Source organism: Apodemus sylvaticus, chromosome 20 (genome assembly GCF_947179515.1).
Source record: "Apodemus sylvaticus chromosome 20, mApoSyl1.1, whole genome shotgun sequence".
NCBI classification, from domain to species: domain Eukaryota; kingdom Metazoa; phylum Chordata; class Mammalia; order Rodentia; family Muridae; genus Apodemus; species Apodemus sylvaticus.
Window position 1 is genome coordinate 56452954 of NC_067491.1, and position 61159 is coordinate 56514112.

Here is a 61159-nt window from a genome sequence, read left to right on the forward strand (position 1 = left end):
TGGGAAGAAGGCTGCCAACCCTTGGACTGCCTGGAAGGTCACACATTGCTTTTGGTCTGAATCCTTTCCTCACGCCTGTGGAAGATTACTGCTCGGGGCCTCCAAGCCCCTCCCTCAGACTTGATGTCCTGTCCTGTCCCCACTCTGACCATGTGGACCAAATGTGTATTCCAGGCTTTGGAAGTAGGTCCTCCTGGATCTGCCCTTCCTGATTGTTTCAAAACACTTTAAGTTACTGTCTCATGGGAGGGTGTGTTATAAACTTTGTACCAAATGTCTCTGCTGTGCATGTTGCTTTTCAAGCTCTCCAGGTGAGGTAGAAGGTCCTCCTGCACCTACCTAACATCTCAGTGCATCATTGTGCAGGACCTGCCAGTCTTAGGAGAGACTTGGGGAACAGAGACCTGTCCTGGGTATCTTGTATATTGGCCAAGACAGAGGCCTCATAGCCACTGTGGCCTTCCTCTGTGCGTGGTGGATACTTATCCTAGGTCCAGCTTAGAAAACACAGACCCTTCATGGTTAGTGCTGGTGAGGTGCCTGATCGTGCTCCCAGGGTGCCTGGCAGGTCTGCCAGGGGCAGCAGGAGGGGTGCAGGTCTTGCTGTATCCCAGGACAAGGTGTGTGTTTCTCTGGGAATGGGCGGGCTCCTTATGTCCTTCAGGTCTTTGGATCTGGGAGCTTGGGGGAGACAGTCAAAAGTACCGACTCCCCCTCTATTTCCTTCTTCTCCTTAGAGGCTGGGTCAGGATCCTCTGTATGCCACTGGCAGACACTGAAATCCAGGAGACCCAAGGAATTCAGCTCAACTCAGAGAGCATGCCCGGATGCCTCTGCCCTTGGTAGCTGGTGTTCAGCCTTTGACAGCCTGCATTTTCATGGGGATCCTCCCTGTTAAGTGACTGCGTGCCAGCATCCTCCAGCCAATGCTCTGCACTGTAGGGTCCCACAGGTCCCAGATGTTCTGTTAGAGGCAGAAGTTCCCAGTGAAAAGGCAGGCTCAGATCCTGAGCACAGCAGGGCTCTGCTTGTACAGATCCTCTGTTTGGCCTGACTGCAGCTGAGCTGAGCCCCTCCCCAGGCACCCATGCCTGCCTCTCTGCCTCACTGCCCAGTGCTGGCAATGTTCAGCAGGCCCAGAGACTGTGGGTGTGGGACACGTGCCTGTGACACTGGCACTTGGCGGCTGAGGTAGTAGAATGGGGAGTGTGAGACCAGCTTGGGTGACAGTGATTCTCCTGTGTGCCTGCGCATGTTCGTGTGTGTGTGTGTGTGTGTGTGTGTGTGTGTGTGTGTGTGTGTGTGTGTGTGTTTGCATGTGGAGGTCAGAGGGCAACCTCAAGTGTCCATTCTTAGATGCTTTCTTTCTTTCTTTCTTCTTTCTTTCTTTCTTTCTTTCTTTCTTTCTTTCTTTCTTTCTTTCTTTCTTTCTTTCTTTCTTTCTTCTTCTTCTTCTTCTTCTTCTTCTTCTTCTTCTTCTTCTTCTTCTTCTTCTTCTTCTTCTTCTTCTTCTTCTTCTTCTTCAATAAAACAAGGTCTCTCATTGGCCTGGAACCTAACCAAGTCCCTAAAACAGTGGTTCTCAACATGGGGGGGGGGGTCACAACCCCCACAGGGGTAACGTACCAGACATCCTGCAAATCAGATATTTACATGATGATTCATAATGGTATCAAAATTACAGTCATGCTGTAGCAATGGAATAATTTTATGGTTGGAGAGATGGCCCAGTGGCTAGTGTGCATAGTAACTCATGACTGCCTCTTAGCTTCATCATCAGAGGTATCTGATACCTTCTTCTGACCACTGGGCACTGGGTACTGTACACATGTGCCCATACACCCCCTCCCAAATCCCATACACTTAAAATAATAGAAAAACATATTTATTTATTTATTCACTCTTATTTATTCATTCATTCACCTGGTTTATACCCTCCCTCTTGGTCTTCCCCTCACTCAAGAAGACAGGTCTTCCCCCCTGTCACCCATCTCCTTCTCCTCTTAGAGGACCTCCCTCGGGTATCCCCCACCCTTGTGCATCAAGTCTTTGCAGGATTACGCATATCCTCTTTCACTGAGACCAGACAAGGTAACCAAGTTAGGGAAACATATTTCACAGCTTTGGGGATACATGCCACTCCACCTGTTGGAAGACCCACATGAAGACCTAATTATACATTTGCTACATTGCATGGGGAGGCCTAGGTCCAGCCCATTCAAACATCTTTGGTTGGTGATTCAGTCTCTGAGAGCCCACAGGGGTCCAGGGTAGTTGACCCTGTTGGTTTTCCTGTGAGTTCCTATCCCCTTCCAGGCCCTCAATCCTTCCCCCAACTCTTCCATAAGATTCTTGTAATGGCTGTTCCTGGTTGTCAGCTTGACTGCATGTGGAAAGAACTACAATTCAGAATTGAGGGGCATACTTGTGATCCAGGTCTTGAGGCTGGAAGATACAAGTTTCTGATTTGGATCTTAGCATGGAGATCTTGAGGCATAGTGGCCATGAAAAGCTTAGGCACAGGCAAGGTGGTACACGCCTTTAATCCCAGGGGACTGAGGCAAGGAGATCTCCGAGTTCCAGGTCAGCCTAGGACAAAGCATGTTCCAGATCCAGGTGTGGTGGCATACTCCTTTAATCTGGGCCACACCTTCTGCTGGAGACCTACATAGGGACATTGAAGGAGGAAGATTCACTCTTCTTCACCCACTTGCACTTACTTGCCAGCACATCTGTTGGAACCTACTTCTACAGAAGATCAGCTGAAACAACCAGCCTCTTGGGGACTGAGCAACTACTAGATCCTTGGACTTCCCATCCACAGCAGACCATTGTTGCGTTAGTTGGATTACAGACTGTAAGTCATCACAATAAATTCCCTCAATATAGAGAGACAGTCCATAAGTTCTGTGACTCTAGAGAATCCTGACTAATACAAGTCCTCCAGTTCCATCCCATGTTTGGATGGTTCAGTCAGCTTCTGAGTGGACCCTTTCAGAGGACAGTTATGCTCGGCTCCTGTTTGGAATCATAACAGAGTATCATCGTAGTGTCATGGACTGGTGCTTGCCCGTGGGTTGTGTCTCAAGTTGGGCTGGTTATTGGTTGGCCAATCCCTTAGTCTCTGCTCCATCTTTACCCCTCCATTTCTTGTAGACAGGATAAATTTTGGGTCAGAAGTTTTGTGGGTGGGTTGGTGTCCCTATCACTTCACTGGGGTTCCTGTCTGGCTACTGGAGGTGGCCTTTTCAGGCTTCATATCTCCACTGCTGTGAGTGTCAGCTAAGGTCGTCCCCACTGATTTCTGGGTGTCTACCCCATCCCAGGTTTTATGTCCTTGTGATGCCTCCAGCCCCCAACCCTGCGAGTTGCAGATTTCAATTTATTCTCCTGGCCTTCTGGGCCCTTCTGTCTCCCCACCTGCTCCTGAAAACTGTATCACCTCATTCACCTCCCTATCCCCTCTCTCACCCAGTTCCCTCCCTCCGTCTATCTCCTATGACTGTTTTATTCACTCTTCTAAGTGAGATTCAAGCATCCTCACTTGAACCTTCCTTCTTGCTTACCTTCCTTGGGTCTGTGGAGTGTAGCATCGGTATCCTGTATTTTATGGCTAATATCCACATTGAAAACAGCGCATAGAGGAAAACCCATAGCTATGAGTCATTTCCCTGTTCCCCAACGAAAGAAAAAGATGGAGAGAGCATACACTATCAGCTTAACAGCACACCTGAAAGCTCTAGAACAAAAAGAAGAAAATACACCCAAGTGGAGTACCCAGCAGGGAATAATCAAACTTAGAACTGAAAATAACCAAGTAGAAACAAAAAGAACTACATGGAAACCAACAAAACCAGGGGTTGGTTCTTTAAGAAAATCAAAGGGAGGCATAAGGACAGAAACTGAGGAAATGCAAAAATATTATTAGATCTTACTACAGAACCCTATACTCAACAAAACTAGAAAATCTGGATGAAATGGACAATTTTCTAGACAGATACCAGTTACCGAAATTAAATCATGATCAGACAAACTATTTAAATATTCTCATAAGCCCAAAAGAAATAGAAGCATCCATTTAAAGTCTCCCAACAAGAAAAAGCACAAGACCAGATAGTTTTATACCAATATTCTTCAAAGTATTCCACATGCAATAAGGGCACATGCTCCACTATGTTCATAGCAGCTCTATTTGTAGTAGCCAGAAGCTGGAAAGAACCTAGGTGTCCTTCAACGGAGGAATGGATACAAAAAATGTGGTATATTTACACAATAGAGTACTATTCACCCACTAGAAACAATGAATTCATGAAATTCTTAGACAAATGGATGGAGCTGGAGAACATCTTACTAAGTGAGGTAACCCAGTCTCAAAAGATCAATCATGGTATGCACTCACTGATAAGTAGATATTAGCCTAGAAACTTTGAATACCCAGGATATAATCCACAAATTAAATGATGTCCAAAAAGAATGGAGGAGTGGCCCCTGGTTCTGGAAAGACTCAGTGCAAGAGTATAGGGGAATTCCAGAACAGGGAAATGGGAAGGGGTGGATGGAAGAACAGGGCCTTGGAAGAGGGCTTATGGGACTTGCAGGGAGTGGGCACCCAGAAAAGGGGAAATCATTTGAAATGTATATAAAAATATATCAATAAAAAAATAAATGAAAAAAAAGAGAAACTTGAAGCAATCCCACTAAAATCAGGGACTAGACAAGTTTGTCTACTCTCTCCTTACCTATTCAATATAGTACTCGAAATCCTAGGCAGAGCAATTAGACAACAAAAGGAGGTCAAAGAGATATAAATTGGAAAGGAAGAAGTCAAAATATCGCTATTTGCAGATGATATGACAGTATATTTAAGTGACACCAAAAGTTCCAACAGAGACCTCCTACAGTTGAAATACAACTTCAGCAAGTGGCTGAATATAAAATTAAGTCAAACAAATCAGTAGCCTTTCTCTACTCAAAGGATAAACAGGCTGAGAAAAAATTAGGGAAACAGCATGCTTCACAATAGTAACAAATAATATAAAAACCTTATGACTCTAACCAAGCAAGTGAAAGATCTGTATAACAAGAACTTCAAGTTCCTGAAGAAAGAAATTGAAGATGATTTCAGAAGATGGAAAGATCTCCCATCCTCACTGATTGGGAGGATTGATATAGTAAAAATGGCCATCTTGCCAAAAGCAATCTGCAGATTAAATGCAATCCCCATCAAAACTGCAACTCAGTTCTTCATAGAGTTCGAAAGGGCAATACACAAATTTATTTAGAATAACCAAAGCTTCAGGATAGCAAAAACTGTTCTCAGCAATAAAAGAACTTCTCTGGGAATCATCTCCATCCCTGACCCCAGGCTGTGTTACAGAGCAATAGTCATAAAAACTACATGGTAGTGGAACAAAGACAGGCAGGTAGATCAGTGGAATAGAACTGAAGACACAGAAATGAACCCACACACCTATGGTCACTTGATCTGTGACAGAGGAGCTTAAACCACCCAGTGGAAAAGAACATTTTCAACAAGTGGTGCTGGTTCAACTGGAGGTCAGCATGTAGAAGAATGCCAATGGATCCACTCTTATCTTCTCATACAAAGCTCTAGTCCAAGTGGATCAAGGACCTCCACATAAAACCAGATACACTGAAACCAATAGAAGAGAAATTGGGGAAGAGCCTTGAGCACATGGGCACAGTGGAAAATTTCCTGAACAGAACACCAATGACTTGTGCTCTAAAATCAATAATTGACAAATGGGACCTCATATAATTGCAAAGCTTCTGTAAGGCAAAGGACACTGTCAAGAGGGCGAAACTGCCGTCAACAGATTGGGAAAAGATCTTTACCAACCCTCCATACAACAGAGGGCTAATACCCAATAAATACAAACAACTCAAAAGGTTAGACTCCAGAGAAACCTGTAGCCCTAGTAAAAGCAGTGTACAGAGGTAAACAAATAAATCTCAACTGAGGAATATCAAATGGCCGAGAAGCACCTAAAGAAATGTTCACCATCATATGATCAGTGGAGCAGCTGGGACAGGAGCCCTCCTGTCACCATTTGTACCAGGGAGCCCGGCAGCTCCACTTCTCTCTGTGCACTGCCAACCAGGAGAGTGGGATCTCCCAGCAGAGCCTTCACTTCTGGAGGTGAGATCCACACTTTGTCTCCAATAACTGTCTGGAGGGGAAAGGTTAGGAATGCACACGGCATCCAGTGGAGCAGCTGGGACAGGAGCAGTCCAGTTACCATCTGCACCCTGGAGCCGAGAGGCTCCACAGCCATCTGCACACAGATCCTGTCAGAAGAGTGTTGGTCTCCTAAGAGTGCTGACACAGGCTTACAGGCCCACAGGAGGGACAAGCTCCAGCCAAAGAAAGGAAGAACAATGAACACCAGAGATAACCAGATGGCAAAGGCAAGCGCAAGAACATAAGCACCAGAAACCAACGCTACTTGGCAACATCAGAAACCAGTTCTCCCGCCATAGCAATCCTGGATACCCCAACACACCAGAAAAGCAAGAGCTGGATTTAAAATCACATCTCATGATGCTAATAGAGGACTTTAAGAATAACATTAGTAACTTCCTTAAAGAAATACAGGAGAACACAGGTAAACAGATAGAAGCCCTTAAAGAATTACAGAAAAACCGCACTCAAACAGGTGAAGGAACTGAACAAAACCATCCAGGATCTAAAAATGGAAGTTGAAAATTTAAGAAATCACAAAGAGAGACAACACTGGAGATAGAAAACCTAGGAAAGAAATCAGGAGTAATAGATGCAAGCATCACCAACAGAATACAAGAGAAAGAAGAGAGAATCTCGGGTGCAGAAGATAGAAAACATTGACACAGCAGTCAAAGAAACACAAAATGCAAAAAGCTCCTGACTGAAAACATCCAGTGTAGAGAGCCTTATTGGGGTGCCATGCCACCTGGCAGGAACTTGACATTGACCAAGATGAAGTTCTTCTCCCAGCCTCTGAGTGGAAATTCCTCTGTTAGCCATAATCCTCTCCACCTAGGGTGGAGCACTCAGACCAAGGTGAAGTTCTTTGTTCCTCCAGATTTACAAATTCCTGAATTAAGCAGGTGACCCACCCAGCTGCCTGAGCAGTGGAGCCAATGCCAAGGGAACAGCCAGACCAGTTCCCAGAACACACCCTGGAATTTGGGGGAAGAGTCTTACCTGAAACCTTAAAATTCTGAGTCCTCCATTAAACCTTGAGGCTTTGAGCAGGTGCTGTTGTCTTGGTCTCCTTCTCTTTTCCCCACCTTCCCATACATCCCCAGCTTCCCTTCCAGGGAACCTGTTCGACATAACTGCTGGCAATTACAGATTGGCACCTGACCAATATCCAGACACAGGAAGGTGTCTTGAGGCGACCCTGTCTCGGCGAACCTTTGCAGAAAATAGAAAAAGACAGTATCCTGCATGGGGAGCAAATACAGGAGCTAAATACTAACACTAGTCTAAAATTTCATCGTTTTGAAGCTGTTGATGTCAGTGCAGAAGGATAGGGGCTAAGTGGGACAGCGTAGACCCAACACTGAGCTTTCTTAGGAGGTGACAGTGGGAAATGGGATAGGAATTTCAAACCAGGTGTTTGTTCGCAGCCTTCAAGAGCTGCTTCAGGAGAAAGGAGTAGGGTTTGAAAAACAATGGTTAGAAGGTTTTTTTAGATCAGATAGATTCTTGTTGCCCATGGTTCCGTGAAAAAAAGAACTTTATATAAGAGAACCTGGGAAAAAATTGGAAAAGCACTAAGAGCCACCAAGGCAGATAATACTACCCTCTGCCTCCGGATGCTTATAAAAGATGCTACTGATGAAGAGATCTCACAGGCACCAGATATCACACTTGAGGAATCTCAAGAAGGAAGCCTGCCAGAGAGGACTTCCTCAGAAAAGAGTCTTCTAAACCCTAACTTAGAATGATATAGAGACACTACTGATGAGCTAACATTAGAGGAGGAAGCTCATTCAGATGAAGGAGCTGCCTAATATTATGGTGAGTATTGGCCTCCTAGTGCACCTTCTGCTCTGCCTGTGGCCTCTACTGTACGAGATGATACTAAGATGGAGATGCAATTACATAAATTGGAGTTTGAAATTAAATTGCAGAAAGGGTATCAAGTGCAGGAAGGAGCAGTGATCCTGAGACACACCAATCACCACTAGAAAGAGCTGTAAGTCAGGCTCACAGGGAAAGACGGACACATCTAACTTTGTCGTTGAGATCATAGGCCAGCAGAATATAGTTAGACAATATCAGACCTTGGAGTTCAAAGTGATAAAGGAATTAAAGGCAGCTGTGGCACAGCATAGCCCTCGGTCCTTTTCCACAAGCTTTATTGAATACTGTGATGCAGTCAAGCTTAACCCCACAAGATTGGAAGATTTTATGTAAGCCTACTTTGTCAGGAGGAGATATCTTGCTTTGGAATTCTGAATGGCGAGAAGCTAGTAAGAGAACTACCGGGATGAATCAGGTAATCCAGATTGGGACACTAACATGCAACTAGGAGAAGGTCAATATGGAGGCAATGCTAATCAGATTGGGTTCCCTGTTGGAGTGTATGCACAGGTTGCAATGGCTGCCCACCACTCGTGGAATCAATTACCAACTAAAGGGGATCTCAGTGGAAGTTTAGCAAGCATTAGACAGGCACTTGATGAACTTTTTCAGGATTTTGTGGATAGGCTACTGAAATCAGCTAACAGAATTTTTGGAACTTCTCAAGCAGAATCTTTGTCTCACAATTGTCTTATGAGAATGCTAATGCAGCTTGTCATACCACCATTACACCTTACAAGGGACGGATAGACTTAGCTGGGTATATTTGCCTTTGTGCAGAGATTGGGCCTTCATACAATCAAAGTCTAGCTATGGCTACAGCTTTGCAAGGAACCACCATGCAAGTGATACTCTCACAGAGAGGAGAGAATAAAATGTGTTTTAAATGTGGAGGTTTGGGTCATTTTAGAAGTGATTGCCCTAGGAACAGAGGCGCTGTAAGTGGGCAATCAAGTTATCCCCAGGAGTTTGTCCTAGATGCAGGAAAGGTAATCACTGGGCCAGGCACTGTAAATCTAAAATATATTCAGGGCTGTTCTGTGTCGGGAACCAGGCAGAGGGGCCAGCCTCAGGGAGAGGGGCCAACCTCAGGCAGAGGGCCAGCCTCAGGCAGAGGGGCCAGCCTCCCCCCAGATGCCCACAGCAAGCATTTTGTGGGGCCATGAAGCCACTGCCAGGCCAGGGACATCTGTTTTTGAATTTTCAGGGCAACACCAGGCAGCTCAGGATTGGACATTTATTCCACCTCCCATGTTGTATTAACCCCAGAAATGGGAGTTCAGACCCTGCCTACAGGAGTTTTCGGATCTTTGCCTGCAGAAACTTGTGGATTGCTTCTAGGACAAAGCAGTACTATTGTAAAAGAACTGCAGGGTTATCCAGGTTCATAGACAATGATTATGAGGGAGAAATTAAAATTATGGCTGCTTCCCTTCATGGTATTATAGCTATACCTGCTAACCAAAGAATTGCTCAACTTAGTTCCCTTGTATCAACTAACTACCTTCCAGATTCCAGTAAGAGAGGACAGAGTGGCTTTGGTTCCTCTGTTGTGTACTGGGTTCAATCTATTACTAGTAAGAGATCTAACCTTAAATAAACAATTGAGGGAAAAAACTTTGAAGGATTAGTAGATGCTGGAGCTGATGTGACAATTATTAGAGGACAAGACTGGCCTTCAACTTGTCCCTTGTCAGATATGCTCACTCACCTCTGAGGGATTGGTTATGCCAATAACCCAAAGCAAAGCGCTAAACTTCTGACCTGCAAAGATGAAGAAGGCAATTCAGGACAAATTCAGCCTTATGCCAAATTTGCCTACTACCCTTTGGGGGAAAGAGATCTCTTGTCACAGGTGGATTTATAGTGTGTAGTCCTAATAAGGTAGTGGCTACCGCTTTACAGTAAATTGCTTTCACTATGTTTGGGTATGGGCCTTGAACTCCTGATCTCTCCAAGATTTTATCATGAAGGGATGCTGAATTTTGTCAAAAGCGATTTCAGCATCTAATAAAATGACCATGCCGGTTTTTTTTTTTATTTTGTTTATGTAGTGGATTACATTGATGGATTTGCATATATTGTACCATCTCTGCATCCCTGGGATGAAGCCTACTTGATGATGGTGAATTATTGTTTTGATGCATTCTTTGATTCGGCTGGCCAGAGTTTTGTTGAGTATTTTTGCATCAATGTTCATAAAGGAAATTGGTCTTAACTTTTCTTTCCTTGTTTGGTCTTTGTTTGGTTTAGGTATAAGTATTATTGTGGCTTCATAGAATGAATTGGCTGGTGTTCCTTGTGTTTCTATTTTGTGGAATAGTTTGAAGAGTATTGGTATTAACTCTTCTTTGACGATCTGATAGAATTCCCCACTAAACCCATCTGGTCCTGGGCTTTTTTTCCCCCTTGGGAGACTCTTAACAACTGCTTCTATTTCAACAGGATTAATGTAACTATTTAGATGCTATTTAGATGGTTTATCTGATCCCGTTTTAACGCTGTCACCTGGTATGTGTCTAGAAAATTGTCCATTTTGTTCAGATTTTCCAATTTTGTTGAGTATTAGCTCTTGTAGTAGTATCTGGTGATTTCTTAATTTCCACAGTTTCTATTTTTTTTTCCATGAGACAGGGTTTCTCTGTATATCCCTGGCTGTCCTGGAACTCACTCTGTAGACTAGGCTGGCTTTGAACTCTGGAATCTGCCTGCCTCTGCCTCCCAAGTGCTGGGAATTAAAGGCATGTGACACTACCGCCTGGCTAGTTTCTATTGTTATATCTCCCTTTTCATTTCTGATTTTATTAATTTGGGGAGAGCCTCTGTGCCCTCTGGTTAGTCTGGCTAAGGGTTTATCTCTCTGGTTGATTTTCTCAAAGAACCACCTCCTGGTTTCGTTGATTCTTTGTATAGTTCTTTTTGTTTCTATTTGGTTGATTTCAGTCCTGAGTTTGGTTATTTCCTGAAGTTTACTCCTCTTGGGTGTATTTGCTTTCTTTTGTTCTTTAACTTTTAGGTGTGTTGTCAAGCTGCTAGCATAAGCTCCATTTTTTTGGAGACACTTAGAGCTCTGAGTTTTCCTCTTAGCACTGCTTTCATTGTGTCCCATAAGTTTTGGCATGATGATGTGTCCTCATGTTCATTAATTTCTATAAAGTCTTTAATTTCTTTCTTTATTTCTCCCTTGAGCAAGCTATCATCGAGTAGAACATTGTTCAGCATCCCTGATTATGTATATTTTGTGATGTTTTTGTTTGAACTAAAGTCCAGCCTTAGGCCGTAGTGATCTGATAGGGTGCATGGAATTATTTCAATATTCCTGTATCTGTTGAGACCTCTTTTGTGACCAATTAATTATATGGTCAATTTTGGAGAAGGTACCATGAGGTGCTGAGAAGAAAGTATATTCTTTTTGTTTAGGGTGGAATGTTCTATTAATATCTGTTAGATCCATTTAGTCCATAACTTCAGTTAGTTTTACTGTTTCTCTGTTTAGCTTGTGTTTCCATGATTTGTCCATTGCTGAGTGTGGGGTGTTGAAGTCTCCCACTGTTATTGTGTGGGGTCCAATGTATGCTTTGAGCTTTAATAAAGTCTCTTTTATTAATGTGGGTATCCCTGCATTTGGAGCATAGATGTTCACAACTGAGAGTTCATCTTGGTAGATTTTTCCTTTGACCACTATGAAGTGTCCTTCCTTATCTTTTTTTGACAACTTTTTGTTGAAAGTTGATTTTATTTGATATAAGAATGGCTACTCCAGCTTGTTTCTTGGGACCATTTGCTTGGAAAATTGTTTTCCAACTTTCGACTGTGAGGTAGTGACTGTCTTTGTTACTGAGGTAGGTTTCTCGTGTGAAGAAAATTGTTGGGTCCTGTTAACATATCCAGTCTGTTAGTCTATGGCTTTTTATTGGGGAATTGAGACCATTGATGTTAAGAGATATTAAGGAAAAGCGATTGCTACTTTCTGTTATTTACATTGTTAAAAGTGGAATACTGATTGTGTGGCTATCTTCTTTTGGGTTTGTTGAAAGAAGATTACTTTCTTGCTTTTTCTACGGTGTAGTTTCCCTCCTTGTGTTGGTATTTTCTACTCATTATCCTTTGTAGGACTGGGTTTATGGAACGATATTGTGTAAATTCGGTTTTGTCATGGAATGTCTTGTTTTCTTTGTCTATGGTAATTGAGAGTTTTGTTGGGTATAGTAGCATGGACTGACATTTATGTTCTCTTAGGATTTGTATGACATCTGTCCAGGATCTTCTAGCTTTCATAGTTTCTGGTGAGAAGTCTGGTGTAATTCTGATAGGACTGCTTTTATATGTTTCTTGACCTTTTTCCCTTACTGCTTTTAATATTTTTTCTTTGTTTAGTGCATTTGGTGTTTAAATTATGTGATGGGAGGGGTTTCTGTTTTGGTCCAGTCTATTTGGAGTTCTGTAGGCTTCTTGTATGTTCATGGGCATTTCTCTCTTTAGGTTAGGGAAGTTTTCTTCTATAATTTTGTTGAAGATATTTACTGGCTCTTTAAATTGTAAATCTTTTCTCTCTTGTATACCTATAATCCTTAGGTATATAATCTTCTCATTCTGTCCTGGATTTCCTGCATGATTTGAGTTACAAACTTTTTGTATTTTGCATTTTCTGTGATTGTTGAGTCCATGCTTTCTCTGGTATCTTCAGCCCCTGAGATTCTTCTTTCTCCTGTATTCTGTTGCTGATGTTTGCATCTATGACTCCTGATTTCTTTACAATGTTTTCTATCTCCAGAGTTGTCTCCATTTGTGATTTCTTTGTTGTTTCTACTTCCATATTTAGACTCTGGATGGTTTTGTTCAGTTCCTTCGCTTGTTTGTGTTTTCCTATAATTCTTTAAGGAGTTTTTGTGATTCCTCTTTAAGGGCTTCTACCTGTTGACCCATGTTTGCTTTTATTTCTTTAAGGGATTTTTGTGTTTCCTTTTTAAAGGACTTCTTGTTGACTCATGTTCTCCTGTATTTCTTTAAGGGAATTATTTATGTCCTTCTTGAAGTCCTCTGTCAGCATCATGAGATGTGATTTTCAATCTAGATCTTGCCTTTGTGTTGTGTTAGGTGTATCCAGGATTGGCTGTTATGGGAGATCTAGATTTGGATGGTGCCATGTTGCCTTGGTTTCTGTTGGTAATGTTCTCGTGTTTGCGTTTTGCCATCTGGTTATCTCTGGTGTTAGCTGGTCTTGCTGTCTCTGACTGTGGCTTCTCTGTCCTGCAAGCCTGTGTATCTGTACTCCTGGGATTCCTGTTCTCTCTGTGCACACTGGTATGTAGGCACTCCTGGGAGACCAGCTCTCCTGTGGTGGTGTTTGTGGATGTAGCTCTGTGGTCCAGGATCATCACCATGCTCCCAGGCCTCTCCACACTCCTGCAGAGGGACCAAATGTCCTGAGTGCAGTGGGCTCTTTATGATGTATCAGGAGACGTTGTCTTCACTATAGCAGACCCAAAGTCCCTGAGTGGTTCTGGTTCTCAAATGCTCTGAGTGCAGCTGATTCTCTAGAATGTATCAGAAAATGGTGTTTTCACTATAGCAGACCTGGAAAGAGTCTGCCCCAGTAGAAATGACAGGCAGCCGTGGCACTTATTATCCTTTTATCAGATGTAGGGTTGGTAAAGATCTTTTCCCATTCTGAAGGTTGTTGCTTTGTCCTATTGACAGTGTCCTTTGCCTTACAGATAACAGGAAGGTCATGAAGAAGGAATATCAATCTCTGGATGCTTCACTTCTATTTAGAAAAGAGAACAAAATAATCACAAGAGGTAGAGGGTGGGAGGGACTTTGAAGGAAGAGAGGAGGGAGAGAAAAAAAGATGGAGCAGGATCAGGTGTGGGAGGAGACTGGGGGTGTGTAAAGAGGGTCAGGAAATTGAACGGAGGTCTGTACCAATGGCAGATGGGAACTGGGGGTAGTCAACAGGAAGTCCCAGAGCAAGGAAAGCAAGAGGCTCCCAGGACCCAATGGGGATGACTTTAGCGGAAATATCTAACAAAATATGGAGAGAGAAACTATAGAGACCATATCCAGAAGTTAGGCACAGCCCCTGGTTGAGGGATGGGGTCACTCACCCTTCTTAAAATTTTAATGTACAATTACTCCTGTCTAAAGGAAATACAGGGACAAAGAATGGTACAGAGACTGAAGGAGAGGCCATCCATAGACTGCTCCACCAGGGAATCCATCCCATATGCAGCCACCAAACTCATTCTCTATTGTTGATGCCAACAAGTACTTGCTGATGAGAGCCTGATAAGGCTCTCTCCTGAGAGGCTCTGCCAGACCCTTACTGATACAGGCAAGGATGCTTGCAGCCAACCATCAGACTGAACATGGGGACCCCAGTGGAGGAGTAAGGAAGGATGAATAAGATGATGAGGTTTGTAACCCCATTGGAAGTACAACAATATCCACAAACCAGACCCCCCCAGAGCTCTGAGGAATTAAACCACCAACCAAAGAATGCACATGGAGGGACCATGGCTCCAGCTGTATTGGTAGCAGAGGATGGGATTATCTGGCAACAGTGGGAAGGGAGGAACTTGGTCCTATGAAGGTTTGATGCCCCAGTATAGGAGAATGGTAGGGCATAGAGGCAGGAATGAGTGGTGAGTGGGGGAGAATCCTCATAGATGCAGGGGGAGGGAGGGTGGGATAGGGTTTTTTTTTTAATTTACAGAAGTTTTTGCTTACCTGTATCATTCACCTACACGTGCCTATACATTCTTTTAGTTATTATGTTGTACAACCTTCATGGCAATCAAACTAACAGGAAAATGCAAGCACGTCTACACTACAGAACAATGTATTTATTGTGCCTTAAATTGTTTTATTGATTGAAAATAGTCCCTGCTTATGATACATTTGTTGAGTGACTCCATGAAAGAAACATAGAGACCCCCTCAGCATATGATATGTTCTTTGGAGAAATGGGGGGAATTTCTCTAATACCCTCATGTCAGAAAAAGAAAAAAAGGAATGAGTTGTTAAGAGGGCAATGAATTATATATATATATATATATATATATATATATATGTATATTCATTGTTCCAGGATGGATAAAGAACAAATTATTAACCTGATTTCTACCTTGAAATTAAGTTATGCATCTGAAGTAATAACTTCACCTTGGTAGTAGGTTACACAACAATGTGACACAAATGTGACACAAAGGGTATGCAGGAGTAAACTGGCCAAGTATTGGTATATAGACATGCATGTATGAAAGATAGAATTGTCTCAGAACCCTAAGAACCATACGAGAGTAAAAAGTGAACTTAAGACCAATACTATTAAGTTTTTTGGAGCATGGTGCACCTTTAATTAAGTTCATCAGTTCTTGGTATGGGTCTTTAATGTGTATTTATATTTTTCCAACAATGATTTCCTTTGATGTGATATGTGGGCATTATCTTGAAAGGTTCTCGAATAAATTATTTCTTGGTAAACATTTTAGGCCATAAACACAGAGGCAGAAAGCAACACTGTGGTGTTTCAGTCTTGGAGTAATTATTGTGATTCCTAGTGGAAATGAAAGCATGTCCTTTGATGCTGTAACCTGTTTGTCACTGAGTGAGGTGACTCATATGGATAGCCTGAAGGATAAAGTGCCATAGAATTCTCACAGGGTGAATGGAAGGATCCTTGCACATATCTCTGGCTGATTAGAGTGTAATATTCGGTCATCATGTCAACAACAACAGTGTAAACACACACACACTCACACACACACAGGCACACACATGCAAACACATATGAGCACTGAATATATATATGTAACACACCATAGGTTGTACCATCCCACGACTTAGATCTTGGCAGAAACATCTCTTCATATGCTCTTCTCTTGGTTTTTTATCTTCTGGTTTTTACAGATGCGAAAACCCATCTGGATCATTGCAGCCCCTTTTGGCCTATCAGAATCAGAACATGTACTGCAACGTGATGGGTCTGTGGTCATTGGTGCATTTTTTCCTCTCTTAAGTGACTCTGCTTCAAGTTTAGAAATAGATTGGAAAACATTACCTTTGGGCACATCTAATGATGTATGGTAAGTGATTTGTATCAACTCATTTTTAAATATTCGTTTGTCCTACTTTAAGTGTGGATTTGAACCTTATTCCAAAAATTTCTCCTCATGAGGTTTCCTTCATATATTCCATTCCAAGATCCTCTGTTTAATTTTCTTTTCTTGATGACTCCTTATGTCCTCTCAAGTGAGAAGAGAAATATGTCATTACAGAGTTTTGTGTTTCATATTTGGTCATTGCAGTTTGATCACCTTTCACCATGCTGTCTGTAATTCCTCAGACTGTGAGCACATTTCATGCCAGTCCTGTACTACAAGGGATGTTGGCAGTAGCCTAACACAACACTTCAGAGAATCGCGGAGTTTTATTTGTGATTGTATTAGAGCAGGTAATACCTTTGAAATCTGTGACATTGTAATACCTCCTAAGGTTCTAGAGTGATCAGTGTTGTTTGTGTCAGCTGACACAGATTTGAATGCAGTGATGGCAGAATTAGAAATTTATCTCTCTTCACTTTTATTTTCTATCCTTAACATTTTGCAGAGTATTGAAAGCTAATGTTTTTTAATTTATATGATTTCAGATTTTTATCCATTACAACCTATTTAATTTATAAATTTCCACTATGCAATACTTGATTTCATGAATTTATTCATACAGGAATATTCTGAGATTATGTCACTGAAGGCTCTTTCCTAGACAGTCTAATATCTGCAGGAACAGCAGATCTAGATAAAGTTTGCTTCAACTTCCTTGGTAATCTCAGACATAAATAGCAATGTACAATAATTTTTCAAGGAAATAAAGTGTATATTGTAGCATGCTGAAATTTCTATCAGGGTATATATAAAGTAAAGAACTGAAAGAGGGAAACAAAGTACACACTCAACTCTGAATTCAACCTGGGGAAGGAAAACTGTGCAATGAATGTCCTGCTTCTGGTTAGTTGCTGGAAAATTGCTGAATGTCTAAGTGGATTTAGTCTAAGTAGAAACATTGCTACCACTTTGCTAGCAAATTGGTATGGTGATAAATTGTTAGGTCAAGACAGTGTAGAAGGGAAATGATTCAGAAATAAAACATCATTAGGTGAAGAAGACATCTTTTCATATTTTGAAATAAATTTTAATATTAAAGATGATCAGAGTGATCCAAAAATTCACAACTAGCTGAAATATTTCATGTGGCTCTCTAAATGCCCCAGGTATATATCTTTTTTAACTTTGCAAGAACCATGGATGCATTTGATAAATCTTTTACACTGTTGTGCAGTTGCACCACGTCAGGAACCACTTTGCACTATGCCCCATGTCTGTCCAGACAGTGTAGTGGGAGCAATCTCACTGCAAAAGCACATTTGCAGTAGAACAGCTCATCAAATACTAGCAAGTGGAAAATGACTTGTCAGATGATTTAACAGGATATGAAATAAGACAACAGAATTTGGGAAGTGATTTCTTTTTTCATGTATGATAAATATATGTATCAAGTATAAATATTTTAAATATATTTATATTCGCCTTATTTAATGTAATTTAAAATTATCTAGTTTTCTACAAGAAAGGGTATCTGAATATAAAGTATTCATATAAAGTAAATATAGAGTAAGATCTATTAAATTTCATTCATGCTTCTGATTAAATCTTTTATAATAGAGTGATGCGGTGCACAGTCATTTTGAAAAAAGATCTTTCTGACATTCTTCCTTTTCCGTTTCTATGTGCACAAGTGCAAGCGTCAGGGTCACAATGAACACAATGTTCATGTGCTTTAGAGTGGCTAGAATTATGAACCTTAACAATGGAGTTTCAATTTACGTGTGTGTAATTGAACCCATTTTCTGATTTTTTATTATTAATCCATTTTGCAATAGTTTAGTGGAAGGTATTTTTTTAATCAAAAAATATTTTGGAATCAAAAACAGCAGGCAAGCATGAAAACCCCAAGCTGAAGTGTTTCCCAATAAAATGAAGTCTGCATGTTTGATCCATTTTATATACTGGTGTTTATAAAACTATAACTTTTTTCAGCAAAAATATTGCTAGTGATGCCTTCAGTTACAAGGATATTTGGTGGATTTCAAATTACCCAAAACATCCTAATCATTAAACCGTAGTATTTTTGGTGTAAGGTGATTTAAATTAACAAAATAACTTGACAATAGTACTGTGGAAGTGAAAGTACATAATAATAAACAAAAGAACAAGTTCTTTTGGGTTTTTTGTTTTGTTTTTATTTTTTGTTTGTTGTTTTTGTTTTTTGGAGACAGGGCTTCTCTGTATAGCCCTGGCTGTCCTGGAACACACTCAGTAGACCAGGCTGGCGTCGAACTCAGAAATCTGCCTGCCTCTGTCTCCCAGAGTGCTGGGATTACATGTGTGTGCAACCACCGCCTGGCAAAGAACAAGTTCTTTATACACACATGACACTAATATTTGTTACATTGGGGCTATTCTTGCATTGTCCCTTAATCCCTATTTCTTACTTGCTCTCTCCAAATCTGTACCTCAGAACTAATCCACTTGTCAGTGAGAACATGCCATGTTCATCTTCCTGGGTCTGGATAAGCTTGCTCTGGATAAATAATTCTACTTCCAAATTCCATGATGCTCTATTAAAGAGTTGTGTACTATGGCAGTATGTAAACTTAACACATTTTTGTCTATTCTTTGACTGAGGGATATCTAGATTGCTTCTGGTTTCTGGCTGTTATGCAGTAAGTTGCAAAGAACATGGTTGAGCAAATGTCCTTGGGCACAACTGTAGAATATTTTGATGTATGCTCAGAAGAGGTATGGCTGGCTATTGAGTTGCTGATGGACAAGGTCACTGTAGAAGTTTGCCATGAATGGAGGAGCAAGCACATCCTTTCCTTGAGGTCCTCACCAGCGTCAACTGTCACTTTTGTTTCTGATCTTAGCCAAGCAGACATGTGTAAGATGAAATCACGGAATCATTTTGATTTACATTTTTCTGTTGAATTTTGAACATTTATTTAAATGTTTCCCAGACACTTAAGATTTTTCTGTTGAAAATTCTGTTTATATCTGTACTGCATTTTAATTGAAATATTTGATTTGTTGTTTTCTAGTCTCTTGAGTACTCTAAATATTTTGGATAATAGCTATCTGCAAGAAGTGGAATTGGTGAAAATCTTTCTGCATTCTGAAGACTGCTGTTTTGAACAACTGGTCTTTCCTTGGCCTTACCAAACCTTTTTTATTATCATTTTATTAGCTGTGATAATGTACAGCAACTGCATGATTGGTGTTCTGTTCAGAAAGTCTTTCCTCTTCAATGCGTGCAACGGTTTGCCCTAATTTCTCTAGGATTAGATTCAGTATTTCTGGTCTAATGTTAATATCTTTGATCTATTTGGAATTTAGGTTTGTGCAAAACCTGGATGTGCAACTAATTGCATTCTATAATCATTGACATCTAGTGAGACCACAACAATTCATGGAAAATACTTTCTTATTTACAATTGTATAATTTTTGGATTTTTATCTGAGATCAATTGTCCATAGGTGTATGGATTCCAATAAGGGTTTTTTCATTTAATTCTATTAATAAACTTGTTTGTTTTAAGCTAAAATAATGATGGTTTTATTACTATTGCTGTGTAGTACAGTTTGAAATCAGGGAAAGTAATACCTTGGGATTTTCTTTATTGTACATAATTGTTTTATCTACAGTGGGATTTTATTTCTACGTATGAAGTTACATATTCTTTTAAGTTTTGAAAAGTATTCTGTTGTAATTTTGATAATGATTAAGTTGAAACGGGACATTTCTTTTGATGAGAAGGCCATTTTCATTATGTTGATCCTACTATTGCATCAGCTCTTGAGATCTTTCTGTCTTCTGACATCTTCAATTTATTTTCAATGACTGAACATTTTTATTATACATGTTTTTAACTTGCTTGGTGTTTGTTACCACAAGATTTTTATATAATTTGTGGCTGTTGTATAGAGTGGTTCACTAGCAATTTCTTCCTTGGTCTCCTTATTGATTCCGTATATGATGGTTATTGATAATATTTGGTTAGTTTAGTATATGTGACTTTGGACTCACTTATTTATATTATCATATCGTCTGTGAATAGTGATATTTTGATAGCTTCCTTTTCAATATGAATTCCCATAAACTCCTCTTCTGTTTTATTGTTCAATCTACAACTTCAAGTACTATATTAAATAGTTCTGGAGATAGTGGACAGCTTTGTCTTCTTCCTGATGTTTGAAGAATTGCTTTCTTGGATTTAGGCTTGGTATAAACTGGCTTTCTTAAGTGTATGCCCCTTATACCACAGATCAGTAGAAAACTATTTATGTTTAAAGGTTTCTCCATGTTTTCAAATGCTGTTTCAGCATTTAATGACATGATTATGCACTTTTTTCAGGTTTTTCATACTGTGGATTACATTGAAAGATTTGTATATATTTAACCATTTCTTCATCTCAGAGATGAGACCCGGTTGATCATAGTAGATGATGTTGTCAATGCCCTTTCAGTTCTTTGCAAGTCTTTTATTGAGTAGTTTCACCTACTTTCAGTAGAAATTTTTCTACAACAGGCTTTCTTATACTCTGTGGTGTTTGGTCATTAGAGTGTCAGTGGCATCATAAAATGAATTGGGCAATGTTCCTTTTGAATATATTTCTAGGAAGATTAGCATTAGTCTTTCTTTGAGAGTCTTGTTGAATTCTCCTCTAAAACCATCTGACCTTCAGTTTTTTGTTGTTGTTGTTGCTTTGCTTTAACTGAATGATTTTAATGACTTCTTCTATATCCTTTGGGGCTACAGGACAATTTGCACTGCTTATCTGATTTTCATTTAACTGTGGTAAGTAGTATTTATGAAGAAAACTGTCCCTTTCTTTTACCTCTTTTACCAATTATGTGGAAGAAGGGTCTTTAAAGGAGGAACTAATGATTATTTGAATTTCTTTGTTATCTTTGGTTGTTTGCCTCTTTTTCTTTCTGAACTTGGTAATTTGGGTACAGCTTTCGTGTCTTTTAGGCAGTTTGGATAAACATTTTTTCATCCTGTTTGTTTTAGAGAATCAACTCTTGTTTAACTGATTGTTTTGTTCTTTCTGTTTCAGTTGTAATAATTTCAGCCATGTGTTTGACTGTTTCCTACCATGCAATTATCTTGCCTGTGTTTGCTTCTTTTTATTGTAGAATATTCTGGTGTGCTGTTAAGTTGAATGTAGAAGATCTCTCCAATTTCTTTATGAAAGTACATACTGCTTTAACATTTCCTATTAGCACAATGTCATTGAGTCCACAACTTTGATTATGATCTGTATTCATTTTCATTGAATAGCAACGAAGTTTTTAATTTCTTCCTTTATTTATACCTTGATCCAGTAGTTATTCTGAAGAGATATCTTCAGTGTCCATGAGTTACTATGCTATTTGTTGTTCTGTCATTGATGATAGCTTACAAGTGATGTCATTGTTGATAGCCTGTTAATTAGTATTTTCCTGATCAAATATAAAGGTTTATTTCAATGTTTTAATGAGTTTAAATATACTTTGTGAATAATTATGTGGTAATTTTCTAAGAGTGTTAGAGGAGGTGCTCAGAAGAAAGTATTTTTTTTTGTGTTTGGGCAAAATACTTTTTAGTTATCTGCTATGTCCATTTGGTTCATATTGTCTATTACATCTACAATTTCTATGTTTAGTTTTTGTCTGGTATGTCCAGACTATTGGTGAGAGTGGAATATTGAAATCTTGCACTACAAGGGTGTGAAGGATGATGGAATTTGAGCTTTAGTAATGTTTCTTTTCAAATATTGGTGCCCTTGAATTTGAGGCATAGTTGTTGAGAATTGAAGTATACTATTGGTTGATGTTTCCTTGGTAAGTATGAAGTCCACTTCCCCATCTCCTTTTGGCAATTTTAGCTGGAAGTCTATCTTGTTAGACGTGACCTTACTGATCTTCTTGGATATTGGTTTGGAAACACCTTCCAGGCCTTAATTCTGAGATAATTTTTTTTTATCTTTGATGTTGAATAGTGTTTGTATTATGCAGCAAAGTAACATCTTGATTTTGTAGTCATTTTATTTGGTTGTGTTGTTTTTCAGGGAATTATGTCCATTGGTAATGAGAGACAATGATTAATGATTATTAACTCTTGTTATTTTATTTTAGGTATTGATGTTGGTGGTAGGGTGGAGTGTATGTTTGCTTTGCTGCTTTTGTTATGCTGGTATGAGATTATTTATTGCCTGAATTTTCAGGGCTACATTTGACATCCTTTAGTTTGAATTTTTCTACAAGTACATTCTGTACTTTGTCTTTCCCATGGTCTATCTCGTTTTCTTCATCTATTGTTAGGGAAGGTTTCACTGGGTAAAATACTATCCATGGATATCTGTGGTCTCTTGGAGTCTATATGAAATCTGCCTGGGCCCACATGGCTTTTAGAGTGTCTCTTAAGAATTCTGATGTAATTCTATTTGGTATGCCTTTATATATTACTTTCCATTTTCTCTTTTAGTTTTAATCCTTTTTTGTATTTCTTCTTTTCTTTTCTTTTGTGTACTTAGTGTTTTGATTATTATGTAGCAGGAATGTTTACTTAGCTTGTCTTTTTGGTAATTTGTAAGCTTCTTGCATATTATAGGCAACTCTTTCTATAGGATATGACATTTTTATTCTAAGGCTTTGTTAAAATATCCTGGATTTCTGACATGGGGATTCTCTACTTCTCCTATTTCTATGTGTGTAAACTTTGTTTTTTATATTGTCCAAGATTTTTCTGGATGTTTTGGGTCTGGAATTTTTTTAAAATTTAACATTTTATTTGAATGATATATCTATTTTATCTATGCTGTCTTCTTTTTTCTTATACAAATACATTATTTATCATTTTTTGTTTATATTTATAATGAGAATTCCCTTCCCAGTTCCACTTCCACAAAGCTCCCAATCACATTGCCCCTCACCCCCCTACTCTTTACCTCTAAGAGGGTGCTCCTCCACCCACTCACCCCGTACTGCCTCACCAGTCTAGCATCCCTTTACACAGAGAATCATGCCTCCTTACCCTCCCTTGATGTCAGAGAAGGCCATCCTCTTCTCCATATGTATCTGGAATCATGTCTTGGTTCATGTACAATCTTTGGTTGCTTGTTTAGTCCCTGGGAGGCCTGGATGGTCCAGTTACTTGATGTTGCTCTTCATATGGGGTTGCAATCCCCTTCAGCTCCTACAGTTCTTCCCCTTCTCTTCTATTGGGGTCCCCGCGTTCAGTCCAGTAGTTGCCTGTTAGTTTCTCCATTAGTAATAATCAGTTGCTGGCATAACCTCTCAGAGAATAGTCATACCAGGCTCCTTCCAGCAAGCCCTTGACATCAACAATATTGTGGGTGTTTGCTTCTACAGCTCTCGTGGTGGCCTCTAGATGGCTTTTACTTCAGTCTCTCTTCCATTTTTGTCTCTCTCTTTCCTTTGGACAGGAATATTTCTGGGTTTAAAGTTTTGAATTACATGGGTGGCATCATGATTCAACTGGGGGTCATGACGATCTACTGGAGGTTGTGTGTAGAGGTTTTGTATCTCTTTCTTGGATATTACTACTAAAGCCATCCCCATTGCATCCTGGGAGCCTCTCACTTTTCTGGAGTCTGGGACTGTCTTCTGGTTGCCCCAATTTTGACATCTCCACTGCTACTTGTTTCTGTTTTATTTTCTGTCTTCTCCCCTGTCTCTTCTATTACCTGTTCATGCCCCTCCTTTTTGCCCTCCTGCTCCTCTATCCCTCTCCAGTTGCTCCTGTTCTCTAACTCTGCTGGTTTGCTTTATAGTTCTTTAATTATGTTTAGGTATGGAATTGAATTCCGGATCTCTCCTATACTTTTAGCATGAGGGGGTGTTTTATTTTGTCAAAAGTTTTTCAGGATCCAATGAGAAGATCATGTGGGTTTTTGTTTGTTTGACATTGTTTATGTAATGGATTAAGTTGATGGATTTCCATATATTGAACCATCTCTGCAACCCTGAGATGAAGCACAATTGATCATGGTGAATAATCATTTTGATGTGTTCTTGGATTCATTTTGCTAGAATTCTATTGAATATTTTTACAGCAATATTCATAAGGGAAATTGTTAACTGTTCTGAAATTCTCTTTCTTTGTTGGGTCTTTGTGTTGTTTAGCATAAATGAGGCTTTACAAAGCATAAATGAGGCTTTGTAAAATGTATTGGGTAGTGTTCCTTCTGTTTTTATTTTGTGAAAGAGTTTGGGTTTATTGGTATTAAGACGTCTTTGATTCTGATAGAAATCTACCCTCAAATCTTCTGGCCCTGTGCATTTATTTATTAATTTATTTTTACTATTTTTTTTATTGAGTATCTTCTTCATTTAGATTGCCAATGGTAAAACCTTTCCCAGTTTACCAACTCCCAAAAGCCCCCCTCCCCAAAGATTCCCTACACCTCCTCCCACCCCCTGCCTCCACATATATGCCCCTCTACCCGACACAGTCCCACCTTCCCCCCCCACATTCCCCCTGTTCGTTTCCCTTTGTTGGGGGCCTCTATTGAGCCTTTATATGACCAAAGACCACTCCTCTCACTGATGCCTAACAAGGCCTTCCTCTGACACATTTTTGGCTGGAACCATGTGTACCCCTTTGTTGATAGTTCAGTCCCTGGGAGTCTTGGGGTGTCTGGGTGTCTGAAGTCATTGTTCTTCCCAAGGGGTCTATATACTCCTTCAGTCCTCCGGACCAACCTCCATATCCTCCGTTGGGGACCACAAGCCCAGTCTAATAATTGGTTGCTAGTTTCTGCCTCTGTATTTGTAAGGCTCTGCAGGGCCCCTCTGGAGACAGCCATGGCATGCTCCTTTTGGTACATGCTTCTTGTCGTAGTATCAGGGTTTGGTGACTGTTTATAGGATGAATCTCCACGTAGGGCAGTCACTGGGTGGCCTTTACTTCAGACTCTGCTCCACACATTGCCTCCCTTATTGCTCCTGTGAGTATTATGGATACAGAAACTGTGGTATATATACACAATGGAATACTATTCAGCTATTAAAAACAATGAATTCATGAAATTCTTAGGCAAATGGATGGAACTGGAAAGTGTCATCCTGAGTGAGGTAACCTAGTAACAAATGAATGCACATGGTATGCACTCACTAATAAGCGGATGCTAGTCCAAAAGCTCAAAATAAACAATTTACAATTCACCCAGAACAGGAAGCTCAAGAAGAAGGAGGACTTAAGTGAGGGTGCTATGGTTCCTCTGAGAAAGGGACTTCCAGTTTTGTTGAGTATAGTCTATGGTATTAGGACCTGATAATTTCTTTAAATTTCCTCCATCTCTGTTGCTATGTCTCCCTTTTCATTTATGACATTGTTAATTTGGATACTGTCTCTGTATTGTCTTGTTAGTTTGGCTAAGTATTTCCACTATCTTGTTGATAAAGAAACAGCAACTGCTTTTGCTGATTCTTTATATAGTCCTTTTTGTTTCTACTTGGTTGATTTCCTCCTCGAGTTTGATTATTTCCAGCTGTCTACTCCTCTTTGGTGTATTTGCTTATTTCTGTAAGAGAGCTTTCAGGTGTGCTGTTAAACTGCTAGTGTATGCTCCCTCTAGTTACTTTTTGGAGGCACTCAGAGCTATGAGCTTTCCTCTTAGCACTGCTTTCACTGTGCCCCATAAGTTTGGGTATGTTGTGTCTTTCATCTTCATTGAATTCTAAAAGTCTTTCATTTCCTTCTTTATTTCTTTCCTGACCAAGTTAACATTGAGGAGATAGATGTTCAACTTCCATGTGTACATGGGCTTCCTGTTTTTGTAGTTATCGAAGATCAGCCTCATTCTGTGGTGGTCTGATAGAATACATGGGATTAACTCAAAATTCTTGGATCTGTTGATGTTTATTTTGTGTCCAAATTATATGGTAGATAATTTGAGAAGGTACCATGGTGAGAAGAAGGTTTATTATTTTGCTTTAGGGTTAAATCATCTGTAATTAGCAGTTAAATCCATTTGTTTCATAAATTCTGTTAGTTTCACTGTGTCTCTCTCTTTAGTTTCTGTATCCATGATCTGACCATTGGTTAGATTGAAATATTAAAGTGCCCCACTGTTATTGTGAGGTTCATTGTGTGCTTTGAACTTTAATAAAATTTCTATTATGAATGTGGGTGCCCTTGCAATTGTAGCACAGATGTTCAGAATTGAGAGCTGTCCTTGGAATATTTTTCATATGTTGAGTATGAAGTGTCCTTCCTTATCTTTTTTGAAAACTTTTGGTTGTAAGTAGATTTTATTCAATATTGAAATCGCTACTCCAGCTTCCTTCCTGAGATCATTTGCTTTGAAAATTGTTTTCCAGCCCTTTACCCTGAGGTAGTTTCTGTTTTTGTCTGTGAGCTATGCTTCCTGTATGCAGCAAAATGCTGTACCCTGTTCACATATCCAGTCTGTTAGTCTATATCTTTTTATTGGGGAATTGAGTCTATTGATATTAAGAGATGTTAGGAAATAGTGATTGTTGTTTCCTGTTATTTTTGTTGTTAGAGATGAAATTATGTTCTTTTCTTTTGGGTATCTTCTTTGGGGTTCCTTGAAAGAAGATTACTTTCTTCTGTTTCTAGGGTGTAGTTTCCCTCCTCCTGTTGGAATTTTCCATTTGTTACCCTTTGCAGGGCTGAATTTGTAGAAAGATAGTAGCCTGGGCTGGCATTTGTCTTCTCTTAGGGTTTGTATGATATCTGCTGAGGATCTTCTAGCTCTCATAGTTTCTGTTTAGAAGTCTGGTGTAATCCTGATAGGTCTGCCTTTATATGTTACCTGACCTTTTAAACTTACCGCTTTTAATATTCTTTATTTGTTTTGTGCATTTTGTGTTTTGACTATTATGTAATGGGAGGAATTTCTGTTCTGGTTCAGTCTGTTTGGAGTTCTGTAGGCTTCTTATATATTCATGGGCATCTCTTTCTTTAGGTTATGGAAGTTTTCTTCTATAATTTTATTGAAGATATTTACTTGCCCTCTCTGTCGGGAATCTTTGTTCTATTCTATACCTATTATCCTTAGGTTTTGTCTTTTCATTGTGTCTTGGATTCCCAGGATGTTTTGAGTTAGGAACTTTTTTCATTTTGTGGTTTCTTTGATTGTTGTGTCAATATTTTCTATGGTGTCTTCTGCACCTTAGATTCTCTCTTCTATCTTTTGTATTCTGTTGGAGGTGCTTGCATCTATGAGTCCTGATCTCTCTCCTAGTTTTTCTATCTTCAGTGTTGTCTCCTTTTGTTTCCTTTGTTGTTTCTATTTCCATTTTTAATCATGGATGGTTTTGTTCAGTTCCTTAACCTATTTGGTTGTGTTTTCCTATAATTCTTTAAGGTATTTTTGTGTTTCCTCTTTAACACTTTCTACCTGTTTTCCTGCATTTTCCTGTATTTCTTTAAGGGAGTTATTTATGTACTTACAGTCCTCTATCATTATCATGAGATTTGATTTTAAATGAGAGCCTTGATTTCTGGTTTGTTGGTGTATCCAGGGCTTGCTGTGGTGGGAGATGTGGGTTATGCTGATGACAAGTAGCCTTGGTTTCTGTTGTTTATGTTCTTCCCCTTGGCTCTTGCCATCTAGTTATCTCTGGTGTTAGTTGGTATTCTTGTCCCTGATTGTGGCTTGTCCCTTCTGCAAGTCTGCGTGTCAGCACTCCTTTGATATCAGTTCTCTCTGGGAGGAATTCTCTCTGTGGCCCATGGTTAACTCTGGGCAGAGACTGAAACCCAAGCGATTCTATCTCACACTTCTCCTTGATTCCTGCGATCTGAGGACTCTGGTCAGGTCCCTCAGAGCAGATTGGTAGTCTTATAACTGCTCATAGGTTTGTCATCACTACTTGGAGACTAACTCTCTATTGGCAGTATTTTGGTATAGAGAGCTGGTGCACAGGTTCAGCTCTGGGATAGAAACCAGAAGTGAAAGTAGATGTTGTTTGTGTGCAGGGAATATATCCTGTCAATGTTGCAGCTTCAGAGCTTATGTGGGCTTCTATGAGTGCTCATCAGTGAGGAAAAGCAGAAATCACCGAATCACTTGAGGCTAGGCGTTCATATGTTATTCTGACCTTCAGACCTGACTGTCCTCTTTAGCAGTGAAGTCCTACTATGTTGACTCCTTTCTTTCTCCTGTATTTTAGAATTATTTAGTGGAGAGCATCTAAATTAGCCAAAAGGTCAAGAAGCGATAACTTAGGTACTTTTAACAATATTTGTGACTTCACAGTGGAATTTTTCTACTTTTTCATTTTCTTTGAGATAGGGTTAATGTATATCCAGGGTTGTCTGGAAGCAAGATATAGACAGACTCATTTGGAATTTACAGATAGGCCTGCTTCTGCATGTTTAATGATAAGGTTGTATGTAGTAGACTCACGCACCCACCAGTGGTATAGATAATGACAGATGCTTTTCAATATTTTAAGGCATAGGAGTTTTAGGTGGGCAGATTACCAGAAAACTTTGAAATTCTCCACTGTAATACCTGCCACTATGTCCTGGATGTGGTCCACTTTACTTTTCTGCTCATCTTCAGGTCCATCCAGAAACCACAGTGTCCTGCTAGCAAGACTCCCACCTTTGATTTCTGCTTTGAAGTATCCCTATATCTCCTGGAAGTTTTGCTATTCACTTTCTTCCCAGCTATTGGTAGTCAGATATATCTTACGTCCTAAAGGCAAGTGAGGAAGGATGAATGTTCACAAAATATCAAGCCAGTGATGGTCTGTAGAAATAGCAAAACCAAGAACTGACAACTAAGCCAGTGCTTTACTCCCTGAAAGATTAGAATTCAGCAATCCAATAATAGTGACAAAACATCACACAATGTGCGCCAACATAGAAACTTGCCACCAATCTTGATACTTTTCCTAGTTTTCTTTCTTTCTTTCTTTCTTTCTTTCTTTCTTTCTTTCTTTCTTTCTTTCTTTCTTTCTTTCTTTCTTTCTTTCCAACTTTCTTTCTTTCTTTCTTTCTTTCTTTCTTTCTTTCTTTCTTTCTTTCTCTTTTTTTTTTTGGATTTGGTTTTTTTTTGAGACCGGGTTTCTCTGTTCCCTGAGACAGAGGTCCTTGGCTGTCCTGGAACTCACCCTGTAGACCAGGCTGGCCACGAACTCAGAAATCTGCCTGCCTCTGCCTCCCAGAGTGCTGGGATTACAGGCGTGTGCCACGGCCACCCAGCTCCTAGTTTTCTTAAGGAGATGAGTCTGGGATAGAAGAAAAAGCCAGAAACCTAGTAAGCTTGAGTATGTCTGAGACCCTGGCACTCTGGTACCCAGGCACCCACCAGAGATTGTAGGCATCTCCTAACTCCCTACTACATTCCTGAATTGGATATTTGCCATATTTTCCACATAAGGACATAAGACATGTGATCACATACCACAAAACATAGTTTACCATGCAATGAATAAAATCTGGGTTATGAATAAAAAATGGATTAGCCCAAGTATTCATCCATATACAGTGTCACATTTATCCCATGGGGCTCTCACTTTTTCACCCCATCATGGGGAGATTGTTGGTTTCATAAAATTTATGCAGGAAGCCAATCCTGTTAAGTACCCAGAAGATACTTTTCTTCATAACTTGTGGATGATTTTTTTCAATTGCTCAAGATTGCATTCTGAACGTAAAATCATTGAAAACTGTCTGCCCAATGCCTCTTTGGGATTGTTGCCAAGGAGTCTTTTTGAAATGGTCATGACTGAAGAGAGTTACAATGTGTACAATGCTGTGTATGCAGTGGCCCACAGTCTCCATGAGAAGAATCTCAATCAAATACAAGTTCAACCACAGGCAAATATTGATAGGACTCTGTTATCCCCCTGGCAGGTAATGTGCCTTTCTTTGTATTTTAAATTCACCAATAGATGCCTGAAAAGCTCTCAAACTAGTAATACTATATTATTTTTCCATTCAATAACCTATAAGACATAGTGCATATTTCAGTGCTTAGATATCAATATAGTTCAATGTCTATGTATATGATAAGTGGCCTGTAGAAAATTCTGTTCAACAGACTAATTCTTCTTTTTTGTAGAAATAGCAGAGATAGCTGGGCATGGTGGCACATGCCTGTAATCCCAGCACTTGGGAGGCAGAAGTAGGCAGATCTCTGAGTTCGAGACCAGCTTGGTCTACAGAGTGAGTTCCAGGACAGCTAGGACTACACAGAGAAACCCTGTCTTGAAAAAGAACCAAAACCCCCAAGCAAACAAAAAAAAAATAGCTGAGATATTTGTCTTGATAATTTCTCAGTAGAAAAACCAAGACTTTCATTAATGTGCCGATCCCTGAGGAATCTTCATGTCTTAGAGTTGGGAATACCCAGGGGATGCTCCACCATCTCAGAGAAGTTGATGGGGGTTGGGTGGTGAGATGGATTAGTCTAAAAAGAGGAACTGCAATCAGGATGGAACTGAATAATTACATTGAAAAGCATACAAAACCTATAAAAAAGGAAATGTAGATCCAAATTCTAGAGTAGATTTAGAAAGTAGAATGGGAATTGCCAAGAAAATGTGATTATAGGGTAAAGGCAATGAAAATGTTGTTTAGAGGATACCCCACTTTAGATAAATAAGAATAATTTGGTGTTTCACAGCATGACATACAGTTAGTTGTGATGGGTAGTCATAGTTGTCAATGTGACTGCATCTGCAATCCAAATCCAAGTGCCAAGCTGCTGGGTCTCCTGGGGTTACCCTGTTAAGCTGTCTTGAGAGGCATGTGTCAGGCGACTTTTGGGCGTTAGGTCATTGGATCTAGGGAAATGTTGAGTGACTTTTTATTCATAGGAACTATAAGCACTCTTTAAGTCAGTGAAGCATACAGGACAACTGTGTATCTCTGGGTTTCATAGAAGTCAACATACATGTAAATCATGGCTACCAATTCATGTTAAGCTATGCTTTCTAGTTTGAAAACTGCCATTGTATTCTATGTTGCTAAGTTTATAAAACATTTGATTGTTTGAAATGCATGTTCTCATTCTTGCAAATAAACCAGAACAAAAAGAAAAAAGAAAGAAGAAAAAAAATCCAGGTTTTCAAGTTCATTTTACACAAAATATATGCAAAATTCCTGTAAGCCATTAGCATAAGTATGTGCTCTAAATCAGCCCACTCCTACTATCCATCAAACTCAAATAACTTCATCTTAAACATTGAGGCTGTGAAAATGTCCGGAAATATAAGGATATACCTAGTTTTTCAAAGAAGTTGGGATCTGTTCACTCCATACTCCTTGAACATTTAGTAGTACTTGGAAGAGTAATAAGATAGTTTTTTTTCAACCATGGCAAAGTAATACGCTCTTTTGTAGCATTTTATAGATTCTTGGAATTATATTTTATTCTATTAGATAATAGTGATAGAAATGAAGTAGTTTCATTCTTTTGAAAAGGGATAAAAAGTTGTGACTTGTTTGCTGTATTATCTTTGATCATTTGGTTCTTCTTGGCCTGGCATTTTCTATGCAAACTGACATTTAAGAAATAAATTATATTTATTTTCTCCTAAGGTTTCTTTTGTTGTGTTCAATCCCATAGATAATTAATTAAAACAGTGTTAACATCATACCTTATTGTCAGGAAATAACTCCTTATTCATAATTAAATTATAAATCCATAACTTCAACTTCATCATACGATTTCTCATATCTTTTAGCTTCACCCTTTTCTGAAGAATATTCAATTCAAAAACTCTGTTGGTGACCCTGTGGTTCTGGACTGGAAAAGGATGGCTGATCCAGAGTATGATATTCACAATGTTTGGAACTTTCCATCAGGTCTTTCACTATTGGTGAAAGTGGGTACATTTGTTCCTAGTGCTTCCAAGGGGGAACAGCTGATGATATCTGAATACATGATTAACTGGCCCATAGGATTTACAGAGGTGTGATTCTAAGTAAATCTTATATGCTTCTTGATGTAGTAAATCTTGGTTGTTAATAATTACCCCATCAATACACTCATAACTATTATTATTAAGAGTTTTACTGATCGCTCATTCTTGTGGAAGTGTTTTAAATATTTTTAAATTATCTAATTATTTTGACCTTTAAAGAAAGGTTATCAGTTAGTACTTTCTGATGTCATTGTAACATAAGAGATATCAGGCTGTTTACATTAACTTCTAGAGTCCAAGGTAAATTTTTTTCAAAATAACATAAATTGAACTTCCCTGAGAAGAGGAATCTTAGTATAGATAGTATTTCTGATCTTCTTTCATCAAGGAAAACCTGTCGAGTATTATCATAAAACATTGTAGTATGAGGGACCATTAATATGGGAGATATTTCCCTAATTTATTAAAAAAATGGGATTAGAAAGAAATTAGTGAAAAAAACAACCTTACCAATAATAACCACAAATAATGTAAACTATTTTGATGTATCTCTAACCAAGGAAATGAAAGGCGTGTATGAAAACAAATTCAAGTCCTTGAAGAAATAAATTGAAGAAGATGTGAGAAGATGGAAACCTCTTTCATCCTCATGGATGAATTTGATTAATCTAGTGAAAATTGGAAATTTAGAGTGTTACCTAAATTTTACAAATTTAATAAAGGAATCTACAGATACAGTGTAATTCCTATGAAAATTCTCACACAATTATTTACAGACCTTCAAAGAGCAATTCTCAACTTCATATGGAAAAAACAAGAACCAAGGATAGCTAAATGAACCTGAACAATAAAAGAACTTTGGGAGAAATCACCATCCTTGCCCTCAAAATGTAATACTGAGCAATGGTATAAAACCTTTATAGTTTCCTATAAAATGAAAGTAGTTGATCAGTGGAATGAAATCAGCTCCCTGTAGTACATTTACAGACACTTGATTTTTGACAGAAGCCAAACCTTACAATGGAAAAAGAAAGAAAGCATCTTCAACAAATGATATCTCTCCTACTGAATATATGCTTATAGAAGAAGGCAAATAGACCAATATTTATCACTCTGAAGACACCCAAGACCAAGTGCATCAAAAACCTTAACATATTGAAAAGATATGGAGAGAGGGGGCAGCCTTGTCTAGTCCCTGATTTTAGTGGGATTGCCTCAAGTTTCTCTCCATTTAGTTTGATGTTGGCTACCGGTTTGCTGTATATTGCTTTTACTATGTTTAGATATGGGCCTTGTATTCCTGTCTTTTCCAAGATTTTTAGCATGAAAGGATGCTGAATTTTGTCAAATGCTTTTTCAGCATCTAATGAAATGGTCATGTGGTTTTTTTCTTTGAGTTTGTTTATGTAGTGGATAGCATTTATGGATTTCCGTATATTGAACCATCCCTGCATCCCTGGGATGAAGCCTACTTGATCATGGTGGATGATCGTTTTGATGTGTTCTTGGATTCAGTGGGCAAGAATTTTATTTAGTATTTTTGCATCGATGTTCATAAGGGAGATTGGCCTGAAATTCTCTTTCTTAGTTGGGTCTTTGTGTGGTTTTGGTATCAGCGTAATAGTGGCTTCGAAGAAGGAGTTTGGTAGTGTTCTTTCTGTTTCTATTTGGTGGAAGAGTTTGAAGAGTATTGGTGTTAAGTCTTCTTTGAAGGTCTGATAGAATTCTGCACTGAAACCATCTGGTCCTGTGCTTTTATTGGTTGGAAGCCTATCTATGACCCCTTCTATTTCTTTAGGGGTTATGGGTCTGTTTAGATGGTCTATTTGATCCTGGTTTAATTTTGGTAACTGGTATCTGTCTAAGAAAATGTCCATTTCCTCCAGATTCTCCAGTTGTGTTGAGTACAGGTTTTTGTAGTAGGATCTGATGATTTTTTGAATTTCCTCTGTTTCTGTTGTGATATCTCCGTTTTCATTTCTAATTTTGTTAATTTAGATACTTTCTCTGTTCCCTTTGGCTAGTCTGGCTAAGGGTTGATCTATCTTGTTGATTTTTTCAAAGAACCAGCTTTTGGTCTTGTTGATTCTTTGTATGGTTCTTGTGGTTTCTACTTGATTGATTTCGGCCCTGAGTTTGATGATTTCCTGTTTTCTCCTCCTCCTGGGTGAATTAGCTTCTTCTTGTTCCAGGGTTTTCAGTTGTTCCGTTAATCTTCACCTCACACCAGTCAGAATGGCTAAGGTCAAAAACTCAGGAGACAGCAGGTGTTGGCGAGGATGTGGAGAAAGAGGAACACTCCTCCACTGCTGGTGGGATTGCAAGATGGTGCAACCACACTACTGGGCATATATCCAGAGGATTCTTCAGCATGCAATAAGGACACATGCTCGACTATGTTGATAGCAGCCCTATTTGTAGTAGCCAGAAGCTGGAAAGAGCCTAGATGTCCTTCAACGGAGGAATGGATACTAAAAATGTGGTATATTTACACAATGGAGTACTATTCAGCCATTAGAAACAACGAATTTATGAAATTCTTAGACAAATGGATGGAGATGGAGAACATCATACTAAGTGAGGTAACCCAGTCTCAAAAGATCAATCATGGTATGCACTCACAGATAAGTGGATGTTAGCCTAGAAACTTTGAATACTCCGGACATAATCCACAAATTAAATGATGTCCAAAAAGAATGGAGGAGTGGGCCCTGGTTCTGGAAAGACTCCGTGCAAGAGTATAGGAGAATTCCAGAACAGGGAAGTGGGAAGGGGTAGATGGAAGAATAGGGGGACAGAAGAGGGCTTATGGGACTTGCGGGGAGTGGGGACCCAGAAAAGGGGAAATCATTTGCAAAGTAAATAAAATAAATAAATAAAAAAACAAACCTTAACATAATACCAAGATACACAGAGTCTAATAGAAGAGAAAGTGTGAAAAGCTTTGAACCCATTGGCAGAGAAGACAGTTTCCTGGACGGATCATGAAACCATTGATAACTGAACCTGAAATTCTTCCATAAGGCAAAGGACATTATCAATAGGACAAAAGTGGCAGCTGATAGACTGTGAAAAGATCTTCATTAACATTACATTCAGTAGAAGTCTAATATTCTAAATAATGAGTAATTCAAGAAATTAGATTCCTTATTTTGAAAAGCTAATAACAAAATTTTTAAAATGTGGTAAAGAACTAAATAGAGAATTCTCAAAAGAGGAGCCTTGAATGTCTTAGAAGCAGTTAAAGAAATGTCCAACAACCATAGTCATCAGGGAAATGCAAGTGAAAATGACCCTGAGAAATCATCTTACACCAATCAAAATGGCTAAAATAAAAAGAAATACTCAAGAGATAGCATATGGTAGTAAGGATATAGATAAAGGGCAGCACTCCTCTCTTTCTGGTGGGATTGCAAACTTGTACAATCACACAGGAAAACAATCTGGCATTTTCTCAGAAAACTTGAAATAGTACTACGTGAAGAAGTGTATATATACTGCTTCTGGGCATATAACCAAAACTGCTCTACCATATCAGAAAGACACTTGCTCTACTATCTTTATAGCATCCTTATCCATAATAGCCAGAAACTGGAAACAACGCAGATAGGCCTCAATAGAAAAACAGATTCAGAAAATGTGGTTCATTCACTTAGTGGTCTACTATTCAGCTATTAAAACACTTGGCAATTATAAACTTTCAAGGAAAACAGATGGAACTAGAAAATATCCTGCTCAATGAGGTAACCCAGACCCAAAAGGCATGCACTGTATTTGCTCACTCTTGAGAGGACATTAGTCATAAAGTACATGATAGCCCTGATTCAATCCACAGGCCCAACGAAGCTAAACAAAGCAAGATACTGAAGCGAGAATACTTGAATCTCACTTAGAAGTGGTTTTTAAATAGTCATAATTGGTAGATGGAGGAAGGACTTGGGTGTGAGAGGGAAGGTGGTAGGGAATGGTGGTCTCAGTATCAGGTGTTGGGAGAATTAGAAGAATGAAAGGCAATCTGTAGCTGCCAGCAGTGGAGGGTTTGGGGGAATCACAAGAAGTGTCAGAAACATGGCTTTAGGAAGGGTACCAGTAGAAAATTCAGGTGATCATAGCTGAGAAAAATAGCCGTGGAGATATAGTACATGAAGAGGACAAACAACTCCTATAGCCATGCTGGTCCTGCCTTGGGGGGATAAGGACAACAACACAGACACAAAAATTTTGACCCCAAATCTGTCCTATTTAAAAGAAATGCAAGGATGGAAGAGAGATTGATAGAATGGCCAACCAATAATTGGCCCAATTTGAGAACCATCCTGGGGCAATACTCAATCCCTGAAACAGTTAATGATATTTTGTTATGCTTGCAGAAAAAGACCTAGCACAAGTGTCGTCCAAGATGCTTCACCCAACAGTAGACAGACACAGATGAAGAGATCCACAGCCTAACACTGGACAGAGCTAAGGGTCTCTTATGGAAGGATTGAGGCCCAGAATAGTTTAGGAACTGCACAGGAAGACCAAGAGTCTAGTAACCTCAACCCTTGGGGGCTCTGACAAAATAATCCACCAATCAAAGGTCATACATGAGATAGACATAGTCTCAACACCCTCAAAATATGTAGTAGATGTGCAGCTCAAACTCCATGTTTGTTCCAAAAAGCTGAAGTGGGGGCTGTCCTTAAGCTATCTGTGGGACTCACTCCACAACTTAGCTGCCTTCCTTGGCCAGAGTGGGAGAGTTTGAAGCTAATCCTGTAGAGACATGATGTGGCAGAGTGGCAGTAAATCCAGGGGGCCCACACCCTCTCAGCACAGCAGGCCAGGGGGAGGAGTGTTAGGGTGTGGACTAGGAGAGGTAGCATCCTGTATGTGAAATTAATAAAACAATTAGTGAAAAAATAATCTCAATGACACATAAAATGGAGTGGTGTCAGGTGGTCCTAAGTTGTTTAAGAATCATGGATGATAAACCCATGATTAGCAGGATAGTAAACAGAAATACTGCATGTTCTCCATTTCTATTAATTTTCCAGTTTCCTGCTTTAACTCCTGTCCTTATTTCCATTGATGAGAAACATGTCTGTCCTCAGTTTACTATTGGCACCGTGTTTGATCACAATAGAAACCACAACTAAGACAACTAGAAAGGCAGTCACAGTCAGTTTTCTGGCGGCCTTTGCTTTTAAGCCTTTGGCAGACACACAACAAACTGAGAGGATGTCCCTTTATTCTTAAATCTCATCTTGGAAAAATGGCAACAAAACCAATGCGAGGAAAGTAGGATTGTCTTCAGAACATCACAGTTGGAGGGTGAAGTTCATCATGGCAGGGAATCAGGACAGCAGTGATGTGAGGAAAATGGGCAGATTCTGTCCACATTCAGCAGGAGGAAAGCGATCGCTGTTGCTGGCCAAACTTCATTTCCACTTTTCATTCAATAGCACGTTTGTACGTTTTTAAATATAAATTTTAATTAATACACCTTCCATTATAAAATATGTACTTGGGCACTGATTAGGAGCTAAGCATTTTGTATCTTGTATTAAATATTTTTCAGATTCCTCGGTCTGTCTGCAGTGAGAGCTGCAGCCCTGGATTCAGGAAAGTTGTTCTGGAGGGAAGGCCTACCTGTTGCTTTGACTGCAGTCCTTGCCCAGACAATGAGATTTCCAATGAGACAGGTGAAGGACAAGTCTCTCAGAGGGTTTTACATCCTCTCTACGGCGCACTGACAAAACTAAGTAATGAAAAAAAACTAAACAAGAGAACTACGTGGCAATTACATTACTTCAGATTCGCAACTAGATCTTTAAGTCTATGCTCTTTCTTTAAATTTTTTTATTGTTTGTTTTATTTGTTTACATTTCAAATATTATCTCTCTTCCTATTTTGCCTTCAGCAACCCTCCAATCCTATCCCTCCTGCTTCTATGATGATGCCACCCCCACCCACACAACACCTTCCTACTTCAGAGCCCTAGCATTCTCCACCGCTGCGTCATCAACCCCCACAGGACTAAAGGGCTCCCCTCCCACTGATGCCAGATAAGGTAATCTTCTGGTGCATATGCAGCTGTACCCATGGTTCTCTACATGTGTTCTGGTTGGTTGATACTGTTCTTCCTATGGAGTTGCAACCCCTTCAGCTCCTGCAGGCCTTCGTCTAACTCCTCCATTGGGATTCTTGTGCTCAGTCTAGCGGTTGGCTATGAGCATCCCCATCTGTATTTCTCAGGCTCTGTTAGTAGACACCTGTATCTGGCTCCTCTAAGCAAGCACTTTTATTTTTATTAGTTATATTCTTTATTTACATTTCAAATGTCGTCCCCATTCCTGATTTCCTCCTGAAAATCCCCTAACTCATCGCCCCTCCCCCTGCTCACCATTCCACGGACTATCGCTTCCCTGTCTTGGGGTTCCCCTATACTGGGGCATCTAGCTTTCTCAGTACCAAGGGCCTCTCCTCCCTTTGATGTCCAACAAGGCCATCCTCTGCTTCATATGTATCTAGAGACATGGGTCCGTCCATGTGTACTCTATGGTTGATGGTTTAGTCCCTGGGAGCTCTGGTGGAGCTGGGTGGTTCATACTGTTGTTCTTCCTATGGCGCTGCAAACCCCTTCAGCTCCTTGGGTCTTTTCTCTAGCTTGTCCATTTTGCTCAGTTCAATGGTTGGCTGAGAGCATCCACCTCTATATTTGTCAATCACTGGCAGAGCCTCCCAGGTGACAGCTATATCAGGCTCCTATCAGCAAGCACTTGTTGGCATCCACAATAGTGTCCAGGTTTTGTAACTGTATATGAGATGGATCCCTAGGTGGGGCAGTCTCTGGATTATCTCTCCCTCAGTCTCTGATCTACACTTTTTCTCTGTATCTCCTCCTGTGGGTATTTAGTTCCCCCTACTAAGAAGGACTAGAGTATCCATAATTTGTTCTTCTTTCTTCTTGAGCTTCATATAGTCTGTGAATTGTATCCTGACACTCTTTTCTTCTCATCCTCTGCTCTGTCAACTAATTTTCTCCCTCTAGCTCCCATTATTATTTTCTTCCATCTTCTAAGTAGGACTGAAGGATCCACAATTTGGTCTTCTTTCAGCTTGATCTTCATAGTTTGTCCATTGTATCATGGGTATTACAAGCCTTTTGCCTAATAGCCAGATCACTATGAGAGAGTAGTACATATGTTTCATGTTCTTTTGCTGCTCGACATCCTCAGTAAGGATGGTATTTTCTACTTCCATCCATTTGAATGCAAAACTCAAAGTTGCCATTTCTAATAGCTAAATAGCACTCCATTGTGTATTTGTATGATAAGTATTGTATCCATTCTTTCATTGATGGGCATCTGGGTTGTTTCAAGTTCTGGCTATTATAAAAAAGGCTGATATGATCATATTGGAGCATCTTTTGGATATATGCCCTGGAGTGGTGTAACTGGATCCTCAGGTAGTACTATTTACAATTTTCTGAGAGATTATCAGACTGATTTCAAGAGTGGTTTTACCAGCTTCCATTCCCACCAGCAATAGAAGAGTTTGCCTCTTTCTCCACATCCTTACCAGCATTTGCTGTCACCTGAGAGTTTGATTTTAGTTATTCTAAAGGGTGTGTGGTGGAATCTGAGGGTCATTTTGATTTACATTTCCCTGATGACTAAGAATGTTGAACAATTCACTAGGAGCATCTAAGCCACTTGAGATTCCTTCTTTGGAAATTCTTTTATTAGCTCTGTATTCCATTTTTAATAGCATTACCTGGTTCTCTGGAGTCTTTATGCTAACGTCTTTGATCCACTTCACTTGAAGTTTTGTGCAGGGTGATAGATATACATCTATTTTCTTTCCTCTACATCAGACATCCCATTAGCTCACCACTATTATTTAGATGCTTTCTTTTTTCCCCATTGTATGATTTTGGGTTTTTGTCAGAAATTTAAGTGTCTGTAGGCATGTGTCTTTGAGGATTGATTCCATTGATCAATCTGTTTGTTCCTAGACTAGTATCATGCTGATTTTATTACTATTACTTAAGGTCAAGGATGGGGTTATAATAGAACCTCCAAAAGTTCTATTATATTTCAGGATTCCCTTAGTGATGCTGGGATTTTGTTTTTCCATATAAAGTTAAGATTACTATTTCAAGGTCTATAAAGAATTGTATTTTAATTTTGATGGGAATCGGTTTGAATATGTAGATTACTTTTCGTTTGGTAATCATTTACATTATGTTAATTTTGATTTCAAGGGCATGAGAGATCTTTCGATATTCTGATAGTTTTCTCAATGTTTTCTTCAGTGATTTTAAGATAATTTCTTATAGGTTTGCAGTTGCATGGCTAGAATTACATGAAGATATTTATATTATTTGTCAATATTGCAAAGAAATCTGTTTCCCTAATTTCTTTCTCAGCTCATTTATCATTTGTGTAAAGAAGGAATATGGCATTTTTTAATGTTAATTTTGTATTCAGCCACTTTTTTGTGATTTTTAATATTTCTTTTATTATTATTTCTTTTTTCATTTTTTATTAATTTTTTTTATTTTATTCAATATATTTTTTATTTACATTTTGAATGATTTCCCCTTTTCTGGGCCCCTACTCCTCGAGTATTCATCAGTTGTAGGTGTTCTCTGGTAGAATTTTTGGAGTTATTTATGTTTATTATCATATTATCTGTCAAAAGCAATACTTTGACTTCTTTCTTTCTAATTTGTAGCCACTTGATCTGTTTTAGTTCTCTGACTGTTCCAGCTACTACTTCAACCTCTGTATTGAATAGATTAGTGAGATTGGGCAACATTGTCTTGTCCCTGATCTTAGTGGAATTACCTAAGTTTCTGTCCATTTAATTTGATATTAGCTACTGGCTTTCAGTATGTTGGTTGTGTAAAATTTAAATATTTGACATATATCCCTGATTTTTCAAATACTTTAAAAATGAATTGATGTCACATTTTCTTTCTTTTAATTAATTTTTTACACTCCATATTTTATTCACCCCCATGTACTCACCAACTGTTCAACATCTCATACTTCCTTCACACCCTCTGTCTCCACATGGAGGTCCAGACCCCCACCCTGCCTGACCTCTAAACTCCCTGAGGTCTCCAGTCTCTTGATGGTTAGGTGTATCATCTCGGAACACTGACCCATCAGTCCTCTACTGTATGTGTGCTGGGAGCTGGTATATGCTGCCTGTTTGGTGGTCCAGTGATCGAAGCATCACATAAGTCCAGATTAATTGAGACTGCTGGTCCTCCTACAGGATCGCTCTTCTCCTCAGCTTCTTTCAATCTTCTCTAGTTCAACAACAGGGGTCGGATGCTTCTGTCTATTGGTTAGGTGCAAATATCTGCATCTGACTCTTTCTGCTGCTTGTTGGGATTTCCAGTGCTCTGTCAAGCTAGGAGGTTCCTTTTTTTGAGTGAATTGGTATCACATTTTCATAATGCTTCCTTCAGCATTTAATGAGATGATCATTATGTTTTTTATTCTTCAGTTTTTTTATATGGTGAATCAGGCAGAAGGATTTTCATGTATTGAACCATCTTTGGATCTCAGGGATGAATCCTACTGAGTTAAGGTGTATGACATTTTTGATGTGTTCTTGTAATTGGTTTGTGAGTTTTGATTTTTATAGATATATTCTAGTATTTCTGCATCAATATGCATAAGTGAAATAGGTCCAAAATTATCTTTCTTTGTTGAGTCTGTGAAATTTGTGTATCAGTTTGACGGTGGACTCATAAAATGAGTTTGGCAGTGCTCCTGCTTCTATTTGGTGGGATAATCCGTGAAGCATTGGTTTTAGCTCTCCTTTAAAAGTCTGGGAGAATTCTGTAATAAAACCACCTGGCCCTGGGTATTTTTTATTTGATATATTTTTTATTTAAATTTCAAATGATTTCCCCTTTTCTGGTCCCCCACTACCCAAAAGTCCCATAAGCCCTATTCCCTTCCCCTGTTCTCCCATCCACCCCTTCCCAATTCCCTGTTCTGGTTTTGCCCTATACTGCTACACTGAGTCTTTCCAGAACTAGGGGCCACTCCTACATTCTTCTTGCACATCATTTGATGTGTGGATTATGTTTTGGGTATTCCAATTTTCTAGGGTATTTTTAATCAAGAGAAATTTCATGACTGCTTCTCTCTTTTTCTTTTAGGGTTTTATAGATATTTGTATACCTGATCTTGACTTAACTTTAGTAAGTGTGGAATTTGTTTAGAAATTCAGCCAGTTCATTAAACGTTTCCAGTTTTGTGGAGTATAAACTTTGCAGTAAGCTAACACTTTTTTTTTCTTGTCTGTGTTTTTGCCTCCCTTTTCATTTCTGATTTTATTTATTTATATATAGTTATTTATGTTTGATTAGATGTTTTCTTTACTTACATTTCAAACGTTATCCCCTTTCCTCGTTTCCCCTCTGAAAACGCCCTATTCCATCGCCCCTCCCCCTGCTCACCAACCTACACACTCATGCTTCCTTGTCCTGGCATTCTCCTATACTGAGGCATCGAATCTTCTCAGGACCAAGGGACTCTCCTCCCTTTGATGTCCAACAAGGCCATCCTCTGCTACATACGAAGTGGGAACCATGGGTTCCTCCATGTTTACTCTTTGGTTGGTGGATTAGTCCCTGGGAGCTCTGGGGTGTTCTGGTTGGTTCATATTGTTGTTTCTCCTATGGGGCTACAAGTTCCTTCAGCTCCTTGGGTCCTTTCTCTAGGTCCTCCATTGGGGACCTTATGATCACTTCAGTGGTTTTCTGAGATCATCCACCTCTGCATTTGTCTGGTACTGGCAGAGCCTCTCAAGAGACAGCTATTTCGGGCTACTGTCAGCAAGTGCTTGTTGGCATCCACAATAGTGATTGGGTTTGGTGACTGTATATGGGATTAATCTCTCTGTCGGGCAGTCTCTGGAAGGTCTTTCATTCAGGCTCTGCTCACATTTGGTCTCTTTATCTCCTCCCATGGCCATTTTGTGCCCCCTTCTAAGAAGGACCAAAGTATTCATACTTTGGTGTTCCTTCTTCTTGGGCTTTGTTTGGTCTGGGAATTGTATCTTAGGTATTCTGAGCTTCTAGGCTAATATCCACTTATCAGTGAGCACATACCACGTGGGATGACATCTTCTACTTCCATTCATTTCCCTAAGAATTTCAAAATTAATAAATTTATTGTTTTTAATACCTGAATAGTGTATTCCATTGTGTAAATGTACCACATTTTCTGTATCCACTCCAGTGTTGAGGAACATATAGGTTCTTCCAAGCTTCTGGCTGCTATGAACATAGTGTAGCATGTGTCCTTATTACATGTTGGAGAATCATCTGGGTATATGCCCAGCAGTGGTAGAGCTGGGTCATCAGGTAATACTATGTCCAATTTTCTGAGGAAACAGCAAACTGACTTCAGAGTGGTTGTATCAGCTTGCAGTCTCAACAGCAGTGGAGGGGAGGGGTGCTCCTCTTTCTCCACATCCTCTCCAGCACCTGCTGTCACTTGAGTTTTTGATCTTAGCCATTCTGACTGGGTGAGGTGGAAATTCAGTGTCGTTTTGATTTGCATTTCCCTGATGACTAAGGTGTTGAATATTTCTTTAGTTGTTTCTCATCAAGAGAAAGAAATTACAAAAATAACATCCTTCACAATAGTCACCGACAATATAAAGTATCTTGGTGTGACTCTAACCAAACAAGTCAAAGATCTGTATGACAAGAACTTCAAGTCTTTTGTGATTGGGTTATCTCACTTGGGATGATATCTTCTGCTTCCATTCAATCCCCTAAGAATTTCAAAATTAATAAATTCATTGTTTTTAATAGCTGAATAGTGCATTCTATTGTGTAAATGAACCACATTTTCTGTATCCATCCCAGTGTTGAGGAACATGTAGGTTCTTCCCAGCTTCTGGCTGCTATGAACATAGTGTAGCATGTGTCCTTATTACATGTTGGAGAATCATCTGGGTATATGCCCAGCAGTGGTAGAGCTGGGTCATCAAGTAATACTATTTCCAAATTTCTGAGGAAACACCAAATTGACTTTAGAGTGGTTGTACCAGCTTGCAGTCCCACCAGCAGTGGAGGGGAGAGGCGTTCCTCTTACTCCACATCCTTGCCAGCACCTGCTGTCACTTGAGTTTTTGATCTTAGCCATTCTGACTGGGGTGAGGCAGAAATTCAATGTTGTTTTGATTTGCATTTCCATGATGACTAAGGATGTTGAACATTTCTTTAGGTGTTTCTCAGTAAGAGAAAGAAATTACAAATATAACATCCTTCACAGTAATCACCAACAATATAAAGTATCTTGGTGTGACTCTAACGAAACAAGTCAAAGATCTGTATGACAAACTATTCAAGTCACTGAAGAAAGAAATTGAAGAAGACCTCAGAAGATGGAAAGATCTCCCATGCTTGTGGATTGGCAGGATTAATATATTAAAAATGACAATCTTGCCAAAAGCAATACACAGACTAAATGCCGTCCACATCCAAATTCAACTCAATTTTTCAGAGTTAGAAAGAGCAATTCTCAAATTCATCTGGCATAACAAAAAACCTAGGATAGTAAAAACAATTCTCAAAAATAAAAGAACTTCTGTGGGAATCCAGCATCCTGGACCTCAAACTATACTACAGAGCAAAAGTGTTTAAAAAGTGAATGGTAAACTGGTACAGTGACAGGCTGGTAGATCAGTGCAATGGAATTGAAGACCCAGAAATGAAACAACACACCTATGGTCACTTGATATTTGACAAAGTAGCTAAAACCATCCAGTGAGAAAAAGATAGCCGTTTCACCAAATGGCTATGCTTTAACTGGTGGTCAGCATGCAGAAGAATGCAAATTATCCATTATTATCTCCTTGTACAAAGCTCAAGTTCAATTGGATCAAGGACCTCCACATCAAACCAGATCCACTGAAACTAATAGAAGAGTAAGTGGGGAAGAACCTCGAGCACATGGACACAGGGGAAAATTTCCTGAACAGAGCACCAATGACTTATGCTCTAAGATAAAGAATTGACAAATGGGACCTCTCAAAACTACAAAGTTTCTGTAAGACAAAGGACACTGTCAATAGAACAAACACAATGGCAACCAACAAATTGAGAAAAGATCTTTACCAACCGGATATCCGGTAGAGGGCTAATATCCAATATACACAAAGAATTTAAGAAGTTAGATTCCAGAGAACAAAAGAAACCTATTAACAATGGGGTACAGAGCTAAACAAGGAATTCTCAAGTGTGGGTTTTATTTATTTTGATACGATTGCTATGTAGTTAATATGGTGAGGTTTTGTCTATCTTATTGATTTTCTCGATGAACTAGTTCTTGTCTTCATTGATTAATTTTATTCCTTTAGCTCTAACTGATTGATTTCAGCCCTGATTTGATTATTTCCTCTGCTTGCCTCCTCTTCCTGGTGTTTCCTTTTTCTAGAGCTCTCACATTTATGTTTAAATTACTCTTTTGAGAATTTTCAAATTAAATTCTTTATAAAGACACTCAGTGCAATGATCCTTCCTCTTAGCACTATTTTTACTGTTTCCCAAAAATTTGGGTTTGCTGTGCTTTGTTTTTATTGAAATCTAAAAATTTCTTTATTTCTCCCCTAATCCAGAGATCACTGAGTAATGAGTTCTTCAGTTTTCATGAGTGTTTAAGTTTCATGGTATTTCTGTTGTTGAAGTCCAAATTTCCTCCAAGGTTCTCTCATAACAGAAAAGATGATGTTTCAATTTTCTTGTATCCATGAAGGATGCTTTGTGACTGATTATCTGGTAAATATTGGGGGGACGAATCCATTAGGTGCTGAGAAGACAGTATATTCTTTTGTGTTTGTGTGAAATATTCTCTAGATGCCTTTTAAGTTCATTTGATTCATAATGTCTGTAAGTTTTGTTATTTCTCTGTTTAGTTTCTGACTAAATAACATGTCAATTGGTGAAAACAGGGTGTTGAAATTAACCACTAGTAATGTTCAGAGTTTGACATGTGGTTCAAGCTTTATCAATGTTTCGTTTACAAATGTTCATGCCTTTGAACTGGAGGCATGCATGTTGAGAATTGAAATATCATCTTAGTAGATTTTTCCTTTGCTGAGTATGAATTATCCATTCCCATCTCCTTTTATTAATTTTAGTTGGAAGTTTATTTTAATAAGTATAAGTCTGGAATGACTCAGTGAAACAGTATAACGGGGAAGTGGGAAGGGGTGGGTGGGAGAACAGGGGAAGAGAAGGGGGCTTACGGGACTTTCGGGGAGTGGGGGGGCTAGAAAAGGGGAAATCATTTGAAATATAAATAAATTATATCCAATAAAAAATTAGAATTAAAAAAAAAGAAAGGGACCACCAGCAGTTGGCAATCTATAAGGGGGAAAAACTCAATTAAGAGCCAGAGAAAAACCTCCAAGGTGTTTCTTTACAATTAGAATCCACAGCTGTTGGAAATGGGCAAATGTGGAGCTCTGATTCAGACAGAAGCAAATTCTCAACTGCAATAGAAGGCTTCATTTAGCAGGCTGAAGAGCACAGATGAGCTTAATTGAACAAGAGAGAGAGATCGCCTCCCCAGCAGCTAGGCATAATCAAACAACACCAAGTAACATAATTCCTGGGATGGTGAGAAATTAGCCCTGAGCTGCAAAGACTGACCGGCAGATACAAACACCTCAGAACCAGAAGAGACAGGAGGTCACCTGGTCCCAGCCACAGCCCCTGTGGGAATCTGCTTTGAATCAGTGCTTTCATAATCATGGACTGCAATGAAGCTAGTGACAGCTTTTTAACATCAATGGCATACACACCATTTATATATAAGTGCACACAACTAAAACGTTAATTTTAAGACTTGATAATGGGCTCTGACCCACACTACTGTAGAGTATCCAGATCAAATAACCAACCAGGTTCTTGTTCTAACAGACTCAGGAGACAAGGCTTGGGTGGGGATACGTGACATTCCAGACACAGGAGGGTAAGAAACAGGAAAAGTCCTTCAAGACAAGACGTGCCTGGGGTGAATCAAAGTCCCTCTTGATATGCAGCCGACAGTTCTATAGAGGACAGCTACACAGAGGGTAGCTATAATATTAGTGCTGGGAGAATCAACATGGGAACAGAGCCCCTACCCAAACTGGCTTTCATAACCTTTCAGACTCCAGACCGAGTGCTTCACATTCTAGTACCAATAAAGCTCATGGGGTTTGAAGCCCTGGTCTGAATCCCAGCACCACCTCTTATGAGTTGTGTTATGTGGGGCAGGTTAGTTCAAATTTCTTATCCATAGAAAAGGGATCATTCAAAGTACCTGCTTCATTGAGTTGTGCTAGGATTAAATGTGAGTGAAGGAAACTGGAGCGAGTAAAACATAAATTTAAATTAATAGCCAAAGAAAGGCCAATATCGTCAACATGCCTCATGAAAATAAATCTCCTATCCAAGGCTGCCTGGGCAGAAGCCACCTGTGAACCCTGGTTTAGCTGACTTCCAAACTCACTTGCTCTGTTATTTCACTGTGGTACTCTAACCATAGCAGGACGAAGATATCTGAATCTTCCACTCTGCAAAAGGAGGAAACCAGGAGGGTGACAGACAAGTGTCCCCTCTCTGACCCTAGCTGCCCTCTCAGCATGTACTCACACCCATCCTGATAAGTTTTCCAGTTCAGGTCAAGGGTACAAGGAGCTTCCTTGGGCAGTGCTAACTATGGGGTTACATGATATGGGTGCAGGAGCCCTTGGCTAGGCACTGCGGGTAGCCTCATGAGATTGAGAAGTCTTCCAGCTTTCAAGAGGAATTCAAGGGGAATCTTTGTCAACAGACCCAACGCCAAGGTTCAAGTCTCATTGAGAATTAATAGCGAACTACTGTGTTGAGCTGAAAGTCATCTCCAATACGACATTTTAATCAAATGGTTCTCTAAAGATGAACTTGATCGACTCTGGGAAGGCCTCTACCATGAACCCGACAGAATCCGAGACAGAAAATTAATTACATGCTCAGTTTACCTCTCCAGGGTAGTAGAGACGGGACCATCTGCTGCTAAGACATGCTGAAGGTAAGCAGGGATCGCCACCACACATATCTTCTCAGATGGCCCTCTCAATATCTCTGTAAGGTGAACAAGATCATCAGCCCCATTGTATGGATTAGAAAACTGAGGCCTAGGGGATGATGGTAACCAGAATCGAGAAACTGCCTAGATGGAATGAAGACTCAGGAGGGATGGCGCTGAAGGGCACGGCTCTCAGCCTTGGTCTTAGAAGCTTCTTATTGCAGAGGGTCCAGACTACTGCGGAGGCCCCCAGCTGCTTAGTGCTGAGAGTAAGGGAGTCTGTGTGCTCAGTCACAGACAGGACATCCACATCAGCCTGCCCTCTTCCTCTCCTGATGCCCGGGGAGCATGGCAGAAGAGGAACTCTCAAGAAAGACGGTAAGAAGCAGAGACAGGAGGAATGCTGGGAGATGCTGTCTTCCGGACAGGACGCACTGCTGCACATGAACCCATAGCAGCTGTGACCATCTATACAAGACCCACGTTAAGATCCTGCCCATCGAAAATTCTAACATGGGTGGGAAATAGGTTGCTAAGGCCCCACTGAGGCACTGCTGGCAGTTGTGGCTTCTAGAGGAGGGAGACTCTCCCCTCTGTGGAGGTGTGGCCTCTAGTGGACTGCCCATGGATAACCTTATACCCATGCACATATGAGGAACACCAACTGGACACGGAAATGAAGGACACAACGTTGGAAGGGGAGAACGTTGGGAGGGATGATGGTGGGGGAGAGAGGGTGTATCCATATGATCAAGATTCACTGAATCATGTATAAAAGTTTCAAATGGATCCTGGAGAGGATGTGGAGAAAGAGGAACATTCCTCTACTGTTGGTGGGATTACAAACTGTTACAACCAATCTGGAAATCAGTCTGGAGGATCCTCAGAAAATTGGACATAGTACTACCTGAGGACCCAGCTATACCACTCCTGGGCATATGCCCAGAAGATGCTCCAACATGTAATAAGGACACATGCTCCACTATGTTCATAGCAGCCTTATTTATAATAGCCAGAAGCTGGAAAGAACCCAGATGTCCCTCAACCAAGGAATGGATACAGAAAATGTGTACATTTACACAATGGAATACTACTCAGCTATTAAAAACAATGACTTCATGAAATTCTAAGGCAAATGGATGGAATTAGAAACTATCATCCTGAGTGAGGTAGCCCAGTCACAAAAGAACACACATGGAATGCAGTCACTGATAAGTGGATATTAGCCCAAAAGCTCAGAATAGCTAAGATACAATTTACAGACCATATGAAGCTCAAGAAGAAGGAAGACCAAAGTGTGGATATTTCAGTCCTGCATAGAAGGGGGAACAAAATACTCACAGGAGGGAATATAGAAACAAAGTGTGGAGCAGTGACTGAAGGAAAGGCCATCCGTAGACTGCTCCACCTGAGGATCCATCTCGCCAAAACTGCATGCTATTGTGGATGCAGGGAAATGCTTGCTGACGGGAGCCTGATATAGTTGTCTCCTGAGAGGCTCTGCCAAAGCCTGACAAGTGCAGAGGAGGATGCTTGCAGCCAACCATTGGACTGAACATGGGATCACAGATGGAAAATTTGGAGAAGGGACTGAAAGAGATGAGGGGGTTTGCAGCCCCATGGATGGAGCAACAGGGTCAACAGCCAGACGCCTTGGAGTTCCTGGGGACTGCACCACCAACCAAAGAATACATACGGAGGGACCCAGGGCTCTGGCAGCATATGTGGCAGAGGATGGCCTTGTTGGACATCAGTGGGAGGAGCGGCCCTTGGGCTTGAGGTGGTTGGATGCCCCAGTGTGTAGGGGAATGAAAGGACAGGAAGGTGGAATGGGTGGGTGGGGGAGCGTTCTTATAGAGGCAGGAGTATGAGGGATGAGACAGGGAGTTTCCAAAGAGAAACCTGGAAAGGGGAAAACTTTTGAAATGTAAATAGAGAAAATATCCAATAAAAAATTCTAATAAAAATGTTTCAAATGGTAAAAAAAAAAAAAATGATTATTTCAGCTTACTTCTAGTGTTTTTGTCCTGGAAATTTTTTTCAGAACTTACTCTAAGGTAATGTCTATTGGTATTGCTGAGATGTCTGTTTTATACAGCAAAATGAAAGCATCTTAGTCAGGGTTTCTATTCCTGCACAAACATCATGAGCACGAAGGAAGTTGGGGAGGAAAGGGTTTATTCAGCTTACACATCCACATTGCTGTTCATCACTAAAGGAAGTAAGGACTGGAACTCAAGCAGGTCAGGAAGCAGGAGCTGATGCAGAGGCCATGGAGGGATGTTACTTTTGGGCTAGCATCCCTGGATTTCTTGGCCTGCTTTCTTATGGAAAGCAAGACTACCAGCCCAGGGATGGCAGCACTGACAAGGGGCCCTTCCCTGTAATCACTAATTGAGAAAATGCCCCACAGCTGTATCTCATGGAGCCATTTTCTCAAATGAAGCAAATGTCTCTGTGGTAAGTCCAACCTGTTTCAGGTTGACACACAAAACCAGCCAGTACAGATAGTTCCTGTTTTTATACTTGTTCTCTTAGTCTGTGTCATTTATTGAGAAATTGAATCAATAGATGGTGAGAAATATTAATGGTCAGTGTTTGTTTATCCCTATTATTTGATGTTGGTGTTGTGTGTATATGGGTTTGTGTGTGTTTAAATTGATTTTCCTTATATGGAATTACCTATATCTTGTGTTTCCTTCAAATTAGCTATCATCTTTCTGTTGGAGTTTTCCTTCTAGCACTTTGTTGTAGGAATGGATTTTTGGATAGATATTGTTTAAATCCAGACTTGTCTTGAATTATGGTTGTTTACTCCATCTATTGTGATTGACAGTTTTTCTGGTTATAGGACTCCAGGTTGGCATGTGTGATTTTTTCATAGGCTTTAAGATATCTGTCCAGGCCCTTCAGTTTTTAGAGAATCTATTGAAAATGCACAATTCTAACAGGTCTGCCATGGAATGATACCTGGTCTTTTCCCTCAGTGCTTAGTCTTTCTTAGTCCTCTACATTCTGCATTTTCATTATTTTGTTGAGGGAGGACTTTTCTGGCCCACTCTATTTTGTGTTTCACAAGCATCTTTTATGTTTATAGGTATTTCTCTCTTTACATTGTGATTTTTTCTAATATAATTTTGTTGGAAATACTTTCTCACCCTGGGATCTAGGACTCTTTAGCTTCTACTATTCTGATCATTCTAAGGTTCCTTGTTTTCTTTGTATTCCAGATTTCTTGGCTGTTTTGTTTCTGGGATATTTTAGCGTTAACATTTTCTTTTACTGATGTGCCAGTTTCTATTTTTGTATGCCTGAGATTCTCTCCTACATCCTTTTATCTTATTGGTGATACTTGCATTTGTTGTTCTGTAAGCTTCTTTAGGGTTTCCATCTGCTGTTTACCCTCAGTTTGGATTTTCATTCTGGCTTCTATTTCCACTTTCATTTCCTGAACAACTTTACTTACTTCTCTGGTTAACTGTAGTTTCTGCTATTACTTTAAGAGATTTATTTGTTTCCTCTGTAAAGTCCTATATTTGTCTGATTGTGTTTTCCTTTTTTTTTTTAAGCATTTTATTCTTTCCTCTTTAACGGCCTCTATCATCTTCATAAGACTGGATTTAAGGGCACCGTGGTTCAGTTGTGTTAAGATATGCAGGGCTTGCTGTTGTAGAGTAAGTTTGCCATGTTGGTGTCATAATATTATTGAATTTTGTGTTTGAGTTCGTTTCATGCCTTTAGCCATCTAGATGTTTTTTTAAATAATAAAACAATAAATAAAACAATAAATAATTCGACAACATAAGGAGGTCAAAGGGATACAAATTGGAAAGGAAGAAGTTAAACTATCATTATTTGCAGATGACATGATAGTCTACCTAAGTGACCCAAAAAAACTCCACTAGAGAACTCCTACAGCCATCTAGATGTTTTAGTCACTGCATGTTCCTGTTGTGATATATATTGGGATGATGGCTAACCACCGTGATCTTTGTGTGACAGGCCCCTGGTGTATATTTTTGGGCTATATGGTTCTGGAATAGCAGGTCTTAAAAAGATGGCAAGAGACTTGGCAGAAAATTTTATATCTGGCAGGGACTATCTCCTCAGAGCCATGCCTGACAAAGTTCTTTGGGCAGGGACGATTAGAGAAGGAAAGAAATCTAAATGTTTTGGTTCTGGATCAACAGGCTTGATGAAGCTGGGTAGAGAGGTAGTGGGAGAATAGAAGTCTGGTGCAGATTTCCGGATAATTATATTTCCTCATCTATTAATTTCCATTATTTGACTGTAAAATATTTTATATAAGGTATTTCTCTGCTACATATAGACTACCTAATTGCCTGTTAATTCGGTTGTAGTTCCTGTATGCAGATTGAAGACATATAAATTCCACTTAAGAATTTAATGTGCTTGTAGAAGGACCACTTCAACTGTCTCCCCAAAATGCTTCCTTTATTACAGACTGAAGTTCAGACACTTTAGAGATATGTACATTTGGAGGGATGGAATAGAATAAAGGTTTGGACCTACATCACAGTATCAGATTGTATTGATTAAAAATACAGCTAAATATATGTTGAACAGTCAAAAGTTAAAGAAATTCCTGATCAAAGGAATTTGAATACAGGGAAATATAATAAACATATATTTCAAGACAAACCATAAGCCTTATACAAAACAAATTGTGTCTTATAGATCAGTTGCCATAAATTAATGAATATTGTTTATAAGATACAATATTAAAAGCTAGCATAACACAGCAACAAAAATAATCTAGCAACAGAGCAGAACAGATTTATGTAAAAGTGTTACATTAGCATGAATAGTCACATTGAGAAAATGTTAACTATTTGACAGGAGAGTTTAAGAAAGCATAAGAAAGATACACAAATGCAGAACTGAGTGTAAAAAGAAGTAAATGTAGTCTTTCTGTATCTTTTAAGGAAAAGTGAAACTAAAATAGTTTTTGAAATGAAGCCTTTACAAAATTACTGAAAGTTATTTGTGACAAGAAATATGTGATTAAATAATATTAGGAGCATTTATTTTTCTCCTCTGAGTTTTATTCACAAAGATTTAGTTCTTAAAATCTATTCTGGAGGAACAAAGAAAACATAAATTTAACTATTAAGTAGTTGTTTTCCTGAAAATCTTTCAAAAAGTTTTCCAAAACAGTAAACTAATAGCCACGAAAATATCTCAATATGAAAAGGAACTTCCATCCCCTACTCTACCCTTAATTTCATCACAGAACCCAGTAGTAGTTAAAAGAGAAAAGGCCTACTAACTTTTATCAAACATCCATATATTCACTATAATACCTGTGAGAACTTCCTTCCATCAAAAATGAAAGGGGCTGTGGAAAGATAAGGAATGCTTTGAACACATATTTAGTAGTTTCCAACCAAGATCACATGAGGAGAAAACATTTTCAAACTCAAAGAAATTTATAAATAAAAATGAATTTGTGTCATACATCCCAGACTAAAAAATCATTTTACATAAGAAATTCAATGAAAAATGTCTATTTCAAAATTGAATTCGCATCTTCTATTGGAAATTTAGAAATATTTTTGAGAACTGGCATAAAAATGGAATAAGTTATTGCCATGTAATTTGGTATTTTCTAGTTTGAAAATATATGCTTCAACTGTATTAAAAAATATAAATAAAAGAGAGGTAAATCATGGTATGCACTCACTAATAAGTGGTTATTGACCTGGAAAACTGGAATACCCAAAACATAATCCACACATCAAATGAGGTACAAGAAGAAAGGAGGAGTGGCCCCTGGTTCTGGAAAGACTCAGTGAAACAGTATTCGGCAAAACCAGAACGGGGAAGTGGGAAGGGGTGGGTGGGAGGACAGGGGAAGAGAAGGGGGCTTACGGGACTTTCGGTGAGTGGGGGGCTAGAAAAGGGGAAATCATTTGAAATGTAAATAAATTATATCGAATAAAAAAATTAAAAAAATGAATTTGTGTCATATATTCCAGACTAAAAAATCATTTTACATAAGAAATTCAATGAAAAATGTCTATTTCAAAATTGAATTCGCATCTTCTATTGGAAATTTAGAAATATTTTTTGAGAACTGGCATAAAAATTGAATTAGTTATTGCAATGTAATTTGGTATTTTCTAGTTTGAAAATATTTGCTTCAACTGTATTACAAAATACAAATAAAAGAGAGGTAAAAAGCAAAAAATAAGAATACTTCAATATACAACTAAAATAAATAGGCTCTAGGTATGAGATTTTATGGGTGTTTTCATTGTCAGTTTGACACAATCAAGATTTATGTAATAAAAGAAAAACCACAATTGAAAATCCTTTGAAGGGCTGGACTGTAGCAAAGAGTTTTGTACATACTCATGTTTAGTGGTTGCTGTGGGCTGCACTGCCTCACTGGGTTGGTGCAGCTCTGATGAGGTGATCACAAGCTACATAACAAAGCAGGTCAGGGAAAATAGTAGAGGCAGGGCAGGCAGCCCCACACCCCAGTGGACTCAGCTTCAGTTCTTACCTCCTTATCCTCCCTTCAGTTCCTGCATGGTTTCCTCAGTGATATATTTATAATGTATAATGTGAAAAATACCCTTTTCTCCAGAAAAGGATACTCTTCATGGGGTTTTTGGAAAGAAGTATAAACATTAACTTGTGTGATTATTCACTTTAGAATACTCATATCTCTATACCAAAAGTGACAAGGGAACATGGTTGTAATAACAATCCAATGAGTTTGAAGCATAAAATGTAGTAGGATAAAGGGAAACTTGACCATGCATTCATGATCAACTTCATTTCCACCAGGTATGGATCAGTGTGTGCAGTGTCCAGAAACACATTATGCAAATGCAGAGAAGACATACTGCCTGGAGAAAACTGTCACCTTTCTGGCCTATGAGGATCCCTTGGGGAAGGGACTCACACTCGTGTCCCTTGGATTTTCTAATCTCACAGCTCTTACTATTGGAGTCTTTGTAAACCACAGAGACACTCCAATAGTCAAGGCCAATAACAGATCTCTCAGTTACATCCTGCTCATCACTCTGACCCTCTGTTTCCTCTGTCCATTGCTTTTCCTTGGTCTTCCACACACAGCCACATGTATCCTGCAACAGAACGTGTTTAGACTTCTGTTCACTGTGACTCTATCCACTGTGTTGGCCAAAACCATCACTGTAGTTATGGCCTTCAAGATTACAGCTCCAGGAAGAAAGATCAGATGGTTGCAGATATCACAGGTCTCTAAATGTGTCATTCCAGCTTGCACTCTGATACAAGTACTTCTCTCTGGCATATGGCTGGGAACATGCCCTCCCTTTATTGACATGGATGCTCACTTTGAACAGGGACACATCATCATTCTTTGCAACAAGGGCTCAGCTGTTGCCTTCCACTGTGCTCTGGCCTACCTGGGAGTCATGGCCTTGGGTAGTTACCTCATGGCTTTCTTGTCCAGGAACCTTCCTGACACATTTAATGAATCCAAGTCCATGGCTTTCAGCATGCTTGTGTTCTGCAGTATATGGGTCATGTTCCTCCCTGTCTACCACAGCACCACTGGGAAGGTCAGGGTAGCTATGGAAATGTTCTCTATCCTGGCTTCCAGTGCAAGCATTCTAATTGTAATCTTTGTCCCTAAGTGCTACATTGTTTTGTTTAGTCCAGAATTAAACACACTTCCTCATAACAGGGATGAAAGACACCACAGGGGCAAATATTTACTTAAAACATAGTTCACATGATTCTTCATCTAAACTGAATTTCACTGGATCTCTACCGTTCTGACCATCACATATTAGGTCACATGTTTTTCCTGTGATGGCTTTGTGGGTATGGCTTCTTCTCACCAGATATTATATTCTGAGCTTAATTCCCTGGAACCTCATGATGAAGTAAGGAATTGATTTTCTGAAGTTGGACTAGTGCGTTTCCAGTCCCCAAAATAAGTAAACATTTGTAATATAACTTTAGAAAACCCTTTTGAAAACAATCATTACATTGAGATGATTGCATGAGCTCTTATTGTTTCCACTGACTTAAATTATTAATTTTTCCTATTGAAATCTCTCACATTTTCAGTAAGGACACTCTATTCACCAAATCATGTGATGGTCCTGGGGCTTTTTCTCTAAGTTCTTATTTCTAAATCATATTAATTACTTCAACCAGTGGTGTTTTTTCCTTTAAGGACCTTTTCATTTCTCCCAGTGCTGACTATGCAATGTCTTTCTGGTGGCATTGATTTCTAACAGTTTCAGATATCATGAAGTTCACACAGTTTGTCTGCCACATAAAACTACATACCACAACATTCCTCATAAAGTTTCCCATTTCCAGTTCTTTCAGTACTGTTCTTATTTCAACTAAAGTCCTGAAACAGCAATCAGCAGAAACCATGGCATAGCTAAATGTGACCCATTCTTCATGTTTCTCCTGCTAAATAAGCAATTAGTTCTCTGAGTCTGAGGTCAGCATCATGTGGGAGAATCCCTGACACTGCTTCACATTATGTGCAATGTGTAACATGATTATATTGACCAATAAAATTCTTGTTCCTCTGGAACCATAAGTCAATTGTGACATCACTCTAACCATTATTCTCTACGTTCTTATCCAAAACTATGAAAAGTGTCCTTTAAACACTTCCCACCACATTTTGAAAATTTTGTGTATTTCAAAATCTAAAATTATTTCTTGACACCATATAAGGATAACAGTGGATTAAATCCTGAGTCTTTGCAAACAAACAATGTGCTCTAAAAATTATGCATATTTTTTAGCACATAGAATTCTTTACTTTTAAAATCTATTCAAAATGTGGGCATGTAACCCCCATTTTTCAGACTAAGTTAGCAGACCACTTGCCCAAAACTCACAAAGGTAATGGTTTGCTCCTAACATGAATTAAAATTTGCTTGACCATCTTAAATCTCTGGTTCACATGCTCTATAACTCTGTGACCAGTTAATATATTCCCAAATATTCTGGTTACTCCAATAATAATATTATTTTCATGGATAATTCATCACAATAATTCTGCTACCATTATGAATCATTAAATAATTATCTCCTTTGTGGTGGCTGTCGCTTATAGGTAGGACCGATCAATGGATGAGTACTGGTGTCGGTGACAATCCTACCACACTTGTTTTCCTGTGTAATTATGAAAGTAGCCAGTAGATAGATGTGCCTCAAGTGGTAAGAAATGAGGCAATGAATTTTGTCAACACATTAAAAAATTGTGTCCGGGGGACTAGGTGAAGAGGATGTCACTGGCCTAAGGAACAGGCTTGTTCCCATTTACAGTTTTATGCTTAGAGAAGTTGGGATGTTAAGTTTGGAATTTTGTTGAGTTTGCTGGTCGGCTTAGTTGGCTGGCTGTGGTGATGATGGTGACTAGAGTGGAGTGTTCTCTTTATAACTGTATGCTAGGTCTAGCAGAAGTAACTTGCAGTTGATGTTGTACAAGTAGAATCTGACTGTATTTAGATGGACTGTAGAACAAGTCTGCATGGATTTTCATTCTGCTTCGGGATTCTCTCCAGTTTATTTCAGTGCTTTTAAAATTTTATCCATTCTCCAAGTCAGTGTTTTTCTAAGTATGTGTCATAGAATACTTTGTTCTGCAAGATGTTCTGCAAATAATTTTGGGAATTGCTTCTAGCTGTTTGTCCTTCCTAGAATCCTGGTGCTCATGAGCATGTGAAGCCCCTGGGCAGGTCTTTGTTTAGAAAGGAAACACCTCTTGCAGCTCAATGTTTTCCAAACTTATTTGACCCTAGAACAGTTTTCATGTACACATAATAATAACTTGCAGTAGAATTCTGGAAGTATTCCTTGGGACACACTGCCTTAACCCAGTATATCTATAGCTAGCAGTGTAGACCTGTTGCTCTAAACCCAGTTCTTTCTAGTTTCAATGATTTTATGAAAAAAATATTTGAAGATTTACATATTTGGTATTATACACATATCATTTCAAAGACGTTAAAATCACTAATTCACAAAATTTATGGGTTACTTAGTGATTTGTAGCCTCTGAGTTTTAATTATATGTAGACACACACATTTTAAGAAGGTGAAGATCAGTAATTCACTTAATTTATGAATTATGTAGTGATTCTTAACCTTTTCCAATTTTACTTATAGTCTCACACACAAACACACATACACACACACACACACACACACACACACACAGAGTTGATACTTATATAAGTGTTCTTGTGTAATCATAGTAACAACTCAAATCTCATAGTAAGGGAGAAAATCTCATTATCAATTAAAACTGTTGACATGTGAAAATCCTCGTTGAGCTTAGTCCTTATTATTAGATACAAGAAATGGGACATTCAAGTATATTCCCTTTATGAAGATACACAGTCATCTGTAAAGTAGAACTAAGGAAGTTCTTGGGAGTGATCTATAAGTATTTGGCGGGTATGTATTATGTGCCTAACTTGTCCTGTCCTAGTCTTAATGGAAAGTAGTAACAAAACATAATTCATATGTAAGGATCATAAAGAGTTTATAATATCTCTACTTAAACAAGAGTTGGGAAACAAATGGAGACCAATACAAGAGAGAGCTTGTGACGAAGTGCCAAATCATAGAAAGTGCCAGAGCCAGGATGTTTCTTTTTTTCCTGGCATCCAGGTCCCTGTATGATGCTGCTAATAATTCTGGGATTAAAATTAGACCCCAGTAATATGGGAGGAGTCTGAATGTAGAGATTAAAAATACAGAATGTAATGGCTTCTCTTTCTCTCTTGTGGAATTGCATTCAAACCAGAACAGTGCCTTAGGATGGATGTGCCCAACTGCTCTGTATTTATACACGATTTTAATAAAGTGAAAATGTATATTAAAAAATTATCTCCTTTGTGCAATGTGACAAATATGTATGTACATTCATCTTTCTACATACCAACTGCCAGTTAGACCAGCACAATTTATTAAAGATGCTTTCCTTTATCCATTGTATATTTTTTTACTTCTTTGTCAAAGATGAAGTGTGCGTAAGCGTGTAGTTATATTTCTTAGTTTTCTATTCTATTTCATTGATCAACCTGTCTGTGATGTACTAATACCATGCAGTTTTTATCACTATTTATCTGTAGTATAGTTTTAGATCATGGGTAGTGATTGCCCCACACATTCTTTTATTCTTAAGAATTGTTTTTGCTATCCTGGCAGGTTTGTTTTTCCATATGAAATTTTATTTATTTATTTATTTTTATTTACATTGCAAATGATTTCCCCTTTTCTGGGTCCCCACTCCCCGCAAGTCTCATAAGCCCTCTTCTGTCCCCCTATTCTTCCATCTACCCCTTCCCACTTCCCTGTTCTGGAATTCCCCTATACTCTTGCACTGAGTCTTTCCAGAACCAGGGCCCACTCCTCCATTCTTTTTGGACATCATTTAATTTGTGGATTACGTCCTGGGTATTCAAAGTTTCTAGGCTAATATCCACTTATCAGTGAGTGCATACCATGAGTGATCTTTTGAGACTGGGTTACCTTACTTAGTATGATGTTCTCCAGCTCCATCCATTTGTCTAAAAATTTCATGAATTCATTGTTTCTAATGGCTGAATAGTACTCCATTGTGTAAATATACCACATTTTTTGTATCCATTCCTCCGTTGAAGGACATCTAGGTTCTTTCCAGCTTCTAGCTATTACAAATAGGGCTGCTATGAACATAGTGGAGCATGTGTCCTTATTGCATGCTGAAGAATCCTCTGGATATATGCCCAGTAGTGGTATAACAGGGTCCTCAGGAAGTGACATTCCCAGTTTTCTGAGGAACCTCCAGACTGATTTCCAAAGTGGTTGCACCATCTTGCAATCCCACCAGCAGTGGAGGAGTGTTCCTCTTTCTCCACATCCTCGCCAACACCTGCTGTCTCCTGAGTTTTTGACCTTAGCCATTCTGACTGGTGTGAGGTGAAATCTCAGGGTTGTTTTGATTTGAATTTCCCTAATGATTAATGATGTTGAACATTTCTTAAGGTGTTTCTCAGCTCTCCGAAGTTCTTCATGTGAAAATTCTTTCTTTAGCTTCGTACCCCACTTTACTGCATGGTATTGGTACAATATCAGGCAAGTGGATCAATGGAATAGGATTGAAGACCCAGAAATGAACCAACACACCTATGGTCACTTGGTCTTCGACAAAGGGGCTGAAAGCATCCAGTGGAAAAAAGATAGTCTTTTCAACAAATGGTGCTGGTTCAATTGGAGGTCAGTATGTAGAAGAATGCGCATCGATCCATTCTTATATCCTTGTACCAAGCTCAACTCCAAATGGATCAAGGACCTCCACATAAAACCTGACACACTGAAACTAATTGGAAAAAAACTGGGGAAGACCCTGGAGGACATGGGCATAGGGGAAAAGTTCCTGAATAGAACACCAATAGCTTATGCTCTAAGATCAAGAATTGACAAATGGGACCTCATAAAACTACAAAGTTTCTGTAAGGCAAAGGACACAGTCAAAGGGACAAAACGTCAACCAACAGACTGGGAAAGGATCTTCACCAACCCTAAATCCGACAGAGGGCTAATATCTAATATATACAAAGAACTCAAGAAAGTAGAACCCAGAGATCCATATGAAATTTAGAATTGCTATTTCCATGTCTTTGATGAATTTTGTTTGAATTTTGATGTGGATTGAAATGAACCTTTACAATACTTTTGGTAGGATGTCCATTTTTACTGTGTTTAAACTATCAATCCATGAGCATGGGGGATGACTCCATTATCTGAGGTCTTTTTAGATTTCCTTCATGAAAGACTAGAAGTTCTGGAAATACAGATCTTTCACTTGTTTGGTTATAGTTACCCGAAGATATTTTATATAATTTGTGACGATTGTGAAGGGCATTATTTTGATTATTTCTTTCTCAGCCCGTTGATCATTTGTCTAAAGGAAGGATATTGATTTTTGGAGTTAATTTTGTATCTGGACGCTTTGCTAAAGTTGGTTATA

General features: G+C 39.2%; 1 protein-coding gene across 1 annotated transcript; it reads left to right on the top strand.

Annotated features, from left to right (window-relative positions):
* Nucleotides 1-29642: 29642 nt before the first annotated feature.
* On the top strand, nucleotides 29643-55862 carry LOC127670590 (vomeronasal type-2 receptor 116-like; the record flags this gene model as incomplete). The annotated part of the gene is made up of 4 exons (XM_052165087.1): nucleotides 29643-30053; nucleotides 31889-32116; nucleotides 37629-37763; nucleotides 54975-55862. Coding segments are annotated over exons 1-4 (1662 nt in total), but the record flags the coding sequence as incomplete, so codon positions are not given.
* Between the last annotated feature and the right edge of the window lie 5297 nt (nucleotides 55863-61159).